At 54.5% G+C, this 69,219-nt stretch overlaps 6 protein-coding genes across 6 annotated transcripts in view; 3 read left to right on the top strand and 3 right to left on the bottom strand.

Moving 5' to 3' along the window:
• LOC119103978 (protein SON) overlaps positions 1–3,250 on the top strand; it is an 11,527-nt gene extending 8,277 nt beyond the window's left edge. The window contains exons 10-14 of the mRNA XM_037227692.1: positions 368–481; positions 813–926; positions 1,863–2,088; positions 2,497–2,612; positions 2,922–3,250. Of these exons, the coding sequence (XP_037083587.1) occupies positions 368–481; positions 813–926; positions 1,863–2,088; positions 2,497–2,612; positions 2,922–3,041 (690 nt within the window). The 3' untranslated portion in view covers positions 3,042–3,250. The remainder of the gene's footprint in view (positions 1–367; positions 482–812; positions 927–1,862; positions 2,089–2,496; positions 2,613–2,921) is intronic.
• A 1,639-nt stretch (positions 3,251–4,889) lies between these two features.
• Positions 4,890–9,828, bottom strand: LOC119103184 (uncharacterized). Its single transcript, XM_037226631.1, has 3 exons — positions 9,801–9,828; positions 6,627–8,178; positions 4,890–5,000 (listed from the first exon to the last, which is right to left on the bottom strand). Exons 2-3 carry the CDS (start codon positions 7,974–7,976, stop codon positions 4,890–4,892), a joined length of 1,461 nt encoding a protein of 486 aa, XP_037082526.1. The 5' UTR covers positions 7,977–8,178; positions 9,801–9,828.
• Positions 9,829–9,959: 131 nt separating this feature from the next.
• LOC119103772 (ralBP1-associated Eps domain-containing protein 1-like) lies at positions 9,960–15,772 on the top strand (the record flags this gene model as incomplete). Its single annotated transcript, XM_037227420.1, is given in 9 exon segments — positions 9,960–9,989; positions 10,902–10,985; positions 11,429–11,567; positions 11,917–12,142; positions 12,480–12,609; positions 13,394–13,492; positions 14,037–14,129; positions 15,618–15,737; positions 15,740–15,772. Coding segments are annotated over 8 exon segments (924 nt in total), but the record flags the coding sequence as incomplete, so codon positions are not given.
• Positions 15,773–20,963: 5,191 nt separating this feature from the next.
• On the bottom strand, positions 20,964–25,848 carry LOC119103477 (serine--tRNA ligase, mitochondrial). The gene is made up of 6 exons (XM_037227032.1): positions 25,732–25,848; positions 24,338–24,826; positions 23,726–23,884; positions 23,042–23,226; positions 22,061–22,218; positions 20,964–21,547 (listed from the first exon to the last, which is right to left on the bottom strand). The coding sequence occupies exons 2-6, from the start codon at positions 24,809–24,811 to the stop codon at positions 21,210–21,212; spliced, it is 1,314 nt and encodes a 437-aa protein (XP_037082927.1). The 5' UTR covers positions 24,812–24,826; positions 25,732–25,848; the 3' UTR covers positions 20,964–21,209.
• Positions 25,849–26,222: 374 nt separating this feature from the next.
• On the top strand, positions 26,223–39,368 carry Gclc (glutamate--cysteine ligase). The gene is made up of 5 exons (XM_037225783.1): positions 26,223–26,246; positions 29,137–29,342; positions 29,690–29,799; positions 30,092–30,277; positions 33,964–39,368. Exons 2-5 carry the CDS (start codon positions 29,193–29,195, stop codon positions 35,426–35,428), a joined length of 1,911 nt encoding a protein of 636 aa, XP_037081678.1. The 5' UTR covers positions 26,223–26,246; positions 29,137–29,192; the 3' UTR covers positions 35,429–39,368.
• OstDelta (oligosaccharide transferase delta subunit) lies at positions 39,367–51,606 on the bottom strand. Its single transcript, XM_037225784.1, has 14 exons — positions 51,475–51,606; positions 49,617–49,813; positions 49,200–49,319; positions 48,129–48,277; positions 47,640–47,779; positions 46,945–47,117; positions 46,138–46,337; positions 44,937–45,067; positions 44,489–44,567; positions 42,990–43,194; positions 42,359–42,541; positions 41,849–42,020; positions 40,724–40,859; positions 39,367–40,471 (listed from the first exon to the last, which is right to left on the bottom strand). Exons 1-14 carry the CDS (start codon positions 51,479–51,481, stop codon positions 40,462–40,464), a joined length of 1,902 nt encoding a protein of 633 aa, XP_037081679.1. The 5' UTR covers positions 51,482–51,606; the 3' UTR covers positions 39,367–40,461.
• Between the last annotated feature and the right edge of the window lie 17,613 nt (positions 51,607–69,219).

Genomic DNA, 69,219 nt, shown 5'->3' with positions numbered 1-69,219 from the left:
AGGTTTATCAGTGATCTATTCCGTAGGAGTCACATTGTACAGCAGTGCATTGCTCCCAGAACGTCCGCGGGCGGTGGGAGAAGTCGTGGGAAACTGATCCAGCTAGTAGGGCGGGTAGTGAACGAGGTTCGTGCTGATGCGTCCAAAAACTCGTGTTTGGTCTGAACCTGGGGCAAACAAGCCCGGACCTGAACGCCGTGGTGAGCCGTCGCCTGATAGTGTGCCCCTGTGTGGCTGTAGCCGAAGCTGGACCTGAACGCGATCGTGAGCCGTCGCCTGATTGTGTGCCCCTGTGTGACTGTAGCCCGAGCTGGACCTGAACGCGATCGTGAGCCGTCGCCTGATTGTGTGCCCTGTGTGGCTGTAGCCCGAGCTGGACCTGAACGCGATCGTGAGCCGCCGTCTGACGGCGTTGCGCCAGCTGCAGCAGGATCCGCATAACGCCGAGGCCCAGCACCTGATAACCAGCGCCCAGCAGGACGTACGTGCCGCCCTCAGCAGGAACCTGTACTGCTTGAAATGTAATGCATTGTAATCGTGCTCGCGCAGCTCACAGTGCAGGGTTGCTGGGACCAGGCGGGGTGAACTGATCGAGGTGTGTCATACTATCATGTCATCATCATATCACGCTGATAGATCGAAGATCTGTCGTGTGTTGATAGTTCGGAAGTTGTGAACCTAACCTGCACGCTTAGACTTGTGTGCTCTGTGATATAAAGGACCGTCGATATTTGCCCGTCGTCCATAAAACCGCAAAATTGCATGTGCAGTCGTGGGCCACGTCGCTGAAGGGTCCGGCTGTCCTGTTTCAGATGCAGTCGTGGGCCACGTCTCGTCACCAGCCAGGCCAGTTCAATGGCTCGACCGGGGCGCGCGTGCTCTCGGTGGCAGAGCTGAGCGCCGGCCAACAGGCCTGGGCCAAAAAGGTGTTACTCAGCTGGCGTCCGTACACCGTGCTGCTCCTCAGTCTGGTCAGGCCGGCACTGCGCCCCGATTAAAGCTGTTGGCCTTCTTAAGATGGTGATCACTGTGTATTTGCGACCAGAATTCACCGTGTTTGTGTGTTTCATTCAATGCTTTTATGTGGCGGACGACCGCGGAATGCGTTTTGTGTCAGTGTGTTGCTTGTTGCGCCGGATGTCAGTTAAGCTTGGTGGCGTGTGTGTTGCGGCGCGTGCAGACGGACCCGGCCGTGCCAGCACGGCCGGGTTCTCTGTACCCGCGTCCTGACCCTGCTGGCCGGCCGGCCCCACCCCCGCTACGGAGCAACGGCCTCATGCACCCTCTGGGTGCTGATTAAGGTCATACAGCGCTCGGTGAGTTCCGGGTTTAGCCACGCAGCGCGCATTGGGTGCTGGATCGAGCTGGGCGGTTCCAGCGGCTTCCAGCAGGTTCTGACCTTAGGACGGAACCTGGCAAAGTCGTTGAATATTGGATCTTTGGGCTTCCCTTACCATGTGCGGGCTTTCTGGCCTGCAGGGGATGAACCCATAGAGACGCGCCGGCGGGTGGTGGCCGGCCGGCCGCGTGCGCCGCCAAGCTTAACTGACGGCCGTTTTCCGACAGTGCTGTCCCACAGCGTCGGCGGCGCGTGCGTCGGCGGCCTGGCCCCCCGTTGTGGCCCGGTGAGACGTCCCGGTGGTAAGTGGGCGCGGTCCTGTCGGGCCCGGCGCCGGCCGCTCCAGCAGTCGGCCCCGGCGGCCGGCCGGGCCGCGCGCGCCTCGCTCATACGTCGGTGCTGCGCCCTTACGGCCGAGGTTCACCAGTGACGTCACCGCTGTGTGGCTCATGGACGGGGTTCGGCGGGTGTGCTGTGTGCGCGGCCGGCGGCGGCGCCGCGTTCTAACGCGCCCCGCTTGCAGAACCAGCTGAAGTCGTCGCTGCCGGTGCGCGGCGGCATGGGCGAAATGCTGCTCAAGAAGATGGGATGGGAGCCGGGTCAGGGCCTCGGCAAGAACAAGGACGGCTCGCTGACGCCGCTCCTGCTGGACGTTAAGATGGATAAGAAGGGGCTGGTGTCGGAGGATGAGCGACCCGGCAGTCGCCGACAGCCGCAGGTCACGCTCACAAACGTCAAGGATCTGACAGGTGGGCGTGCTGCGTGCGCACGGGCGGCGTGCTACGCTCCAGCATAGGTGTGCGAGGGCTGGTCGCCATCTTTGTGGAGTGATATGGGTTGGCCGCCTTCTGCGGTATTTTGTTAATTTGTTTTCGATGAGGAGCTGTGCACAAGTCACTGTGTTTATTGGTTCCGTGAAGTCTAAAGTAGAGCAATCACTAACTGGCGACGCCCGGGCCCAATTTGGCTGAAACGCAGATGGTCTCTTTTCTCGGCATTGCCACAAAAGTATGGTGCGGGCATGGGTAACAAAGCAGCAAAGGGACGCCTTATTGTGCACGTGTGGTGCCAGTGCTGGTCAGTCGCAAGTCTGGTGGCCCATTTATGCGCTTTTCATGAATGTATGTGGTCGAATATAACGCGCCCGTCTGCTGCAGGCAAGCACCCGATCTCGGCGCTGATGGAGCTGTGCACCAAGCGGAGGTGGGGGCCACCCAACTTTGAGCTCTCTTTTGATAGCGGACCGTCGCACCAGAAACATTTCCTCTACAAGGTACCTGCCCCTTCTTCAACCTGTGACGATGTTGTATCGCGGCGGTGTCGTGTGGCGTTCCTCCTCTACCGCGGCGGTGTCGCGTGTTGTTCGTCCTCTACCGCGGCGATGTCGCGTGTTGTTCGTCCTCTACCGCGGCGGTGTCGCGTGTTGTTCGTTGTCTACCGCGCACGTGTTGGTGCGCCGCGTGGTTCGCCGTCGCTGTCGCTCCGTGACATTGGCGTGCGGCGCGCCGACCGGGGCCGCCACGACCGTCGTGCCGCGTGCCGCGCGCAGCGGATTCTGACACGCCTCTCGCCGCCTCGCCAGGTGACGGTGAACGACGTGACGTACCAGCCGAGCGCAGACAGCCCCAACAAGAAGCTGGCCAAGGCGAGCGCGGCGGCGGCGTGCCTGCAGGCGCTGGGCCTGCTGCCGCGCCAGCCGTGACTGACGACCGGCCGCGCCTGGCCCCGGCGGCGAGGCGCGGCAAGGCTTGACGGTCGGCGCCCGTGCCATGGTCACAGACGGACGGGAGTGGACGCCGGACGCTCCACGTGTCGTATGGTGTTATGCAATTTAATTTGTTGAGTCATATCGGTTGTACCAGGGGGCGTCACCGGACGTCGCGCCACTGCCTTAGTTCGCGTCTCTGTAGCCGCGGCCATCTGCCCGCCTGCTGGTTTTGCAGGCGTTAGATCGGTTATTGACGTCGACCCCCATGGTTTTTCTGACTCCGTGTGGCGGGATGCTACCCACGCACGCCAGAATAGTCAGCTGAGGCTGCTGGTGCACTGTTACAAGCGGCAGGAACTTGCATTGTCTGGCAGGTCGTGTGCCGAATACATGCAGAAAATCGCTTCCGGTTGGCGGGCCGTGCCATGCGATGTCTGAAATCCGGGGGTCTGACTGACGGAAATCACGGCTTCGCAGCCACGCCGCTGAAGCTCAGCCGCGGCTCAGTGCAAGTCAAAAAGTAAACTGTTAAAGCTTCCATTATTGCGGAGAGCAGGCGCGACCACTGGACAACAACGGCAACTTTGCGGGTTCGATTGGCTTTTGATTCAGATTTACGGAGTACTTTACTCTTCATGATAGTGAACCTTTGAAGGCGTTCGTTAAACTCTCCAGTGTTTTGTGGACGCTGGCGTGAATTTACGCCTCAGTTGGCTGGCCCGGGCGAGCACAGATGATTCCAAACGTGCGCACAACTACATTGCGACTTTTGAGAGGTGTGTTGACGCTGCACAACTCCGTGTTGTGTGTACCCTAGCGTGCATTTACGTGTCAGTTGGCAGGCCCGGGCGAGCATAAATGATTCCAAACGTGCGCACAACTACGGGGCAACCTTTGGGAGGTGTGTTGACGCTGCACAACTTCGTGTTGCTGGACGTTTGACAAACATGGAGTGCTCAGCGTGCCTTAAGCCGGATTTCACGCCTTGACAGCAACTTAAAATCCAATCATGAGAAGCGGCTGACGTAATGTCGGGCCGAAATGGCGTCAGCCGAGGGTTTTGAGGGCGACCATTGGATGCCTTCGGTAGTTGCTCGGTACCGTTATTGACGGTCGGCACCGTTGAGTCACGTGACGCACACCGGGCGGCGAATGTACGCGGCCTTTCCTTTACGGTCGTGCTTTCGAACGAGGTGGTACGTACACGGCAATACACAACACCAAACGATTGAATGTATTGTAAGAAAATAACAAACGCATTAACCGATGACAACGAACAAGGGCTATGTGCTCCTCGGACTTACATTCGTCCAGTAAATAGCGAGAAAGCCACACGCATCTCCTAATCCATTAAACGCCGGAAACGCGGCATGACCAACACCCGTTCACCTCTCCGCAGAATAAACGTCTGCCGGATATCCAACATGAAAGCAAGGACTGAAAGCCCAACATCAATACCGTTCCTAGTTTAAGCATCTAAATGGCACGCGATATACCTGAGCGTCGCGCGACTTGCAGGACTCACTGGATACCTGACGCCGGAGACATCTGAGAGCGCGGTTTCAATTTCTGCCTCGATTTGATGGGGTTGCCACAAGGTAAAGGCCAATCAACGGGACGCCAGCCGCCCCCCGCCCCTTCCCCGAGTTCCAGCAGCCACCCCGCGAGACTGAGCAGCTGGCAGCTTCCACATTAAGCCCCCCCCCCCCCCCCAGTTCCAAGCCGTGGCAGCCCCAGCCGTGTTATGCGGGTCCGACAGCAGCCAGTTTAAGAGCCCCGGCAGGTCGCAGCAACAGCTGGCCATAGCCCGCTCCAGTCCCTGCCCCTCGGCCCAGGCACCAGCTATGCCAGCTGTTCGAGCCGGTCGCAGGCGGCCAGCAGGGCGGCGCCGGCGCGCTGGCGCCACTCACCGCCCGCTGTCCAGACGCGCAGTTGCGCCGCCGCCAGCTGGCGCTGCTGGTCAGCGGCGGCGTCCAGTGCGGCCAGCGTGGCGCGCTCCAGGGTCGCCAGCCGCCGCCAGCGCGCAACCAGCCAGCCCAGCTGGCGGGCGACGCCGTCGGAGGGTCCGGGTGTGACACTGCCGGCGCCGGGTCCGGGTGCGGCGCTGCGGGCGCCGGGTCCAGGTGCGGCACTGTTGGCGCCGGGTCCCGATGCAGCAACGCCGGCGCCGGGTCCAGGTGCGACACTGCCGGCGCCGGGTCCAGGTGCGGCACTGCTGGCGCCGGGTCCTGATGCAGCAACGCCGACGCCGGGTCCAGGTGCGACACTGCTGGCGCCGGGTCCAGGTGCGACGCTGCGGGCGCTGGGTCTAGTGACCGGTCCCGGTCCAGGCGCGGCACGGTACTGGGCCCCGCTGTTTTCGAGGCCCGGGCCGGCCAGTGTCGGGTCCGAGCGTAGGGCGCGCCGAGCAGCCTGAGGCGCGTCACCAGCTCCTGTCTGCGAGACCACCGCTGAGACGCCGGTGGGAGTGCGGCTCCATGGTGCATGCTCTCCGCGTGCCTCGCCCTCACCCTCGTCCCGGCACGGGCCGGGCCCATCCTCACGATGTCCTGCTGCGTCACGTCTCAGTGCGTCGCCATCCAGCAGCGCTGTCTTGCTCTCCGTCATTGGCGGCGGTCCGGCTGAAAGCCTTCGGGCGGCCGGGAGGGACGCGGCTGATCTCTGCTGGTGGGACCGGTGAGTCCGTAACCAGGGCGCCGGACCGATGGCCCGCTCGTCGGACGCCACGTCGCGCGCCTGGCTCAGCGGCTGCGGAGAGAGCTCATTGTGGCGAGGACCCACGGCTGCGGTGAGAGCCTTAGCGAGGTCCTCTTCCGCTTGCGGCGGCATCTCTGGCGTGTCGTCTAATTCGACCTCTGGGGCCGTCGCGTCTGAAGCCCCCGTGCCTGTCTGTCGCATTCCGCCGGCGCTGGGGTGCTTCAGGAACACACCGCCGCAGCTATGCTTCGGTGCGGACCGCGGTGTCGAGCCCGTCGCGGGGCCGGCCGCCTGTGCCGACGTGTGGCCGCCGGGCGGCCCGGCAGGCTCCCATCGGCGCCGTCCCGAGGCGGCAGACTCGGCAGTCGGTGAGCGCACTGCCGTCTCCTGGTCTCCCGGCGCCGAGCTTCTCCCCGACGCCCGATTGCGAGCACCCGGGCCGCGTCTGTCGCCGCCGCCGACGCCTGATGATCGACGGTCGGCGACCGAGGCCGGCGGCTCGTCTTCCAAAGCGACCGCCGCTGAGGTCGGGGGAGGAGAGGTGCACGCGCCGTCACTTGTCGCACCCGTGGGCGTGTCGTCCCGATCTGAGCACACCACTTGCACGCAGTGACGTGGAGACGTGAAGCGGCTGCCGCTGCCGCCTTGCGCCGGTCCGGCGGTGCCGGCTCGTCGAGCGCCGCCGCTGGCCGCCGCAGCTCGCTCCACCCATTGGGAGAGGTTGGGCCCCAACTCCTGGCAGCGGCGCCGGTACGCCAGCGGGTCCCGCTCCACCAGCAGTGAGCCGGGGCTGGAGCCGCCCTGACCGGAGCCGTCGCCGCTGTCAGCCGCGTCAGAGCTCGCTTGGCCGGCGGCACAGTGACCCCGCCCGCCGCCGCCCGCCCTCCTCGGCCGCTCACGTCTCGTGGCCTCGTCGCGGCCTCGGCGGGACTCTGCGGGGCTCCTGAAGGCTCGCGTGGAGGCCGAGGTGCCTCGCTGCGTCTTAACCTCGCGACCGAAGCGTGAATACATGTAGACACGCTTCGCCCTCTTAGCCATGCGTACGCCGCTTCCGAGCCAGTTTGACCCACTGTCCTGGAGCTCGCTGGAGCTCGAATGAAAGGATGGCTTCCATTCGCTCGAATCCGTTATGGAGAGGTCTGGAGAAAGGTCCAGTGGCAAGTCTGATGCTTCCGAGGTACAAGTATTCAGGATTACAGGAGCGCAAATAGTTGGCTCTGGTTCATGACGACTTTTCACTTTCTTGCTGACGCCGGTTTCGCATCCGGGTTCATTTGCAGCGCCATTAGGACCGCAATGGTTTTCATGCGTGGAGGCAACGTCGACCTTCGGCGTGCCAGTTGGCTTGCGCGCGGATAGTTCACTGGTTGGCTCAAACGCATCATCGTCATCACTGTCTACATCTTCTGGCGCACCCACGTTTGGCAAGAAATAGATCTCGGTGTTGCCGCGCTCCAGGACTTCATCGCAGGCGAGCATCTTTTCAACCCATTGCACTGTCTCCGACGCCTGCTCTCCGGCAGCTTCATGGAGGGTCTTCATCGAAGACTCGCTTGCTGCCCGACTGGGCCGATTCTCACTCTTCTGACCCGAAGAGCCACTAAGATTACGAGCGGCAGCAGTCGTAGCTTGCCGTCCCGGCACAGGCGGATAACATTCCCCGATCATTCCTTCCGTTGGCGGCGCGACTTTCCGACGCTGTCGATTCGGAGTCGCCTTTTTGCCACCGCGCGCCTTTCTGCATGGTCTGCCATGCCATCCACGATTCGACCTCTTCACACTGTGCTCAAGAAGCATGTCATACACGGACTCATTCGGCCTGCTGGCGGTATCAACAGTCTTTCTTGGCCTCACGACACCTGCCATCGAGCCGTCACTCTGTGAGCTGGCCGTAGTTCTGGGCTCCAAGATGCCCTCAGGCATAGAATACAGACGACGTCGCTTGATGCATGGCTTTACCTGAGACGAGTCAATAGCGGGCTCTGTCAAATGCCTGACACGCTTTCCAGGTCTGGAGCTGGCGATTGTTAGGTCGTCTTCACGCCAGCGGTTCTCGTCACGAGCGGGGCTGTGTTCCCGCCTAGACACTCGCTCGCAGGATCCTCGCGCTCTTGTTTTACCTTGGCTCACAAAACCATCATCTTTACCACGCATTACACCGAGGGCCTGCGCCGTTCCCACTCCCTCACAGCGACCACCTATCCCGTAATCAGTTGTCTTTCGACCAGACATTTTGGTGCGCCTTCCACGACGAGTCTACCCCGACCGTCCTCAGTTGACGTATGCAGGGAAAGCTTGCACCTCCCATTCACAGGCAGCGAGCTGCTACGCAGTAATCGCACTACTTTGAAGCTCAACTGCCAGCGGCGAGAGTGGAGTAGACCCCATCAGGACAGTTCGACAACGACAACTCAGCCCCAGGCCTTGTTGGTACCTGCAAAACAAGGAGGTGAACTTCAACACCAACACACCACATGTAACTATGTTATGTTTATTTGCATTTGAAAGATACATTTTAAAACCAGGTGTACAAATGATTCAGGGATGAAAGCAGAACTGACAAGGAAATCTACATGTTTCACAAGATTTTGCCAGATGGGATTCTTTAAACAAACAACTTGACTTGCACTTGACTAAAGTAGGATCCAATACCTTTTCAAAACCCATTCTGTTTTGGCTAGGATTAGATTCAGATTCAGCTTCCCTGCCTGTACAACTGAGCCAGGCATAGAAACAATTCACTCCAGGAGGCACAGTAGTTTCCTTACATCCATAGCAGCTGATTGCTTTTGCACCAAATTGTCAATGGAGTAAGGAGCCAGGAAGTATGGGGTCCATTTCTTCTTATTTCATTCAGTCTTAAGTAGAAATCATTTTGGGTAGTCCATTCATAACTTCACATGATTTTTCTTCATTACCAAGACTCCATGCCACTCCATTGAAACAAAGTAAATTTTCATGGTTACTTTGAGGCAATCACAAACTACATTACAAATGTGTGTGCATGGGGGGGGGGGGGGGCAGGGAATGGAGGACAATTGAGCAAAACAAAGAAGAGAGGGTCCAGAGGTGATTTGGGCCTCACTAAGTTACAGTTTCACTCTGGTCACACTGCAAAACTTTAATTTATCCTGAACATGTCCAGCATGAACAGCAGCACATCACAGCACCAATTTCACAGCTTCCTGTCATAAATCTGAGCACTCAGGGTTTGGTGCACAGTCACCACCAATTTCAGTGCAGAGAACCAATTTTGGAAAGAATTGCCATGTTTTACTGGTAATATTCAGCAAATACACCCTGCAAAAAATCATGCCATGGTAATAAAAAATGCACAGCAAAATGGCCTGGTACACACCAGCATGACATTCAGCATGGGCGTTGCAGAGGTGTGTGGCAAAGTAGATGGGATTGAAAGCTTAAAGCTGGAAGCAGTTAGCTTTCTATAGTTTAAAGCAAAATTATCAGCATTTTTGTGTTTTCTGCTCTAGCAGATGCCAAATGGATGATATGCTTTAGGAGAAGTTATGCTTGATACATGATGATCAGGATGGGTATCATCTAGCATAACCAGTGTGCTTAATGAAAGGGGGGCCGAAAAATGACTGATGACATTTAACACAATTTGTGTATAGTCTTTCTTGTCCTTTGCAATATTGGTCACTCAGATATGGGATATGTGTATTGGTGATGATTTGTGCTTTAGGGCATGCCAATGTGTATGTTGTTCACCAATGACTAATTGGGGCTTAAGGGCACATTGACAACTATGATCATTCTATGTCCAATTTGTATTCACATCATGCCAAAAGACATTTGGTTAACTGACAATTCCAAACGTTTTCATCCGCCTAAGAATCCGTCTCTTGGTCTCATTTCGGGAGTTGGCCTATCTTCAAGAGAACAGCTGCGGAACCTGTCATCACTACTGGGGTTCTCCTGGCTTAGACCTTATACGCCGCTGCTCTTAAAACAGACTGAATTTAGTGAACTCCGTATGCAAGTCATATGATATTGCTGTCAGTGGATGCTTCAAAATATGTATGAAGTTCATACCTATCGGTTCGCACGTCCGTCAATCCAGCAGCAGATTGACGTGCGTTTGGTTTGCCCGCCTTGAGTTCCTTGCATTGCGCGTGTATTTGACTCTTACGCGCCATAACCATCTCTTAGCCTGCTAAATTCAATTGTTGATATGTCAATTGTTGATGTCTGGAATTTGCGGCGGGGCAGGTTGATCCCACGGTGAGGATTGGGCTGCATTTTTAGGGCGTTGCTGGCAGACGAATTTAAAGCTAATGTTTCGAAGGGAGGGTGAGATGAGCGTAGACCAGGTTTTGTTGATTTGTGTGTATATGGAATTATATTTTAACATGGCGTATTTCCTGTATCTTGAACCCTTGCCCCGTGACTTCCAAGCAATGATTCGAGTGTCTTGTGAAAGAAATGATCGGAGATCTTAACGTGGATGCCCGCTGATGCTACTACCCCCCTCTGAGGCTGCAGTGCATGCATGGGGATGGGTGTATTTTGCAGGCTTCATGTGAAAAGATGTGATATCCTTCTGTCACACTCACTTGCCAGCTGATAAAGACTGCATAGTGCTCAAAAATTTGAAGTGCTCAACTGTGCTTTTCATGACACTCATTGACTAATTTCTTAATGATGTGCTGTTTTGTTATGTCAGCAAAGTAGCACATATTGTTTTGGGTGGGTAAGCTAATTATTAAGATCTTGGCTCATGAGTAGACAACAGTATCCAACACAGATTGGATGATTATTTGAAGATCACCAAGCTGTCATCACAGCTGTTTACAAACAATTTACAAGCTAAATGTCTTCTGGACCAGGATAATGAGCACTTGTTGTCATGTTTGCCTTTTGATATCTACCTGCATTGTATTCATTCAAAAATCAATGTGCATCAAAGTCAGGATGCTCATTTTTCATTCAAATGTAGGCCTGGATGTGTGGGAAGCCCTCACTTCAAGGTGTAGATGTAACTTGAGGTATCCATACACACTTATTCCAAAATAAGGCTTTAGTCAAAACTTGCTTTTAAAACCTTGCCTGTTTGTATGGTGAATGAAACACTAGGTGCCTGTTAAATTGATGCAGTGTTTTGTCAGGCCCCTGTGAACTGTTTGTATTTTTCAGATGGATAAGGAAATGAGCTTAATCAAGTCACCAGACTTGATAAATTTAAATGACACAGATACAGATGCAGAGATTCAGTACAAGGTAATTATTGACAAACAACAGGAGACTTGCCAATCATACCAATTAAATGTTTGTTTATGCATAAGTTCTAAAGTGACTTATGCACATGTGTGACTGTTAAATGGAATGCCTAAGCCTGCTTGTCAATATTTTGATGTCAATGCAGTGAGACTATGACGGTTGCATTTTGCTGATGATGAGTTTCACCATTGCCCCTGTCTTACCACAAAGGTAGGTGACATGACATAAAGCAAGACTACTGCCAGCTTGCTAGCTTGAGGGTGCAGCATTATCTGAACAACAAGTACAATGCAGCATCTAATGGAATACATTGTGTGTGACAATATTTGACATCTTAGGTAGCAGGATTGTCATAATTTGCTGTGCTACTGAACCCATGGCTTGGGGTTCACTGCCTCCCGCACTCACCCCTTAAACTGCTCCCACACCCGGCCCATTGGCAGAGCCTGGGTGCCACCAATGGGGAGGCAACAGCTGACACAGATGAGCCACACCTCTCGGCCGACTCGCCCTCTGCTTCCTCACCAGCCAGTGACTCGCCCAAGCCGGCCCGGCCCGGCCGCGTCCAGTGGCAGACAACATGTGAGTGTATGGCCTGGTTTGGTCTGGTCTGGCCCAGCCCAACCCAGCCTCAGCCCCAGCCCCAGCCCCAGCCCCAGCCCCAGCCCCAGCCCCAGCCCCAGCCCCAGCCCCAGCCCCAGCCCCAGCCCCAGCCCCAGCCCCAGTTCCAGCTCCAGCTCCAGCCACAGCCACAGCCCATTTTATGAAAGAGGGCTGTCTAGTGTAGAACTCTAGTGAAAGTGACAGCATATCTCTGGCTGACATGTCATACATTGTATTGCTTCATTTTGCCATTCACATAATGGTGATGACAAAGTGTGCATGTGTGCGTGTGCGCGTGCGTGACGGCCGTGGGCCTGCTGCCGGCCAGTGTCTGACGAGCGGCGCCAGCTGCTGGCGACCGAGGGCGAGTCCTCGGACCGCCACTCGTCCGAGGACGAGGTGGACGTGTGGACGGTGAGCGGCGAGCAGCGCCAGTACTACGTGCAGCAGTTCCTGGCGCTGCAGTCCGACCTCGCCGGTCTCGTACCCGGACACACTGCCAAGGCCTTTTTTGAGAAGAGCAAGCTGCCTGTGGCGGCGCTGAGCAAGATCTGGTGAGCAGCGGTGGTCGTAGATGGGTGCCCAGGGCCTGTGACTGAACGCCGGCCGACTGATGACTTGGGGTTTAAGGTGAACGTCATGTCATCTGATAGTGAATTTGCACATTATTCTCCCTCCTGGACATTACTCGCTATTATCTATACTACGTGCACCTGCGCTATGCCTGAGCTGGCAGCTACGTGGAGCCCGGGAGTGCATTGGAAGCTTACAGCAGAACAGGACTGGTGTGAGTTAGGGCTCCTCGCAAGCCAGTGTGGGCCAGGCCAGACAATGGGCTGGATGCTCATAGGCACATATCAAGGGTGGCCCACATGTGTGTTTGCTTGGCAGGAATTTGTCGGATGTCACCCGAGATGGCTGTCTGTGTCTGGAGGAGTTCGTCACCGCCATGCACCTGGTCGTGCTCAGGAGGAACAGGATCGAGGTCCCTGATCAGCTGCCAATGTCACTTGTGCCTAAGGTCGGTGCAGCAGCGCACAGTTTGTGTTTGTGCAGATGCAGGGTGATCGCGCCCGACGCTGATGCCGGCTCGTGACGCGTGCGTTCTGTTGTGGATCATGCTGGCAGATGTTGTTTTGAGATTCCAGTCGATGCTACAGAATCGCTATGGGTTCTCTTAGGGTGTTTTGCAAGGTGACGCCGAGATATGATCTCGGGCTGGCATGGCGCCATTTAGCGTGTTACCTGGCGCCAGCCGCGGTCATGTGCTTACCCGTTCGCGGATCCTGCGCCAGACGAGCGCCGGCCGTGGTTGTGTGCTGACCTGTGTGTCGATCCTGTGCCAGACGGGCGCCGGCCGTGGTTGTGTGCTGACCCGTGTGTCGATCCTGCGCCAGACGAGCGCCGGCCACGGTTGTATGCTGACCCGTGTGTCGATCCTGTGCCAGACGGGCACCGGCCGTGGTTGTGTGCTGACCTGTGTGTCGATCCTGTGCCAGACGGGCGCCGGCCGCGGTTGTGTGTTGACCCGTGTGTGCATCCTGCGCCAGACGGGCGCCGGCCGCGGTTGTGTGCTGACCCGTGTGTCGATCCTGCGTCAGACGGGCGCCGGCCGCGGTTGTGTGTTGACCCGTGTGTGCATCCTGCGCCAGACGGGCGCCGGCCGCGGTTGTGTGCTGACCCGTGTGTCGATCCTGCGCCAGACGGATGCCGGCCGGGGTTGTGTGCTGACCCGTGTGTGAATCCTGCGTCAGACGGGTGCCGGCCGGGGTTGTGTGCTGACCCGTGTGTCGATCCTGCGTCAGACGGGCGCCGGCCTGTCCGCGCCGCGACCGGCCGAACCGTCGCAGCCGACGGCTGGCGGCCCACCGTCCGCCCAGCTGACTTCGCCCAAGGGCAAGGAGGTGCGACCCCGTTTTGTGACTGACCGCTTCCGGCGGACGATGTCGAGGTCGAGGTAGCTGACGGACTGCGTGAGCTCCAGTCGGGATGCCCGGCTGTTTATGGTCGTTTCGGGCTATGGCGATGCGACGGAAGCTTCCCGCGTCAGGCAGCTCGTTGGTCGGTGATTTTGTGGCGCAGAGGTCACTGTTTCCGTCCATGTGCTGGTCCAGGACTGGTGACCAAGCCCTGCTTGGCTTTCATTCGAAGCGAGAAATTAGCCATGTGAACACTTCGAGATATCTTGCTAAATTACGGTGGTGTTACTCTAAATTTGGTCTCGTCTCTGTGCTCGAATGCTGTAATTTGATTGCTGATGAAGCTGGAGGTGGAGTGGAACGGACGCGGCGAGGGTTTTTCTGTGCGGCGTTCGTCTGTGGACGTCGATGGCGGCTGCCGCCTGTTGATGATTGGAGTCCAGCGACCAATGAAACAGTCGTCTGTGTCCGACATGTTTTTGAAGTGATTTGACGGCTGCTTTTTTGACAGAGGTTCGCCCCATTTCAGTGGACTAAGTTCGTTGAGTCTCCCATGAGCAACATGTCGTCGCCTGGCATAAAGCCAGTCAATTTCGACTTCCACAAGTCGGCAGTGGAGCAGGTCAGTGGGACAGCTTATAGGCAACCGGGTGAACGAACCAAAAAAAAAAAAACGTACTGTACGAGGCTCAAATATTGGGCTCTTCATTGGCGTCAAGGATTGGGGTATCTATTCTAAGAAGCTGGAGTGAATGACTCGTTTTTGTGACTTGGGTCTACCATGCATGCAGCACGATGCTGATTTCAATTCAGGTCGGTCTGTCATTTTTTCGAGGTTGCGACCAATGAGTGACCAATGGCACAATCCATCCAATCATTGGTGAGCAAAAGTGTGGTCAGGTTGATGAGTGCTCAGATTGTGTACATTGACGAGAGTTTTCGATATATTTTGGTTTAGGGCTTTGCTGTGCATTCTGAAAAAAACGCTGGGATGTGGATTGGTGTCACACGGGCCATGGCAGTAAGTTAATTTCCTGGCATGTGTAATGTGCTGGTTCATATTCCGGTGATCTGTGATATTATTTTGGATTCAGTCTCACTACCAGTCGTTTTATAAATAAAACCTCGCTGTCCAGACATTTGCATCTCGTGATATTTTTTGTTTGTGTCAAATTTATTTGTGTACATTGTCAGTTAGTACCAGTAATTATGTGGTTTGTTTTTTCAACCAATGTTTAATATCTTACGCTTTTTGACAGTCACCCTTTATTTTTAGCTTTGCTCAAAGCGATCAGTGCGCCATGCAACACTACCTTTGTGTTACATGTAAGTCGTTTTTCTGTTTTGCTGCTTTACTTCGCAGCATTGTCGCGCCATCTGCTCCACAATACCGCCAGTTTCCGTCAGTTTTCTTCGGACGGTTTAGATCAGCAAAAACCGGCTGGTAAAAACCCTTTCAGCTGACCACTGCCAACTCTGATTATGACATTGACCAAGGTTACTGAGACACGTCGTTGATGACTAAAAGCTAATGAAACTATTAGTGTCACTCATGGTGGAGGCTTTTCAAGGTGAAGTTCATGTTGGATCAGGTCTTCAGACCGGTGGAACAATATATCAAATATTTCACATTGCGCCAATGTTATCGTCGCACACGAAGATAAGAAAGTTCACGATACGAAACACGTACGCGGAAGTGCAGGCTCATCCAAAGTCAAGCGCATGGGATATAAAATTAATCAGGGTTGCCTACATTATCCGTCAGATATATGTGTTTGAAAGCTTTGACTTGATGTAGCGTTATCCGGCGGATGGGGGTAGAGCTGTTTGGGACGGCAAAACAACGTGGATCAACAGCGTTAGAACTACCATGACAGTTCAGCCCTAAGGTGTCATCAGATGACCTCTTTATCAGGTGTGGATTCCGCACGGGGCACGTTTGTGCCGTCCTGGCGTGTGGATTGGTGTTAGGCCGCACGGTGTTTGGAATCGAGGGGCCACACACCCCCACGCGGTCCAGGATGGTGCTGCGCCGAGTGCCGTCGAAATCCGAGATCCGCTGCACCACAGCGTGTGTGCGGCCATGACCCGTGGTCTCGGGCGGCGCCAGAACCCGCAGATCCTGCACCCGGTGGCCGTGAAGGGGACACGGGACGAGCAGGGCCGCCGGCCGCGCGGCGACTCGTCCGACTCCGACTCGGCCGAGAGTGCAGAGCCTGCGCCCGCGTCTTCACCGCCGCCGCCGCCGCCTCCTCCGCCGCCGCCTCCGCCGCCGCCGCCTCCTCCGCCTCCGCCGCCGCCACCGCCGCCGCCGGCCGCCCTGGCCGCCCGGCCTGCTGGCAGGACGCTCCGACACAGTGCGTGCTAGGGGCACCTGGATCTGACCCTATGATGGTCGCTAGCGGACAGCCCCCCCCCCCCCCCACCTTAATGGCGGCCTTCCCATATGTCGGCCTAGTGTAGCAATCATGGGGTTGGACGTGTCAAACTTGTTTGTCTCATGTGGAGAAAATGTCGACAAGCTTTTGCGATTTGGCCTGCCGAATGGTCATGTTTATCGCCCCTTGCTCCACCACTCATAGCTCGAAAAATGTTTGAGTTTTGGAACTGTTCGTTTGAAGGCAGCAGGCCAAAGGACTTCATGTTTCCGTGGGTACGTCAGACTGCTAACGCAAACTTGACCTGGCGGTCTGTGGAGGCCGCTGGCGGCCTCGTGGTCGCGATATTGAGCATGCAGTGATGTGTGCAGGCAGCTCGGGTCCGCCGGGCGCGGCCGATCCTTACAGCGGGCCGGCCAGCCTGCCGGTGCTGGCGCAGACGGCTCCGGTGCTGCCGTGCCGCCTGCCACAGCCGGCGCCGCCGCCACCGCCGCCGCGGCCCGGTGCCAGCAGTCACGCGCGCAGCAGCTCACTGGACCTGAGCCGGGCGCCGCCGCAGCCGACGGCGCCGCCGCTCGTGCCGCCGCGCGGCTCGCCGGCCGACGTGAGTCAGGGCCGGGCCCGCCAACCCGCGCCGGAGTGCTCCGTCACCAGCCGGTGCGCACGGCTGCGTAAGGTCGTGGTGGTGCATGTGTGGAGTTATGGGCTGTTTAACGACACAAAGCTTCTGGCCTTGTGGCGCCGACACCTGTCACGCCCATTGCTGTGGCGTACCGCGAAACATCCGTGCTGGCGCGTGGACCCGACGTCGACGGCCTTGAAGGACGGAATATGGGCTGAATGCTCGACAGGTATTCAGTGCGGCGGCGATCGCTACCGCGGCGGTGGCCGGAGGACGGCGCGGCCGAACGGCACGTCTGCCAGTCTTGCGGCCCGCTGGCGCGCGTGTAGGATATTACCCGTCGTGTGGGAGGTAAAACACAGGCAACTCGCACGTAAAGCCCGCACGTTGAACATGATTTGAGCTTACGAAGGTGTAAGAGCGGCTGGTTTGTCACAAACCGGCCACCCTCCTGTCACGTGTCGGCGGCGCGCTGTGAGGTCACCAGCAGGGACCTATGTTGCCAGGCCACCCGCAGTCAAGCGCGACCACCACAGCCGCCTGCCGAGCCGGGTGACTTCGCCGACTTCAGTCAGTTCCAAGAGCCGGGTCCCGAGCGGCGCCAGGGCGCCTTCGAGGTCTACAAGAAGCCAGGTCAGTGTCGCTGACAGCCCGTGACCCCGGCCCGTGACCCCGGCCCGTGACCCCGGCCTATGAGCAGGCACGTGGTCGGGACCGCTCTATGTCCTTGCAGCTCCCCACCTGTGCTTGGTGGGGTTGGGCATAGCGTGCTGATGTCCCATGGCGAAAGGCCATGCGCTTTAGGTGATCGCCTCTCGAATATTACATAATCGCGATGTGGGCAACATGTCGGATGTTATAATATGGGTTACCTCAGAGCCTTGAAATGTCATCTAGCAGACAGGGGAACGCTGCATGAGTTGTCGGAGTTGCATGAGTGGCCGTGTCGGCGCACGTTTGTGCTGGCCGCGGCCGGACGTGGCCGTGCCGGCACCGGTTTGTGCGTGCCGCAACGGCCGGACGTGGCCGTGCCGGCACTGGTTTGTGCGGGCCGCGGTCGGACGTGGCCGTGCCGGCACCGGTTTGTGCGGGCCGCGGCCGGACGTGGCCGTGCCGGCACCGGTTTGTGCGGGCCGCGGTCGGACGTGGCCGTGCCGGCACCGGTTTGTGCGGGCCGCAACGGCCGGACGTGGCCGTACCGGCACCGGTTTGCGCGGGCCGCGGTCGGACGTGGTCGTGTCGGCGCCCGTTTGTGCTGGCCGCAACGGCCGGACGTGGCCGTGTCGCCACGGGCGCGGGCACGGCCGGACGTGGCCATGTCGGCGCCCGTTTGTGCCAGCGGCGGCTGCGCGCGCGCGTCTGGTGACCGTGGACCGGGCGGCCACCGACAGCTGCGGCCGAGATGAGGCGCGGCTCGGCGAGCGAGCTGACGGCCAGTGCGGCCAGCAGCCGGCCGGCGCCGGCCATCAGCCCGGCCCGGCTCGCCACGCTCACCGTCCACGAGATGGTGGCCATGGGGTAAGTGGGAGGCGACGCGCTGGACTGGCGCACGGCGGCAGCGGGGCTCTCAGTTTTGGCATTTCCTCCTCGTTGAATCACCTAAATACTGGTGACCTGTAAGCACTGTGGCTTGTGAAAGACAAAAACTGAAAAGTCGAGTAGGATCGGCAGGCAGTTTCGAATTTATTACTGATGTTCGTTTCGGTAAAGGTATGTGGCCGAAATATCAATATATCAGATATATTGATAGATTTTGTTGGTCCATTCTCCTGGTTATTCAACGAGCAATAGGGCTATCAATAACGTAATTTCTTGACGATGCAAAAGGGAAGCCCTCTCCCGACGAAAGCCACAAAACGTCTTTTTTGATTATTTGTTGAGCATGTAGCACCAAAACATGCACTTTTTGTGAATCTACTCGCAAGTGATAGATGTCAGTACTTTGCGGATGTGCCGACGTCGACATTATTCCCTATAAACGTATGACAAGAGTGGAGGTTTCTGCGCCGGTGTGGTGTTACGCACTATGACTCCTGTCCTGCTGGCGTGCTGTGATGGCAGTAGCGTGCGTATTCTCCCGACACGCTTGCGACCGTCCGTGACGCGGCCGTCCGTGACGCGGCCGCCCATCCGCATCAGCTCGTGGAGCCGGGACGTGCTTCAGCTGCTGATCCGGGCACAGCGCGAGCGGACGGCCACTCTGGCCCAGGTGACAGCCGAGCTCAACCAGGAGCTGGCCGAGGCCGTGGAGGAGCGCACCTCACTCGAGCTCCAGCTGGACCACATGCGGCCCAACAACGACTGAGAGCCTCAGCCGGCGGCCGGCACCCGACGCTCCCGCGGGCCGTGCCGGCTCCGGCGCGCTGGGAGGACGTCTGGCGGTGTGACTCCGGCGCGCTGGGAGGACAGCTGGCGGTGTGTACCCCGGCGCGCTGGGAGGACGGCTGGCGGTGTGTACTCCGGAGGGCTGGGAGAACGGCTGGCGGTGTGACTCCGGCGCGCTGGGAGGACAGCTGGCGGTGTGTACTCCGGCGCGCTGGGAGGACAGCTGGCGGCTTGACTCCGGCGCGCTGGGAGGACGGCTGGCAATGTGTACTCCGGCGCGCTGGAAGGACAGCTGGCGGCGTGACTCCGGCGCGCTGGGAGGACGCTCGCCGACTGCCGGCTGGCAAGCACATCCGTGTGGCGCCAGGGTTGACGCAGAGGCCGGCGGACGAGGTCGGAGCTGGTGCGCAGTTTATGGACGGGCGCTGAGCCCGGTTCCGGCCGCGTCAGGTCGGCGAGGTGGCCAGTGTGACAGCGCACGTGCGCCGGCCAAGCCTTTCGTTTCTGTTGCCAGATACGCTAATGACCCATTCCATCGTGTTTTGTCGACGGCTGGGGGTTGGTGGAGCCTGCTTCCAAGAATCGGGGACGTACCGATGAAGAGAGGGCGCGTGACGTCTGGTACATATCGGGCACCGCTCGTGTCGTGTTACGCTCGTGAGTAGAGAGCGATGGCCAAATGGACCGTTGTACCCTGCTGGGAGCGTGCGTGCTCTGACCATCAGCTTGGTAGGCTGGGATAAAAGCCATGTCGGCACACCTCTGGGAGATGGAGTCAGCCACGCCGCGCTGCCCTGACGCCATGGGACCCCGCGACAAACAGAGGGAAGGGGGAGGAGAGGCACGTCGAGGTCACGCGTGCTGGCCGTCCGGCGAGTCTCCATGGTTATGGCGGCGGCCCACTGACAAGGCAGCAGCTATTGTATGTTCTCATTGGTCGATGTTGGGCTCCGTCTTTCGGCGAGAAGAGGCAACTCGTGGCTGGCTTTATGAGTGCGTCGCTCGGCTTCACCAGCTTAGAGCCAAATATATCTATATGATTACACTGCATGATAACTCATAAATATTTTCTCCAAGTGGCGATTTTATTTAATCATGAAATCTGGTCGATGGCTTTTGCCGCACGTTAGCACTGCTGTTAGATGTTTTCTATAGGGTGAACATGACTATTTAACCCTCTAAATGCCCGCCAGGGTCGTATCATATTTTTAGATTTGTTCCCGGTTGTTGATGAAGTGAAATACAGAACGTCGAGGTGGTCCATACTGATGCAGTTTGCAGTTTGCGTGACCTGCTATGGTGGGTGGGGCGTGGCTGATGTGTCGAACGCTGGTGGACACGCGCCGTGTTTCTGCGCCGAGTTCTGTATGGAAGATGTCCTCATTGAATATTACGCGTCTCGAAGGTCTTATGCATTCAGGTGATATCTGAAAGGCTAGGCATGCTTGCTCTACAGTGAGGTCACTGCGTCATGGCAAATTGGCGATAAAGTGCAAACGCATGCAAGGCGTGAGTATAGGATGTTCAATGTGCATGCCAGATTTTGTCCGTCGCGTTACGCCGCTCCCTAGCGATACTAGGAGCGCTGTTTACATAGTATTCACCTGCAGCCGCTGCTCCTGTGAAATGCAGCAAAAAGAAAAGTAAAATCCGTGCTGCGTATACACCGCACGCGGCTTCTGGTCCTAACTACGCGATTTGGCCGTTTTGGCGCGTGGCGGGTGCGTTACGCCCCCCCCCCCCCCCCCATGGGGAGCTGGTGACGGGCGCGTTCACCAGTCGTCACGCCGTGCCTGGGACCCGAGAGAGGGAAGTCCGCGGCGGATGGCGACCGATCCTGAATGTCACACCACTCGGGAACCGCTGGGCCGTGTAGGCGCGGCGCTACCTCGCAACCTGTGCACGCCTGGTCGCTTGAAACCGTGTCACTTGCGGATCACAAAGGCAAGGACCCTACCTGAACCACTTTATCTTAAAAGGCAAAACTACCACTGACAGCGACAGCAATTGGGAAAGCAAAACCTACAGTTTTTTGGTCATTAATAAGCGATGAACAGGCAAACCGATGCAGAGCCGCCACGGGACAACCACGACGCGGATGCGCTCTGCGGATCACGGAAAAAAACAAGAATTCGTAGCTGTTCCGTCTATCCAAAACGCAGCGAACACAAAGGGGACTTGATTGCATAGTTGATCACCGGATAGTTCCGTATCGACCACGCACCACTGTCTGGATGTCACATGTCGCAGACAACAGCCAGTGCCAACGAACGCCCATTGCATTCCACACGCTCATCCACAAAGCAGACATCGGGGACCCAGTGCTCGGCCCCAGCCACCGTTCTCACCGCAGGTGTCAGCTCTGACCACTGAGCCGTCAGCTCTGATCACTGAGTCGGAGCCGGTGCGGCCGGCTCCACTGGGCGCGGCCGGGCCGCGGTCGGAGGAGCTCCAGGCCACCGAGGAGCGGCCGCAGCGGCGTCGGCACGGCCACCGAGCCGTCGCGCCGCTGGTGCGTCTCGAGCAACGCCAGCAGGGTGCGGGGCACGGCGCAGGCCGTGCCGTTGACGGTGTGCAGCGGCCGGCCGGCCTCGTCCAGCACGCGCAGCCGCCGGCTCTGGTAGTCGGTGCAGTTGCTGGCGCTGCTCACCTCGCCGTACAGGCCCCGGCCCGGCATCCACGCCTCGGCGTCGTACTTGCGGTAGGCAGCGGCACCTGCAGCAGCACTCGCGGTCAGCACCAGCGGCGCACGCGGGCTCATCGGGCACCAGCAGTGACGTCGACCGTGGGGAGCTCACGCATTGCGCTCAGTGGCAAAGTTGTGCACATCCTTCGGCGGAATTTTACACCATTTCCTGTTTATTATGCATTTTACCTTTTACTCATGGATGCCTGAAGGCACAATGCTATCGGCAGTACTGCAAGAAGCATGTCTAGAAATTTTAGTTAAGTTCAATTAAGTTAAATCAATTAAGTCTAGTTTATCCCTGCTTTATTCAGCGTCGGTAAATTATTGGGGTGCACCAGTGGTACAAATCTGATTGAAACACTGCCAACACTTCAACACAAGCATGCCCAATCAGAAATCATTCTTTGACAGCGGTCGAAATATAACGATAGTTTTACCGTGAAAGAAAGCCCTGTCCTCAACAAGAACGCCATCGATTGATGCATTTATAAAAAATCGATCACCTCTCGAACACGACTAAAGTCTATTGTTCTCCTTACCCAATTCATGTGGAGGCATGTCGTAAATAATAATGTGGAGCCCCAGAGCTGTAAAGATGCGCTGCTGCAGGTCCACAAACTCTTGCAGCAGGGCTTCCGATGCGGACAGGTCGCCGTCGCACACGCCGAACATCTCCACCTTGGTGAACTGGTGAACCCTGCAGCGGAGGCGGTACATCGTGGGGCCGGAGAACGGCGCTCGGCACGGTCTGCGCTGTCCTCCTTCTACCCTGCTCACGGAGCGGAGCGATCGGTACGGTCTGCGCTGTCCTCCCTCTACCCTGCTCACGGAGCGGAGCGATCGGTACGGTCTGCGCTGTCCTCCTTCTACCCTGCTCACGGAGCGGAGCGATCGGCACGGTCTGCGCTGTCCTCCCTCTACCCTGCTCACGGAGCGGAGCGATCGGTACGGTCTGCGCTGTCCTCCCTCTACCCTGCTCACGGAGCGGAGCGATCGGTACGGTCTGCGCTGTCCTCCCTCTACCCTGCTCGCGAAGCGGAGGTACCGCTGACGCGTACAGTGACGCGGGACGAATGTCTGTTCCCTGCTTATTATACTGACGGACCGTTGACGAAGATCGACGTGCCATCAGCTGGTACCACGACGGAGGCACTGGCAAGATGAGACAACTCTAAGCCCCAAGGCGTTCAGAAGTGAGGATGCTATCCGTAAAGATTATATTCAAATTGCAGAAAGCACAATGGGTAAGCCCAATTTCTGGCACTTTATGACCGCTGTCCAGAAGAAAGTGCTTGGAAAGCGAAAAAGGATGGGATACGTGTCATGGAACGCAATGATATATGCGGAAACGCGACAGTGCCGTAAAATAGACCAAACAATGATGCGTAGCTCATGTCACAGGTTCAGTCCCCAGAGGAAACAACGTGACGAAAAGTCGCGCAATGAGCCGATCCATCCGAGATCGTGAGAACACACAAGGCCACGCCACGCCACCGCCGCCGCGGTCGCGACCTTCTGACCTGTACAACCCGGACTCAGCCTCCAGGTTGGAGACCTCGGGGCGAAAGCAGCGTGACACGGCGGCCAGCCGGAGCGGCAGCCGCGACGGCGGCAGGCGGCGGCCGGCCAGCAGCGAAGCCAGCGCCATCTCGGCTGTCCCCGACAGGCAAACGTCGCCGTGCAGCCGCTCGTCCAGCGAGTACACCTGACACGGCAGCCGCACCGTCGCTAACGTCACGGCGTGGCGCCTCCGGTTTTGAGTCAACAGAATGATACGTGACCATGATGCGGCATTAAGCGGACTTACATGTTGAAAACATGGAGGGCCATACTGATCCAGGGTCCGGACGGATGAATATGACATACAACGATGGCAGGTCAAGTAACTGGGGGCCTCTGTATCATACGCAATTCCGCACAAGAGCTCTTTGACTCGCATCAGGTGGCACCAGCCTTACAAGGTAACACAAATACGCACCATCGAATGCCATCCATGAGACAATGCGAAGGAAACTCATGGCTGAAGCCAACAAACATTCGACTGTGAAACAAACAGCCACAAATATATTTAAACATTTAATGAATCAGCCCTTAGTTCGTGTATCTCGCCATTTTCCAGACGCGCCGCTGCCGTCATTCATGCTCATTTCTTATAAATGAAAGGTGGAAGTGGAAGTCTCTGCGCCGATCTAGGTGCCACCCACCATGGTCCTGTCGCCATGGACAGGCACACCGCAGGCCTCCAGGTAGGACGAGTGCAGCAGGTCAGGCACGGACACGAGCCGAAAGCCGGCGCCCGTCAGCGTGGAGAGCGCGTGCCGCACCAGGGCCGCCTCCAGCTCAGCCAGCTCGTGCTTCAGGTACTTTTGGCACATGAGGGGGAGGGGGCATAGAGCACCGGCAGGCCTGGTGTCGGGGATACCTCCGGCCGGGCACTCGTGTCGCCGTATAGTAAACGGATGTACAAATGAGCGGTACATCAAACGTACGAAATCATCACATCACATTAGCATCCGCAGTCCCATCCAAATCAAGCGATTTTGTTTGGAACAGTCACGTCGCCACACAGTCACACGTCGCACATTCACAAGCGTGCCGGCTTACTGATTTAGCTTCCTCGAATTGGCACAAGCTCATGCACCAAGGTACACCTGCTCATTGCATCACATGCTTCATAAAATCCCCATTGCATGACTATCGTACTATCGACTACCGTACTATCGTACTAACCAATTGTTTTGACCATCGCTCAAATAGCTTAAAAGTATAAACCTTACAGCCAGCAGGTGCAGCAGCAGGCATGCAGTGACCCTTACATATGTCCGGCTACCCGTGAGCAGTCCAAGGTTGTCCATACGGAACATGTTGAGCTTCTGGGCACGGTGCCGAAAGTCCTTGACAGGGAAGTCGAAGGACGGCTTCTGGCCGACCTTGCGCGCCACCTCCATCTCGTCCGAATCGGGCGACGGCCGGGTGCGGTTCGGCAGTCGCAGCGCCTCGGCCACCAGCCGGCGCAGCACGGGCAGACGTTCGGCGGCTGCTGCTGCGCTGTACTGCGCGTGTAACTCCTGCACTAGCCAAACGTTGCCGACGCCCTTGCGGCGCTGCACATCAGCGTCGATTTGGTCGGCATTGGCAGGATCCAGCAGGTAGTCCCAGTCCAGCACTGCTGTGGGTTCATCACCAGCAAAGAAGTGTCTGCCAGCCACACTCAGCCATGACTGATGACAGATGGTGCGGAGACGAGCAGCTGGCATGAGCAGGCTGGACAGCCGAACTGGCCAAGCCATCTCTGTCAGTCACACCTGGGCACAAAAGAAGTTGGCTGAGGGGAGATGTTATCAGCTTTTATGGCAGAATACTTAAGGCTGCTTGCAAAAATTCACACTACTTTAGCCTTAACTTGTGTATTAAATAGCTTTGATTGGTATTTCAAGTCCTCATATTCAACCTCAATGCAACATTGCCATCACAGCCAAGTAGGCTTGCCACTTAACTTCTGCCACATCTCATTAGGTTGATGCCAGTTCAAAAAATCATCAACAGCTAATGGCTACTACATGATGTCAAACAGGCTGTGAAGCAATTTCCCACCAAGTGTTTATATACAGAATATGGACTCTGAATATTCACACTACTTTAGCCTTAACTTGTGTATTAAATAGTTTTCATTGGTATTTCAAGTCCTCATATTCAACCTCAATGCAACATTGCTGTCACAGCCAAGTAGGTTTGCCACTTAACTTCTGCCACATCTCATTAGACTGATGCCAGTTCAAAAAATCAACAACAGCCAATGGCTACTACATGATGTCAAACAGGTTGTGAAGCAATTTCCCACCAAGTGTTTATGTACAGAATATGGACTCTGAATATTGTAATAAAAACCAAAAGGAAGCATTCATTGACAAAAACATTGACACTGTTCACCTGACATGGTTTGGTTGGCATCACAAATAAGTGAAAAAAACACAGCACTCCAGCCAATCAATAGTGCATAATTCCCTGAAACATTGACTCCATACACTGAAATGGGCAATGAATGTGCGCCAAACTTCGGGCACTCACATTTGCAGTGCTGAAAGCTCTATGTTCTATGTTGGAAGTGTTCAGCATACTATTTCTATTTTTGCAGCCTGGCCAACCAACATATCCCGATTAAAGGAGGAAATCCCCAAAACGACCTTGACTCGACTGCATTTCCACTTACGTCTAAGTCAGACCGGCTAGTAACGATCCACCTCACTCGTGCTGAGAGGAGGTATAGCCCATATGGGATGGGAGGAGAATAATTCGTTGAACCCTAACCTTGAGCCTTGAACTAATGGGGCCTCAGTCAAACCTGCTAGAACCCAATGTGATGCATACCGCTGAAAATACACGAGGCATTGGTTGGACATGCAAACCCGGCATATTTTGTCAGCCCCGCGCCATTTACATTTAAACAGGCCAGTTCTGTTCCAGCAGCAACAGCACTGGGAGATAACTGCTTGAACAAGCGAATATAAGCAAACATCCACCACTTAAATTCACTATGGTTTGCTACCAAGATGCCGTGTGTTCTTACTTCGATCAAAAACTTGGAGAAGAAGCGCAGAAAATTTCCTCCGCTCTGTCTCGCTCATTCCGGAGCAGAGCAATCGCGGAGAGTGTCACGCGCGTTGCGGAGCTACAGTGCCGGCGTTGCTGTGGCACAGGGCTGCATAACTGGGCGTGGTGCAGGAGGTGAGGGCTGATTGTGCTGTTGTTTTAGTCATTTGTGTTTGTTTTGGACCAGTCAACACATCCACGTGACATCGTGGTCGTTGCGTCAGTAAGTTGTGTTGTAGATGTACACCGTCAGTGCGTGCATGTGGCTTGCGTCACTCGCTATGAACATGATCAATTATACGAGCGTAGGATGACATAAATGAAAGAGAGAGTGCTAAAATATAAGGTTGGCTGTTTTGGACTAGGAGGCAGCATTGGCTTACCAACTCACCACTGCCTAGTGTGATTATATGGTGGTTTGAAAATAAAAATTGTGCTATGAATCGTGTGTCATGATTTATATCATGTATCATAAGTCCTGCATCGCAAGTTTTGCCTCAGGATTCAAGGTCAGTAAACCCAAGAAAAAGCCTGCTCGCCTTGAAAATTTGTAGTCATAACTCAGATAGTGATACACCTTTGGTCATTATCAAGGGAAGTGAACTTCATGGCTTTTGCAGTGAAAGGGATATGTTCACCATGCCCGCACATTGACATGGTGGTGGTTTCTCTTTGATATTGCATGCTGCCTTATAAAAGGAGTACTACATTTAGAAAACCATTCACATCCCGCACTGTGTGTACTATTCCACAAACAAACACTAACGATAATAATCATGTGAATGGATGGTTAACCACATGTGTCGTAAGTCATTGTAATATTAATAGGATAGATGCCACATGAATAAGCTACACAAACTTTTTGGTGTGCAACAAACCTTATTGATTATGAGCTAACTCATCGTGACTTAACCTAGCCTAAGGTTGACTGAGGGACATAACATTTTCATGAGTCCTAATTCCAAGCACACTGGATACAATGATGAAACTTGTTTTGGCTGAACTGAAAACTTATTGAATGGATCATTTTTAAAAGTTATTTTGGGAAAGAAGAACCAATTTTATGTAGGTGATATTGCTGTTAGGTTATGAAAATGTGGTTTGGGTATGTTGAGTAACTCCAGGTAAATTCTGTAACTGCTCAAAAATCTAGTCTAGGTCATGCCCAAATAAATTTGGGAAGCAAAAATGACAAGCCTTTGGAGAGTCATATACATGTTCATGCCTATATAACCTGCATGCCTGAATGCAGTTTGGTGCCTTAACACTCGTACAGGTGGCCGGCCAGATACCCTTTGCACCGGTGTGGGGGTCAATTTGACCCCCTGAGATCTCGAGAACCAAGAAAGCTAGAGACACGAAATTTACAGGGTGTGTTGCCCTGTATGTGAACTTACTTAGGTAAAAGTTTCAGTTTCTTAGGTCATGACCTTTGGGTCAAAAAAGGTCAAACAGGTTCAAGTTCCAGGTTTGTTTATAAAGTGCCCCCAGAAACTAGATAACTGTTTCTAAGCAAAATGTCAAATTCTCATTCAAGGTCAGTAACCTTTTTGACCTTTTGAGGGTCAAGGTGACCAAAATCATACAAGGTTGCTTTGGGTTTAGCATTTGACTAAGCAACACAGATTACACTAGGCAGTATGTTCCTGAAACAAAATGTTAGCTGACATCATTTTGGGCCAGTGACCTATTCTGGCCTTTGAGAAGTCCATGGAAGATGTATAATGTGGTCCCTGTTTTCAGTAAACAGGAAATGAGCACCATAAACTATCCCACGCAGCAAGCCCAAGAGTAACAAGACAGGTTGGTTTTGACCTTGGTGTGACCTTCATACATGACCTTAGATGAATACAATTTGCTCATCCAACTGTTGTGTTGCCTAAGAAAGCATCTCAGAGAGGTGTGGCTTCATCTAACTCTCCATTGTTGGATCAAATTGAAGGAGTCCCTAGAAATTGCCTTCGCTGAAACCATGGCCCGACTTTGACCTGCCATAGGTCAGCGACCTTACAAGCTACATCCAAATGTTTGACGCCAAACGATCCACTATTCAATTGTCTACAGCCGTGCAAAATTTGGCGCGGCTATACAGCGCCGTTCGGAAACCATTCTGGAAAACCTTTGGGGGGGGGGGGAGTCAATTTCATCCCCCCACCCGAGCGCGTGTTAAGTTAAGTTCATACCGTGATAATACTGCTTGCTCCACTTGCTCACAGTACAAATTATGCATTGTGAAATGTCCAGGTGAGGCTTTCATCATTTTATGGTAGAAATTTTTTAATCAGTCAACTCGTGATCGAAGTAGAGCCAAAAAGCTGAAGTTTTGTGTAATACTATGGAGATTGTTTTCATGCATAAGACACTTTAAGGTATCTAAGGTGAAACTTCTTCATGATAAAGCACTGAACTTAATGTGAGAAACACATTTCAAAAACGAAATTGAAGATCTGTAGGTAACTTTTTGAACAAACATAGTTAAGAGGTACTCCCCATTATGCAATGTGATAAATCTTCAGTGTTCTTTTTTTGTTCCTTAAAATCAAGTAGAATGAGTCTCAGGGCTGAGCAATGAAAAGTTACGTGAACCCCTTGTAAACAACTAAAGATAGTTTGTCCTTGATTTGATCCACTGGTGTCTCAAAGTGAAGGCTGAACCCCTCACTGAATAGGAGGCTTCACTTCTGAGTCAGTCCGGTCTCTCTCCCCCCCCCCCCCCCCCCCCCCACCTCCCACCCGTGTCGTGGCACCAATGCTTAACCACACCTCAAAACAATTGTGTACCATCGTGACTTGGCAGTTCGCGTGATCGCGATTAGGTACTGGGATGACGTGCACTTTTTCTGCCAGTCATCCTAATATGTGTTTCTGCACAGATAACATCCAAGTCACTGTGACTGGGCAAGGGGTGGGTGCTTGAGTCGATCGTAGCATTTGCCTGCGCTAGATAACGGGCGCACTGTCTGGAGCTCTGGTATTGCCGTTCGCCAGTGTGCCGTGTCCTAGCTGGTGCCCTCCGTTTCGCCAGGTGTGCCGGTGTGCGGCGGTGGACAGTCTGCCGGCTGGCGTCGGCCGTCGCTCGAGATGGGACTTCTCTCGGAAGGCTCGCCGCTCTCCTGGCCGGAGACCAAGGCGCTGGCGGCGCACGTGCAGCGCCACGGCATCGAGCAGTTCATCAGCCAGTTCAACCGGCTGAAGGAGCGGCGCGGCGACAGCCTCAAGTGGGGCGACGAGGTGACGTGCCGGCGCCCACACCAGCCGACGCAGAGCAGGCACGCACCGGCGCGCGCGCGCGCGTGCCACAGCGCCACCACAGACACCTGACACTGGGGCGCCGCCGCGCCGCCGAGGCCAGCCGGCCGTGCGGCATGCCGTGAAGGCGGCAGCAATCCGCTTTAGCGATGGCGTACCCAAAGTGCACATCGTACTGTAGCCGGGTGTGCCTCATTTCCGGCGAGCTGCGACATGCCTAGTTTGGTGGAATGTGCGTGACGGTCGTCACGCGCCATTTTCAGTTAAGGTTCGCCGTAGTCTGTGTTGCTGCGGTATCTCGCGTGTAACGGAGCCCGGTGGCCGTGCAGGTGGAGTACATGGTGGTCCGGCTGGACCGGCGGGCGAGGACGGCGCGGCTGGCACTGCGCTCGGCCGAGCTGCTGGACCAGCTGCAGGCTACCGAGCGGCGCCACCCAGAGTAAGCTCATTGGCACCGGCCGCGCCACAAGTGCATGTGGACTCGAACAGAGACCGGCTGGAAATTGGAAACGTGGTACGTTCAAGGCAGTAGGCAGTGTTGTATAGTCAGCCCGTTGTTATGCATTTAAGGCGTTTCCATGAGCCGCCGCGCGGACACACGGTATTAGCAGACCTCAGCATTGGCGCGCGCTATTGTCGACACCTGGTCGTGGCGCGCGGTGGCGGTGGCGGTGTGCCCGGTGTCGGCGGGCAGCGGTGCGACGCTGACGCCGGCCGGTGGTGGCCCGCAGCGCGGCGCCTTCGCTCTGGCGGCCCGAGTATGGCGCCTACATGGTGGAGGGCACGCCCGGCCAGCCCTATGGCAGCCTTATCTCCTTCTTCAACACGGTGGAGTCCAACATGCGCGCGCGCCGTCAGGAAGTGGAGGCGCTTCTGCAGCCTGATGAGATACTACTCAGCATCACCAGCTTCCCCAGGTCGGTTTGTGACCACCGGCCACGAGTGGCTATTGGTCAGATCCCCCAGGTCCCCGGGCTTGTATGCATTTTTTATTCACGTAGGCTGGGAGGATAGGAAATTGTTACGTCAGGTGGCGCACGCGTTGGCGTGGAAGTGGAGCGAAGCTTTCAGATTGCGCACGATGCGCGCATGTAATCGGTAACGTGCTGCATTCAGACGTACTAAGCGGAGCATGGCTTGCACTACTATATGAAAGATCTGTGCCCATTTGAGAGGTGACGTAAAACAGGTGAGCTGTCCAGAGTAAGATGCACACTTGTGAAAAAGGCAGTTGGCGACAGCACGTCCTGCGGAAGTGCGTTGAGCAGGTTGGCAGCTTTACGGCCTGTGCGCAGCCTTGACCCGGAACCCTGCTCGTCTCATGGGCCAAGATACCGGACGCTTTGATTGTTTTGATTAAACCATGTGGCAAGGGTGGCGTGCGGGCCAGCACCGCCTGCTGACTGGTGCCAGCCTGTTGAGGGTGTATTATTGGGCCGATGGAGCGGGGTCGATGAGCCGCGGGGTAACGCGTCGCAGCTGTAGCATCATATCGTGTGCCTGACTCACGTAATTGAAGGCGATTCGGAAGACATGCGCAACCGTTTGTGTTCAGGGAGGATTGCGCCGCTGATCAGCTAACGGCGGGGAATGTCTGTGATGCGGGTATCCGTCAGAGTGTAAATCTATTTAATAGTGTAAATATGGCAGTGCAAATCTATAACAGATATCCAATGTTCAGTGAGTGCAGTGTTCACTATTGGGCCCATTTTTACGGAAGGCACTGTGGAATCGCACACAATCGCTTCTGGCAGCCGCTGCAGGGGTAAAGCAGCCACGTGATACGCGACCTTTGAGGGTAGTATGATCCCGGATGGGGGCTTTATGCTACGCCCGTTTGTGTTACTTTCTGCTGTCAATGTGACAACCCGGGTGTGCTGCACCTGCACCTGCACCTCCTGCGCCAGTCGTGAGTGCGATACCCAGACAGGCGCTGGACGTAACGGCACCCTTAAACACGCCCATCGATGCAGCATCTCCGGAGGCCGTCGTCGCTGTCCCTTACGCTGGTGACTACGATGCATTGAGAGCTGGCCGCCGTGCCAAGGCCCAAATCCCGCTGTGCGTGATTGGAAAGCCGGGCGTCTCGGGTCCCCTGGCGCCAGTGGCCTGTGCGCCGGCCGTATGGCGTGGGTGCCGTGTGGTCCGGCTCCTGGGATATGAGTGCGTGATTGGAAGGCCGGGTGTCTCGGGTCCCCTGGCGCCAGTGGCCTGTGCGCCGGCCGTATGGTGTGGGTGCCGTGTGGTCCGGCTCCTGGGATATGAGCACCGCGTGTCACGTGGGGTGGGAATTTTGATTTGGGCATTCAGGTCTGGAAAACTTTTTCTCCGACCAAGCCGGGGTGACGTTTTTATCCGCTTGCGTATACGAGGTCGAGTAAGAAGTCGAGTCTGTGAGAAGAAGAAGAAGAAGCCTGTGGGCTGTTGGCATTGCCGTCTCATGTTTTTTTTTTACTAAGTTTTGTTGTGCTCATGATTTCCGGGAAATGTCTTCACTCAACTCATTCGAGTAAACCTTGCATTTAATACATTTTTCACAAACCTAAAAGCTGCGGGCCTTCATCCCCATACGATTATCTCAAGAACACTCTGGGTGCTGTTAAGCTGCTGTTAGATTACCTGGTTGTGGCTTGGCATCGAGTACTGTCCAGTGCCAGAAATACCTGATAGTTATTTGTGAAATGTGCCACGAAATTGTAAGCATGTATACGAATGCACAAAACATCGATCGTAGCATACCGGAAGTGATTCCAGTGCGCCCTCTCGTCCTACACTTCGCCGTCTGTAATCCTACGTCTCCAGCGCCCCATGCGTCAGGGAACTACCCATCAACATGGGTTTCGCGCTTCGGCCTTTTCTGTCATATTAGGTTTCAGATGTGTCGGCGAAATCTAGGGTGACGAGCAGCATGATTTCCCCTTTCCGCTTTCGTGCGCATTTTTTGGCAACAGATAGGCAATCCATTGACGACGCAAGCATTGACGCCGCCCCACGCCATGCAATAGCCAAGCATGCGCCGGAGAGCCTGGACAGCGGAAACGTCTCCTAGGCAACGCCGAGAAAGGCGCAAAATTCCCGGCCATGGCGTGGCTGCCTGTGAGGGGTCCCGGGGAAGGCTCCCGGGGACGTCTCCGGCCCGGCTCCGGCACGAGGAGACGCCATTGTATACAGGGTTGGCGCGGATGTGGCGTATTTAATATTGCGTAATGAGAGCACAGATGAAGCCGGACCCGATCAAAAGCGTTTGCGATCGTAGTGTGGGTGAGGACGGATGGGGTGCCGTTGGTGGATGGTATTAAGCAATCGTTTGAGGCGATTCGTTTGGCGATGGAAGTTACTGCGACGCCTGCGTATCGGCTGCTTCTTGCTTGGCGTGGATCATGACTGTGCAGTTTGTGCACAACGGCCAACGGCTCATTCTGTACAGTGAGTACCGTGTGCCCGGCTCCTGTGTTGTGAGTACCGTGTGCCCGGCTCCTGTGGCGTGAGTACCTTGTGCCCCGGCTCCTGTGATGTGAGTACCGTGTGCCCCGACTCCTGTGGTGTGAGTACCGTGTGCCCCGACTCTTGCGATGTGAGTACCGTGTGCCCCGGCTCCTGTGTTGTGAGTACCGTGTGCCCCGACTCCTGTGTTGTGAGTACCGTGTGCCCAGCTCCTGTGGCGTGAGTACCGTGTGCCCCGGCTCCTGTGTTGTGAGGACCGTGTGGCCGGCTCCTGTGATGTGAGTACCGTGTGCCCGGCTCCTGTGGTGTGAGTACCGTGTGGCCGGCTCCTGTGATGTGAGTACCGTGTGCCCGGCTGCTGTGGTGTGAGTGCCGTGTGGCCGGCTCCTGTGATGTGAGTACCGTGTGCCCGGCTGCTGTGGTGTGAGTGCCGTGTGTCCGGCTCCTAAGTACCGTGTGCCCGGTTGCTACGGTGTGAGTACCGTGTGCCCTGGCTCCTATGATATGAGCACTGTGTGCCCGGCTTTTGCGGTGTGAGTACCGTGTGCCCCGGCTCCCATGGTGTGAGTACCTTGTGCCCGGCTCCTGTAGCATGAGCACTGTGTGCCCCGGCTCCTATGGTATTAGCACTGTGTTTCCCGGCCTTTGCAGTGTGAGTACCGTGTACCCCGGCTCCTATGGTGTGAGTACCTTGTGCCCGGCTCCTGTGGTATGAGCACTGTGTGCCCCGGCTCCTATGGTATGAGCACTGTGTGCCCCGGCTCCTGTGGTATGAGCACTGTGTGCCCGGCTCCCATGGTGTGAGTACCTTGTGCCCGGTTCCTGTGGTATGAGCACTGTGTGCCCTGGCTCCTATAGGTGTGAGTACCTTGTGCCCGGCTCCTGTGGTGTGATTGCCGTGTGTCCGGCTCCTAAGTACCGTGTGCCCCGGCTCCTGTGTTGTGAGTACCGTGTGGCCGGCTCCTGTGATGTGAGTACCTTGTGCCTGGCTCCTGTGGTGTGATTGCCGTGTGTCCGGCTCCTAAGTACTGTGTGCCCCGGCTCCTATGGTGTGAGTACCTTGTGTGCCAGGTCCCTGCGCCATGATCGCGGTGCAGGCTGGCTTCGACTGCCGCGGCTTCGGTGGCCGCTGACTGGTGCTGCTGTCGTGTCTCTTCAGGCTGGGCTGCGGCACGTTCACCGAGCCGCCGTGTCGCCCGACGCCCGGCAGCGGCTCGTCGCGCTCGCTGTTCATTCCCGAAGAGGTGATTTTCCCGGCGCACCCGCGCTTCGCCACGCTCACGCGCAACATCCGCGAGCGGCGCGGCAAGAAGGTGGCCATCAACATGCCGGTGCTGGTGGATGAGCGCACGCCGCGGCCGTTCGTCGAGGACTTGGCGCGGCTGGGCGATGACGGCAGTTCGCAGGCGGCCGCCCTGCCCGACCACGTCTACATGGACGCCATGGCGTTCGGCATGGGCTGCTGCTGCCTGCAGATCACCTTCCAGGCGGAGAACTTGTTGGAGGCTCGCCGGCTGTACGACCAGCTGAACCCGCTGTGCCCAATCCTTCTTGCGCTGACGGCGGCGTCGCCAATTCACCGCGGCATGCTGTTGGCCACGGACTGCCGCTGGGACGTGATCGCCATGTCGTGCGACTGCCGCACGGACGAGGAGCGCGGCCTGACGCCGTTGCGCCAGGACCGCTTCGTCATCCCCAAGTCGCGCTACGGCTCGACCGACTCGTACATCTCGGAGTGCGGCCGGCCGTACAATGACGTCGAGCTGGTGATGGACCCGGCTCTGTTCGGCCGGCTGGCCGAGAGTGGCATCGACGACCTGCTGGCCGGCCACGTGGCGCACCTCTTCATCCGCGAGCCCATCTCGCTCTTCTCCGAGAAGGTGCAGCAGGACGACGCCGTCGACATGGACCACTTCGAGAACATCCAGTCGACCAACTGGCAGACCATGCGCTTCAAGCCTCCACCGGCCGGCAGCAACATCGGCTGGCGCGTTGAGTTCCGGCCGTGCGAGGTGCAGCTCACTGACTTCGAGAACGCCGCCATCGTTTGCTTCGTCGTGCTGCTCACGCGCGTCATCCTCTCGTACAAGCTCAACTTTCTGATCCCCATCAGTAAGGTGGATGAGAACATGAGGCGCGCGCACAAGAAGGACGCCGTGCTGACCGAGAAGTTCTGGTTCCGCTCCGATTTCCTGTGCGACGGGTCGCCGTGTGTCGACGCCGAGACCGAGTACAGCGAGCTGACCGTCAACGAAATCTTCAACGGCAAGGGCGACGAGTTCCCTGGCCTGGTGCCGCTGGTGACGCACTACCTGAACGCGGTCAACATTGACGCGGACACGCGCTGCACCATGGGCCAGTACCTGCAGCTGATCCGGCGGCGCGCCTCGGGCGAGCTGCAGACCACCGCCAGCTGGATCCGCCGCTTCGTGGCCGGCCACGCCGACTACGCCCGCGACTCTGTCGTGCCCGAGAGCACGGCGTTCGACCTGCTGGTGGCGTGTCAGGAGGTGACGGCCGGCCGGCGCGCCGAGCCGACCTTGCTCGGCCGGCTCGGCTCGCGCACCGACAACCACCTGCCGGCCGCTATCCTGCGCACGCCCTCGCTCTACAAGCAGGTGTAGGGGCGGGCTGACTGTCCGTCACTCGACCCCTGAGTGTAGGGGAAGGGGCATTCTATCATAAGACAACCGAAAATTTCGGAAGATAAAACTCACATTTTGTAATCGCATACAGATTGGTCTGTCGGGTTGACGTAGGTCCGAAAGCCAACTGTGACGACGCCAAAAAATCTAAGGAACGGTTTCCGAGATAAAGCTTCGGGCAAGTTGCAAAAGCCAAATTGAGAATACTTTTTGGTCGTCTGTCATTCATAAACTATCAGTTTGATGATGTTGAACCCCCGATAGCACTGTAATTGCAAGGATGCATGAAACTTAGCGCTCGGAATTTCGCGATTTCAAATTTGATCACTCGAGTCGGAACATTTTTAAAAAAGTGACTTTATTTTGTTCGCATGCGAAAGTTAGGTTTTTGTATTGGCTGTAAGCGACGCTTCGGACACCTGATGGCATGCCTCTGAACGGAATGGCGAGATCGAGATATCTGCGTCAGATAATGAGTAGACATTCTAGGTGTAATTTTAGGTGATTTTGGACTGTTTGTGTCGGTTCAAGTCCAGGGTAGAGACGACAAGGTCAGGCTGAGGCCCTTTAAGGCAATCAAGACTTGGGGTTCCAGGTCAAGTCCAAGTTAGAGGGCCCAAGGTCAGGTTATTTGGATTGTTTATGTTATTTGTTATTTGGTTTTGGGATTTGGATTTTTGGACTGTTATTGGGAAAGATATTAACTTCATGACCACAAACACATCGACTTCTCTTGGGCCACGGTCCTCATCAGTATTTTTTAAGCATGTCGTAGACATAATGTGCTTCAGATTTTATCTTTCAGCTGTTCAACGCCAAAAGGTCACAGACAGAACGAAAGGCATCCCGGAAGCATCACGACTGTGCACATGTAGACACCGGACCTCATTCTCAACAACATATGCAGACCACACTGATCCTGTACAATCTTCCGCCGCGCTTACGCAACAGAGCAATGCCACTTGGATGCAAATTTACCAGCAACTTGCTGATTGACCCCAATTGACCTCAAGCTGATTCACGTAGTCGTCTCACCAGCGCAGCTTCTAATAGTATCACCGGTGACCGTGATTTTTGACCACTTTGGCCCCCGGCTTTCGCAATTTTTCGACAGTTGTCGCACTTTGATTGTGGTCGGTCCACGGGGCGGAAGGTGGTGTCTCGGCGTCCCTTTTACGATCCATTTTGCAATATCTTTTTCCTTGCCACATTTGTTTTTACCCTAGTTGAATCTGATAGGTTGAATTTGATAAACTTTATGCGACAACGGATCTGATGAGTGTATTCATCATTATCCCTGTATCTGTTCTATCGCGGATACAAAGAAAAATAGACGAGACTCGCTGCGCACCTTCGCGGCCGTCCCTGCGTCCAGCAGGCATAAATCGGTCGCTTCATATGTAAACCCTACGTTTTCCGGGGCTCGGGTCAACCTAATTTGTGTTTGTGCAGCTTTTCTCCGGTGGCTGGCTGCTTGGATCCTTGACCAGTTCATTCGGTAGTGATTGCAAAAGATATAGCTGATGTCAAGCTGTGGACCGGCCGATCGCATGCCTGACTAAGTCTCTCGATATCACTCTCATTTGTTGGACGATATGGTTTTTATGTAGCATGTACGGGTCACTACAATAACGGTACGACATCGTGTAATCTTCTAAGTTACTTTTTATGACCTATTAAACTTCCCGCCTCGACACATGAGCCTAACAGCAAAAACCGTAACATACGCGGATAAAATCAACATGAAAGACGTTTATATGAACTCGAACATCACACACAAACCTAGACAATACATGTATATGTAGCCGCTGTTTTCCATGCTATTGCTGGAAACTATGTTGTCCATGCCGACTGTACTTCTGCACTATCCACAGAGCAGTCGGGCGTGCGCAACACCTTCCTCCCCGCGCCACGCCCAGGTCCGCCCGCTGTCCCTGCGGCCGCGCATAACAGTCGAGCGTGCGCAACACCGCCCCCCCCCCGCGCCACACCTCGGTCCACTCTCTGTCCCTGCGGCCGCGCACGGCCGTGATCAAATCCTGGCACACAACAATATACGTGTATGCGTGCAGAGCAGAGGATAACGCAGAGCTGAGAGGGATAAAGTCAACAGTCTTGTCGGCATTTTAATCAGCTAGTGCAGGTGTTCCTCGCAAAACCTTCCCGTTGAAAATATTTGCTAAATGTAGCTTTGACCCTGACTTCAAGTCTCGTGACCTTCAATAAATTGACATCCCCTTTGTGTAGACCCGTTGAATTTCGTCGACCGTGTCTCTTTATTGTACTTCAGTTCTGAGATATGTCACTGGTGTTACTGGGGTCGCATACAGTCAATTTTGTGAAACTCAGCGTAAGGTTTGCCGGACGAAAGCTACCTTTTTATTTGAAAGGGCGTTGGTAAAACCTTAGTCGCCTTAGACAAAGAAAACAAAAAACATTTACTTGCCAACGGGTCAACTTCACTGTATACAAATGAAGTCGTAAGGTCAAGTGGTCAAACTTGGAACGTAAAATTCTAAGATAGCTAGCATGTTCCTTTTTTACTGCAATTTCAATGATGTGAGGTTTAGCATTATCAGACTGATAGTTTATGAATGACAGACTGCCAAAAAAGTCCTTTGAATATGACCTGTGCAAATCGTCCGAGGCAATTTTCTCTGAACCGTGCCCCGGATGTTTTTTTTCGCTGTCACAGCTGGCTTCCGCGCCTGTGATCACGCTATCGGCCGATTCACATACGGTTCGAAGATGTGGTTGTCTTATAGTGGAATGCCGCGGTGACTTCGCCGCCAGTGCCGTCGGGTGAAGGGGCGTGTTCGTCCGTCACTTTGCCGTCGGGTGTAGGGGCGGGTTCGTCCGTCACTTTGCGGTCGGGTGTAGGGGCGGGTTCGCTCGCCACTCTGTCGTCGGGTGTGGGGCTGGCTGGTTCGCAGGAACACTCAGGGTGCGGCCTCAGTGGTGCACGCGTGTCGTAGGTGGTGCGCCGTTTGTGCCGACCGCCAAGGTCCAATTAGGGTCTGCCCACCAGTGACTGAGCATTGGGAGTCGTGCGCGGCCATGCACCGATGCGAGGACTACAGGGAATCATGCGCGGCGCGGGAATCACGGGATCACTTCTCTGCGGGCCTGACGCCGCTTGTTGGTGGCCCGACGTGTGGCGTTCATGTCGGCATCCGCACAGCCTCTCCACAGCTCAGCCCTTTACAGCTGGGGTCACGCCGGCCTTGGTCTTATTCCTCTCGGTGTCCGCGTGCGGGTGTTGTACGCCATTTACCGGGTCGCCGGACCGCGGCTGCCCAGGCTTGTGGACCACATGAAGTCCACCCCCATCAGCCAGCCCCAGCGCGCTCCAGAACTTCGCCATCAAGAGTCGTGACCATTTACCGACCGCTGCGGCGAGCGTGGATGAACCGGTGTCGTGCAGACGGGGTCACCACGTTCGATGCGAGGTCGCGATCGCGACACGCTCTGTCAGGTCGGGCAGTCCCGCCCGTTTCCGTTTGCTGTGGACGGCGTCGACGGGGCGCGAGCTGGTGCCCGCGGCGTTGGACTGGTGTACCGCTGTTGTTTACTCACTGTTGGAGGACACGTGTGGTCCGACCTCTCGGCAGGAGGCTTTAGTCCCATTCCGCCTAGAGGGCGGTAGTAGCGTGCAATAGGTTAGGGTCAGGCCGTTGAACGCCTCGAGCCTGGGTTGTCGCCGTTGATTTACGCCGTGTGAGTTGCAGACGTCGTTGGCCTCTATAATTTCGTTGTTTGGCCGCGGGCGGGTTTCAACGCACCGGACGTGAAATGCTAATCGCATTGTCTGGCTATCGAATGCTTGTAGTAAATGTACGGGAGACGCGAGGCTCACACACTCCACACTGAGTTATACGCATGTTGCATTCGCTTTCACATAATATGACAGATTGGGCTACTTTTCGTGTTTATTGCATTGCAGCCGAAACCATTTTGGCGCGACGCCGGGCACGCCACACGTGAGACCCCGATCACAGGTGCAGCATTCCTTTACAAAGCTGAGAGCAGCGCCGGCAGCATGGTGCGCCAGCCGGCCGACGCGACAGGCCATGCCGCATCACCGGGCGGCGGCCGGCGGCGGCGGACCGGGGCTCCGGCCGCCCGCTCTGGGAGCTGTTGCCGCTTGGCGCCTGTCACCGTGACCGAGCGGGGAGGGGGGGGGGGGGGGCATTAGTCTGCCACGCTGACCCGACTGTCGTCCCCTTCTCCGGGCAGGCCATATACGTGCCTACACATGCGGGCCCGCAGCGGCAGGAGGTGCGGAACGACAGATCCAGACCAACACAGCTCACTTCTGGATGCTCGTTTTTAGAGCTCCCAGCGGCGGGAGCTGGACGCTTTTAGTTTCGTGTCCAGGGAAGGCGGGACGTCCCTATGCCGGTATCCTGTGACACGGGCCACGTGACAGCAAAGAATGTGACCAGGAGTGCGACTCTAGAGCTAGGCCAAACAGCAGCAGTGAGTCACGGCCTGCTAGTCCAGCAACCGATCACAACGCAGAAAGCACATGCCTGCAACCAAGCCGGATAGGAGGCCGGACACAGAGCGCGCCGGGTCGCCGGGCCTGTCGCCTGCCGATGCGTCACTGGTTGGCGCCCGGGCCGCGCGCGCAGGCGCGGACAACGGGCTAAGTAAGGCAGGTTCTGTCTTCGACAGCAGGCTGAACCCCAGACACACACCGACTGACTGGCCGACTCTGCGGCCGCTCGGCCAGGGCGAGAGGCCCGGTGACGAGACCCCGCCTCACCTGACCACCCCAGCGCTCACCGGACCCCGCGCACGCGCACACACACACACACACACAAACAGGCCTCAGACAGACAAACCCCACAGGAAACCAAAACATAAACAAACGCATCCACAAGTACGGCGGACGTGTCGACTGGAATGTCGGGCGTGCTGACTGGGACGCGGCGGCGGCGGCGACGGCGCGGCCGCCGCCGCCGCCGCGGGGGCCGACTGCAGCCGGTGATCCGTGCAGCATGCGCGCCTTACACCTTCCTGCAACGGAACAGGGCCGTGAGAGGGACGCACGGAGCCGGGGCGGCCGGCCGGTCCGCGTGCCCAGCAACAGCACGGCCGACAAGTGACTGAACACTTGACCCGCCCGCCGTCAGCCGAGCTCGGGGTCCGCAGCGACGTGTCCCAGCCTGGCGCGCCAGCCAGACCGAACCCGTGTCGTCCTGGCTAAGCCGGGCGCCCTGGTCCCCCGGCCTGCCTCCCCCCCCCCCCCCCCCTCCCCGCGACACGTACTGTTTGCGCTGAGCAGCCAGGCGAGCGAGCGCGTCGTGGCCGCAAAGGAAGGTCACCACGCCCAGGCCGAACAGATACTTGACGGTGGCGAACATGTTCAGCTGCAGCCAGAAGCAGTAGTAGAGGGCGAAGATGCCTGAAGTCAACGTAAAACGTCACGCAGAGAACGGACGTCCCGAACACCAGCACAGCCTCGGAATCGCAGGCAGTGTGACTCGACGTCCCCAAACAAATGCCTACTACAAGAAACACAAACAAATATAGTCAGTGCACGTTACAACTCGTAGATGTAGAGATGATAAAGACCAGGGCGCTACGACGTGCCTACGTCATACGTCCATGGCCGGCACCAGGGACACACACGCCTAGCAATGTAAACATGCTTGCCTGCTGTCCTGTGCGCGCACCAGGTCACCGCCAGAAAACGTATAGCATTGTCGCGTGCCGCATACTGTGATCACACAGCCCCAAACACCGGCCATACGGGTGAGGCATCGCAAAGACGACCTAGCCGCTATTCCAAGCCTTGACACCACGCAACAAAGGACATTTTGACATTTTTTTAAGGACATTTTGTGAGCGCCCGCTCGCGTCAAGAGCTGCGGTTTGTGGCGACGATCGACTGCCGTCACGACTGTGGACTGTAGACGTACAGGCACTGCTCAATGGATATTGCCCTGGTCAGTCACCGGTTTTTCCATAGAGACACCCACGGCAAAGCCCAGATCAGAATGTCAGTCAGTATACTCGGCGGGGTCCACCACTCGCCACCGCCACCACCGCCGCCGCTCACCACCGTCGTGGGCGAGTGGCGGCTGAACCCTGACCTCGACAAAACAAAGGCCAGCGCCGCGCCGTCCGAGGCCACGTGTTCCGCCGCGGTGCACGCACGCACGCACGCACGCACGCACACCTCCCCGCCTACGCCCGAAACCCCAACCGGGACAGAGATGTGACGGCGTCCAGCACCAGCCAGCAGGCGGCTGGTGGTGAGCGTCTCTGAGGGACGCCACGCCTTCCTCGCACAGACGTGCGGCGGGAGGCCCGTTCAGTGCCCGCTCTGCCGTGCTGTGCAGGCGCGCGGAAGAGCGAGCCCCGGCCGGGACGGCAGGCGGCGGCGCGTACCTCCGATGCCGGCCAGGAAGCCGACGGCCGAGAGCGAGATGGGGAAGTGGCTGACGTTGATGCCGATCCGGGCCCAGAGCAGCAGCATGACCAGCAGCGGCACCGCCACCAGCGCCGTGAACACGGTGGAGATGACGGCCGACGGGCGCGGCTCGGGGGCGCGGAACTCGTGCTGCCGCCGGCGCACAAGAGATGTGAACGGCAGCGAGCGATTCATTTCACCGCCCCAAATCCGATACAATCCGCGCGCTGTCGGACTACCATAAGGCTCATCAAATTTGCAACACAAATTTCATGTGCGAGGTAGATGGGTCTGCAATAAAACCCTTTCACAACGACGGGAACAGCCTTAATGCCCCAAACAAAGCCGCACGGGTGAACTACCACGGAAGACCGCAGAAAATGGGTATTGAAACTCAGTAAGAGGATCATGTCATCGGTGGCGAGCATGCTCCACCAGCCCCAGCAGCGGGGCAGACGCCCCGAGAAGCCGAGTGGCGGTCGACTCACGCGGATGGCCGGCTTAGGCTGGTAGAGATCGGCTGGCCTGGCGCGGGCCGCCTCAGCGAACTGCAGCACCACGTCGGCCATAGTCCAAGAGAAGGCGTTGTCGACCACCGGGTCGCCCACGATCAGCTGCATCTCGTACGCGCCAGAGCGTGCCGCGAACTTCTTGGTTTGGGCGCCGACCTCCTGACGGGGCGCGCGCGAACACAGTGAACACCCGGCGGCGAGGGCGCGGGGTACGACAGCCGTATTCACGGCGGCCGACTGAGCGGCGCTGGGGACCTGCAGCAGAGAAGCTCACGGAAAAATACAAAACGTTAATGTTTACCATTTCAAATATGCAGTTGCAAACACCCATTTCCATTCCACATCCTATCTTTCACCGCATCAGGTTCATATCCCAATGTTCAAGCACATTAAACCGCCAAGTGACACCATAATATGCTCAGACGCATTGCAGCCGTCCTTAACGGGTCGAGATAATGGTAACTCATTTCAGTAGAGGCACCAGCACTGCCGGGCAGCACCAGCCGCACAAGTTGCCCGCCGTGAAACACCAAGCCATCAACCGACACCAGGGAGTGTGGCGCTCACCGGCTGGCGGGGCCGCGGCCACCACCGCCAGCCTGCTCACCATGTCAAACTTGTAGACGAGCGACGCGTCCGGCTCCGCCACGAACACCACCTCGTCGCCCGTCTCCTTGTGCGCCAGCCGCACGAACGCCTGGTGGCAGCGCATCGGCTTCTTGGTCTGCTTGTCGAGGATGGTGAACTTGAGCAGCAGCTTCTGGTGGGTGTCCGCCTCTAGCACGGAGCCCAGCTTACTGTGCTGCACCAGCCTGAGGGCGCGGCAGTGGCATCCCGGCGGTCAAACAGACCGTCGGCGTCAACAGCCGGGGTACGGTCACACCCACCGTCGGCGTCAACAGCCGGGGTACGGTCAGACCCACCGTCGGCGTCAACAGCCGGGGTACGGTCAGACCCACCGTCGGCGTCAATAGCCGGGGTACGGTCACACCCACCGTCGGCGTCAACAGCCGGGGTACGGTCACACCCACCGTCGGCGTCAATAGCCGGGGTACGGTCACACCCACCGTCGGCGTCAATAGCCGGGGTACGGTCACACCCACCGTCGGCGTCAACAGCCGGGGTACGGTCAGACCCACCGTCGGCGTCAACAAGCACGGGGTAACGGGTCAGAGACCCACCGTCGGCGTCAATAGCCGAGGTACGGTCAGACCCACCGTCGGCGTCAACAGCCGGGGCACGGTCAGACCCACCGTCGGCGTCAACAGCCGGGGTACGGTCACACCCACCGTCGGCGTCAACAGCCGGGGTACGGTCAGACCCACCGCCGGCGTCAACAGCCGGGGTACGGTCAGACCCCACCGTCGGCGTCAATAGCCGAGGTACGGTCAGACCCACCGGCGGCGTCAATAGCCGAGGTACGGTCACACCCAACCGTCGGCGTCAATAGCCGAGGTACGGTCAGACCCACCCCGTCGGCGTCAACAGCCGGGGTACGGTCAGACCCACCGCCGGCGTCAACAGCCGAGGTACGGTCAGACCCACCGTCGGCGTCAATAGCCGAGGTACGGTCAGACCCACCGTCGGCGTCAATAGCCGAGGTACGGTCACACCCACCGTCGGCGTCAATAGCCGAGGTACGGTCAGACCCACCGTCGGCGTCAACAGCCGGGGTACGGTCAGACCCACCGTCGGCGTCAACAGCCGGGGTACGGTCAGACCCACCGTCGGCGTCAACAGCCGGGGTACGGTCAAACAGACCGTCGGCGTCTGCAGCCGGGGTACGGTCAAACAGCGGCGGCAACTCCCACACGGCATTCACTACCGCTGATTCGCGGAGAACTAACTAACTCGTCGCGTTGTAACAAGGCGTTGAATCGTTTAGAATCGTAAATGCAGGGTACAATAATTGCGTCCAGCTAGGTTTTGTTGATCCTGAGCACTAAATAACAAACTCCAGACCCTGTGTGAGATGCCACCTTGCAGAGTGGCAAAGATGACCACAGCAGGGGTGCGCAGCGTAGCAGGGCAGCTAAGACGAGCACTGCAACAGCGGAAGGTGGCTGCGTGCGCGGGATAGGGCAACGCAGCGGCCGGCGACCCCACCTGTTGGTGCGCGGGGCGGTGGTCTGGTCGGCGTCCACCACTCCCAGCTCCACAGCGTCCACGGTCATCTGGGTCAGCACTGTCGACAGAAGCCCCGCCAGTCAGCAGAACACCCGCGCACGCGCGTCACACACACGCGGTCCACACAGCCAGCATCATCGACGGGCCCATGCAGACCGAGCCTTCGACAGCAGCTGCGCCGCTCCCTACAGGCCACGCCCTCAGCCAGCGCACGGACTAAGCTGTCAACAAGACTCGCGCCGCGCGGTTCAAAGCACACGAGTGGTCTGCGCACGCCCCCAGCACGTCTCCAGCACGTTGGCCGGTCACTGACACACGGCTGGTGCTGTGTGTCAGTGACGGCCATGGCTGGGACGGCCGACGGACGCCGGCGGCGCAGCGACCGGCGGGGAAGCGCTGACCGGCCAGTCAGTGGCCGGTGGCTGACCTTTGACGCGCAGCTCGGCGCCCGTGTGGCCGATGAGCCGGGCGTCGGGCTTGCTGGGACGGGCCGACACCACCAGCCGGTAGAAGCCACGCCCGGGCGTGGAGGCCAGCATGTCCAACTCGAACAGCGACCTGGCGGCGGAGAATGCGGCCGTCAGAGGGGCGGCGGGTCGGCAACACGGACCCCCAGACAGCAACAGGGCGGGACGGCAGTGGGCGCGGCCGTCAGAGGGGCAAAGGGTCGGCAGCACGGACCCCAGACAGGAACGGGACGGGACGGCGGGGGACGCGGTCGTCAGAGGGGAAAAGGGTGGGCAGCACGGACCCCAGACAGGAACGGGACGGGACGGCGGAGGACGCGGCCGTCAGAGGAGCGACGGGCCGGCCGCACGGACCCCCAGACAGGAACGGGACGGCGGAGGACGCGGCCGTCAGAGGGGTGACGGGTCGGCAGCACGGACCCCAGACAGGAACGGGACGGCGGAGGACGCGGCCGTCAGAGGGGTGACGGGTCGGCAGCACGGGCCTCCAGACAGCAACGGGGCGGGGAACGGCGCATAAAACAGCCCCAGACACCCGACACGACGCTGTCGAGCCAGAAGGCGCTTTCTAATGTCACAATGTTACGGTAAGAGCGCAGCAGATCAGCATCCCCTCATCATCAAGAAGACAAGATGTGACTGACGACTTTTGACGACTAAAACACACATTGTTCAAAGGGAATATTTCACATTTGAAAATTTTGAAGCACCAGTCATGATGAAACGAACTACCTTACAACTGTGAGTATGCTTTTAAAAGGAAAAGACTGCTCTAGAGACCACTAGTTCTATTTAGTAATTGTGATCCTTGATACAGTCATTGCTTGATTATGTCATTGTACGCTGCGCAACAATGATTGACAACAGCATAGCCTACACATCTTCGCGAGCATGTAGCTCAGAAACAAGAGGAATTAAGGTCTTAGGAAGGGCAGGACTGTGAACTGCATCGGAAGGTCAACATGGGTATTTCAGTGCAAAACCCCACATAACTGTAGAACACGCCCTCTAAGCTCCAGATAAAAGACATTAAATTGCCTGGAATTCATCACGCAGTCTTCAAAGCTCCCTCTACCCAGCATCCAACATCAACATCGAGTATTTGCCACCACCGTTGCTGGTGCCGCGGCGTGCCTGTGACAGGGGTGCGAGACAGCTCACTTGTCAGCCTTGGACGGCGCGAAGGGACTCTTGCTGATGACGACGGCGTCGTCCTGGAGCCGGGTGGCCGAGTCGGCCAGCAGGGTGAGGTCGTGCGTCAGCGGGCGGCCGAGCAGGTCCGTCACCTGGACCGCCAGCCGCGGCCGAGCCGAGCTCAGCGCCGCCGGCGACGCCAGCGACATCACCACCGGCAGGTGGAACTGACGGACACACACGCGACGTCACACACGGCGACAGCATCACTGCGACGTGTGGAACTCTTGGCCCACATCGGCCCATGCCAGAATTGCGCACATTCTGACGGCATATATCCGCACAGTCAACAAGACGTATAGATGGCGATATGTATCACGTCAGACACAGAGCACGATACAGAGATAACACTGCGGGGCGCGGGACTGGCGAAGAGCGTCTCCGATTACAGTCATGAATGAACAGCAGACATCATAGCTGTGGTCAAAAGGACCCGGCGCAGCGTCGTCGCCACAAACGGACTGGGGGGCTTAAGAAACCCCACTGAAGAACTTCGGAACGCTGAGGCGGCCCCGATAAATGGCGCCGCTGCTCGCTTACTGCTAAACGGCGACAAGAGGACCGAATGGCCGAGGCGTACCAGGACGCCGTCAAACACTGGCGGAACGGTCACAGCCGAGACATGCAAGGCGGTGCCCATTCTCCAGGTAAGTCAAGGCCATAACAAACAAAAACATCTGTTTAAAAGCAGCCAGCGGCGTGTCTCTGCCGGGACTGGTTAGCAGCATGACTGCCGCTAGCAGTCGAGAAGCCGCAAAGCGCGTGGCCGCTCACCTTATTACTGCAGAACATGGTGAGTCCGTTGAGCAGATGGTATGCTCCCTTGAGCGACTGGATCGACTTCCTGTTGACGAGGTAGTTGGCGAACTTGATGGCCTGCTCGTCAGTGATGGCTGGCCGCTTGTTGGCCTTCTCCGCCAGGCGGTAGGCGCCAGTCACGATAGTCGCTGCGACCGGTCCGCGCGTCAGCACACGGAGCCCTCTCAGTCAGCGCAGCTCGGACTGGTGACCCACCCAGTCGCCTGACTGGCTGACTGACTGGCTGGCTCAGTGACTGACTGATGTCCCAGGCAGGTAAATGTGCCACCAAGGACAGACTGACAGCCATGATGACTTATAGATTGAGGACCTAATGTGCAAGGGAAACACATGTCATAACAGGTACCTCATGTAGCAGCACATTCCTCAATGAAATATAAAGCAATACCGTGGGGTAAAATGCACGGGTCACGACTTTCACATCTGGCATTCACATTGTATGTGATGACAACCTTTACAGTAAGTGCCTGCCAGGCAGCAGACACAGGGGGAAAGGAACATCTATAGGGCTGACATGGACCACAACAGAGCGAGCCCTGCCCAGCCTGCGCTGCCCCACGAGTGGACCAACATGGAACCATCCAGGAGCCGACGGCGCCTCGCCGTCGTCTCCCCGCCTCTCCCCCGGATACCGCCAGAGGCGTACGCACAGGTGATGCCGACGCCGCCCTCGTACTGCAGGTATTTTTGGTCCACCTCGTCGGCCTGCACCACAGCGTCCTCGATCCGGTCCAGGAAGGGCGCCAGCTCGCCATCCAGCTCGCTGGCCAGGTGGAACGCGTAACCCAGGCTGAAAGATATCACACAAATAGGCATGCAGCACTGCTCTCGCAAATGTAACAAACTGACTGCATGGTGGTGTCTTGCAACTGTATGGCCAAGCCAGTGAATACTGCACAAACACTGTCTGCATTGACACTGCAGTCATCACAGTGTCTGCACACACATACCAGTGGGTGGCTGAACTGTTTCACCTGCTTTTACACGCACCACGGGTACACACGTACGTGCTGTTTGATCCTCAACACTTTTATTGCATGACAACCATCAGCCCACTCCAGTTGGTGTGTAAACCAGGAACAGTAGCAGGGCAAGGGACACGTCCATGCCGCCCACCATCGCGTGGAGGGAAAGCTCACTTGAGCACGCCGTCATCCTTCTTCAGCGCTGCCTGCAGCGCTTGTGAGACAGCCTTGCTGTTGATTTTCTCGCTGAGCGCTCGCAGCGCGCCGACGGCGTGGTACAGGTCCGACACCTGGGCCTTATCGCCGACGCTGCGCTGCAGGGCCTGCAGGGACGGCCGTGGTCAGTCAGGTCCCGTCAGGTCGGTGCTGCAGGCGGAGTGGTGCCGCCGGCCTCAGACCCGAGCTGAGTCTGGATGGCTCTGCTGGTCCGCAGTAGACAAGCTGCTTGACATCAGGCTGCTGGTATGCAGAAGACCAGCTGCTTGACGCCAGGCCGCTGGTCCGTGCAAGGACCAGCAGCCTGATGTCGGCCTGTGGGACACTGATGCAAGCCCAACTAACAATACAGGGAACATGTGAATGAGATAGGCAGCCAGAACATGACACAACATCAAACAGCTGGCCAAGGCTGATGCCCACCACATCAAACATTCGACCTGGGAGTGACCTGTTCATACATGTCCATCTATGGCCTCACTCATGATCCTTCTGATCTGCTACCACAGCACTGGCTAAAGCCTAAAGCAGAGTATTCCAGCCCCACCTGAAGCCTCCAATGTTCACCTGCACTGTATCCCAGCCCCACCTGAAGCCTCCAATATTTATCTGTACTGTATCCCAGCCCCACCTGAAGCCTCCAATGTTTATCTGCACTGTATCCCAGCCCTACCTGAAGCCTACAATGTTTATCTGCACTGTATCCCATCCCTACCTGAAGCCTCCAATATTTATCTGTACTGTATCCCAGCCCCACCTGAAGCCTCCAATATTTATCTGTACTGTATCCCAGCCCCACCTGAAGCCTCCAATGTTTATCTGTACTGTATCCCAGCCCCACCTGAAGCCTCCAATGTTTACCTGCACTGTATCCCATCCCTACCTGAAGCCTACAATGTTTATCTGCACTGTATCCCAGCCCCACCTGAAGCCCCCAATGTTTACCCACACTGTATCCCATCCCTACCTGAAACCTACAATGTTCACCTGCACTGTATCCCAGCCCCACCTGAAGCCTAAGATGTTTACCTGCACTGTATCTGCAGGCACAGTCAGCTTGCATCCTGGCAGAGCAGCAGCTGCTTTGGCTACAAAGAACAGATTGGTGGCATCTGTATCCACTTGGCTCTTAAGGTATCTGCACACCTCCTGAAAATACAGGATTTCATTAGCATCACAGACTCAGGCCTCCAAGCAGCCTTGCCCCAAAAAGCACAATATGTACTTATACACTAGGCACCCATAGCATAACAAAAAGAAGCATCCAACACAGTACTTATTACAATGGTAACACATGCCTCAGTCACCAACACATGCCTACTTCAGAGAGGCTAATGAAATATGGACAACAGTAGTATCTCATCCATTAGTCAAGCTGAGTCATTACTTCTTGTTCAGATGTGACAAGCATGCTGAATGGTGGTACAAACTGCACTGGCCACCTACCTGTGCATGTGGTATTGGCTTTCCAATCAGTTTTGACCCCAAGGCACCATAATATACTGACTGCACATCTTTCTTTGCCGACAAGTGTCCTTCAAACAAGGTTTCAAGCCGTTTGAAGTCTTCTGTGCTCAGAAAAGTACTTGGTGTGAGTGTCACACAGGTTCCCACAAGGAACAGAAGCACAAAAATCTGGAACACTGTGAACAGAGACCAACATCAATTGTCATTTCCGAGAACCTGCAATATGGCTTGATCCAAAGTACTTGCACAGCCACGGAGAAAAACATCTGATACCCAAAATATCTAATCAAATTCACCAAAGCCAAGGCTTGTCCAAGGCTTTGGAGGCATTGTGCATAAAGTGAAGACCAGTGATACTAACTGTAGCAAACATTCTCAGTTCAGAAATATTCCAATTTTTAGGAAGGTTTCAGAAACTGTGCACTTGCATCCCACACAAGATTGTGCAATACAGAATGTTATCAATGTGAGTTCCAAACATTTTGAAGGGATAAAAAATGTTTGTGATATTCAAGTACTGCAAAATGGTATGTCTGTGACCTCACACCTTAGTCTGCTCATGCAACATGTGATAACTGTGATAAGTTGATGCTTACCTCATATGATAATAGCATTGTACAGCACACAAACCCCTTCACATTTGTGCCTGGAGTCAGGGTATACATTGCCACCCTGGCATTTGACAGCATGATTTCCAGACATAACAGCTCTCAATTGGCTCTCAACCAATGTTGTGCAAGGTACAATGACATGATCAAACCATAATATATTGAGAAGCATATTTACTGAACAGGGGACTAAGCTGTCTAACAGCAGTCTTTTCCACCTCTGAGTATACCAAAAGTTATATGTGGCTTGTTTCATCACATGTGGTGCTTGCCCTGATATCTTCAAAAGTGAAACATTCCCATTAAGTATCCAACAGCCAGTGTCACAGGGCACCATGCTAGAAACCTACTCACTGAACAGGATACCTACCTGACATCATGGCATGGTTGCACTAAGCCTCATGTCAAACTCAAGTAACCCCATATTGCCTAAGCTAAGTTTTCATAAATGTGGTCATGTGCAAAATTTAAAAAAAATTATTGCACAGAAACTGAAAGTTTGATAGCATTTTTGCCATAATTAGATTTACAATATTACAAGTTAATGAATCAATGATTTTGTGTAAACTGAAATTAGTAGCAGCCACGTACCAGATTTATGGAACACATTAACTGAAAGTTTTTCTCCTGACACACCACACATATTTGGCATGAGTTATTGCTTGCGGTCTGAGCTACAAGTGCAATGACGCCTGGCAAATCAGGGCTGATGAATTACATCATGTCAGTGATGAGATGCAAAGGTACATCCCACGAGGTGCAGGTCGTCTAAGGACAAACATAAGCATCAATTAAAATTTGCACTGACATAGGAATTAAGATGCCTGCATGGGACTACTTCTTTGGACTATGTAATACCTACAATGGCCAAAAAAGCAAAATCATACACACATGGATTTCTATACTTATGTTTGAAAATGGACAAATAGAAAATGAAGTGATTACCAGCACGCTCTACTGAGGCGCACACATCAACACAGAATACGAACCGACCTATTATACTTAGAATTCAATATGAATGACATGATGGAGAAGTCATAGACCACCCTTAGACACCGACTCGCAGGTACTCGAGTAACATATAGCAATGTCCTTAGGCATATTGGCAAATTGCTCGGTGCTTAAGACCACTCAAATGCATGAATTCGTAGTGTTGCTTAAAGGCATGCCGCACTATCAAAACCTTCCACTACCCGCTACAATATCAAATAACCCATTCTGATGCTTACAGCTCATTTTTCGCAAACGACGATACAACCGAAGCCACGGATTGCGGAAGGAGGATACGCAACCAAACACAATTGGTTTCGTTGGCGCTTTTGCCGCTACCGGCCTAGGGAAATAGAGTTGGTTAGAATTTAATTGAGTTAGCCGCTTTATTCCTTTCGGATAGCCTGGATGAAATATTGGTGTGCCTGAGACAGAGAAATGTTAAATCTCGTTTGTGGAGGATTAAAAAAGTTCTGTGCTCAGGTCACAAAATACGTATGAATAAGCACACTTAATTCGTCGTTCGGAAATGACACGTCTCACAACACGTGCACGTAAACAAATGGCATTGCGAGGGAGCAAAACATGCGAGCCACACATAAATATCGACGAAAATATCATCAGAAAAAAATTATTTCCAGCATGCAACCGTAGAAGGCATCGTGATATAATCAAAACCTGCTTCATGGCCGCATCACCAGTACAAAAACGAAAGACCATTAAAAGGACCAGACGGAACAGAGACTTCCATTAGAACGTGGAAACCGCAGTCATCTTGGTACAGTCGTCGGGCCGTCTGTGCGGACAAGTAAATTTTAAATGGCATGTATGTTTGTGAATCTAAAATTGCTACTTAAACTCTTCATGATCCTACTGATTATTTCAAACATTTGAATGCCTGGAATACCAAAGGATATTTCAATCCTTTGAGCGTTAATGCTCTTATTGTGGACTTATATGTGCAGATGTCTCCATTGCAGATTTAGAATAGCTAATAAAAGGGCTGCCAGGCTTGAAATGTTTATTTCAATGGCTTGAACACGGCCCCAACCATTGTGCCCAAATGGGGCCCACATGGGCTAAATGTGGGGCATCTGGGTTAATGTGAGCATGGGCTACCATTGAGCCATGATCTGGGCTCCATCTGGGCCCCACAGGGGGTGCCCACATCATACCTGGGATCCATATGGACCATATGTGAGCAGGCTGGGCTTATGACATGGACCTGAGGTGGGTTGGTGTCTAGGCTCAGTGTAGGGCCCAGATAGGCTACCCATATGCCACATGCACAATGAATATTTTCCACACACATTGCTGTAGGCTCTAAGTGTTTTCCTGTCTTGAGGTTTTGATGCATTGTGTACAATTAGTGTACAACATGGGGCAGCTACCTGGACTGGGGTTTGTATGGGCTGAGCATGGGCAAGCTGGGCCCATGTCAACATGAGCTGCTGGTGGGCCAGTCTGGGCTCCATCTGGACCCAGATGGCTATCCATATGCTGCCATATTTGGCACAAGGGTGTATTAGGCTTGGCATAATATGTTCCCACATTGAATTTTTCCTATCCATGTACAATGGGTGCACAGTGAGGGAGAGCAGCAGATGTTGGGATTTGCCACTTTTGCCGCTTCGAGATAAGAGAGGTAGAGCCTAGCTGAAAGTACCAGTGGATAGATGTCAACAAGATCTCAAAATTGGTAATAATTGTTATGATCTTATGTCAAGAGCTGACTTTACTATGCCTGGTCAAGGGTGACATTTTCCTGAAAATTAACTCAGCGTGTCACGAAACCTAGGCAGGCATATACCAGCTGGGTTCTGGGTAAAAAATGCGCTATTTCACATTTTGAGCTTATTTTTTCATGTATGATTCCGTTAATGTTCCAGTGCTGAGCCCGTCGTGCGCGGCCCGCGGAATCGTCGGTTGCCGCCCGTCGCCCGCGCCGGCCGTAGATCGCCGTGCGGTGCTCTTCAAAACCCGTCGCTGCTCCCAGACCAGAAGTGCTAAGGACATGTTTTCGGTAAAAAAGATGATTTCGGCGCTGGGAACTGTAATTTGGGCTGCTGCGAATTTGGGCTCGATTCATGACAGGACGAAAATATATTCTTAGAAAACGCGGGATTGAAGGGGGGGGGGGGACGCATCGACACCCAGCTTATGAGGGCGAAGGCTGCTGGTTAAAAAGTTAATCAAGAACAACTTAAATTGGAGGGGGGCTACCAGCAGACCCAATTTGGTCGGACGCAGGTTGCCTGATAGCGTCATCCAATGTCACGCAGTCTTTCCCCCGAAGAAGGAAATTCATGGGGAATTATAAAGCAAAGGTCAATAACATCGATATCCCTGCCAATGAGCGATATGAAGGATGAAATTAATACACAGGCTACAAACAACTATCTCCGCGCACCTGCCACTCGGTTTTCGCTATGTTTGTGTAAACGTCATGCTTGTGGGAGCGCCACCACCGCCCTATGGCCACATACTGGACGCCCGACCGTCCGGCTGGGAGAGCCTGGCGGGACGCACCCGCGCCCCATCCATCAGGCTTGGCGTGGCAGCTCACTCAGCTCGCGACGCCACACCACGTGGCTCCTGGGGCCCCGGTCGGAACTAGTCATTCTCTGTCTCGTACAACCGGATTGTTCTTTCCGTCAGAATTCTTTGCTGGCGAGGGTCGTGCCTGCACCCGTCTTCAGTGATCGTCGATTTTTCTGAATAGGTGCGTGAGGCGGTACAGCGTCGATAACAGGGTCTACGGGGAAACGTCTGGTGTTAGGTTCCTGGTTGTGCTGAGTGCAGGGATGGACAACTCTTAGCTGAGCGGCGGTTTTTCTGGAATAAACATATCGACGGAGATTTTGCGGTCTGAGTCAACGACGCAGTGGCACAGCTTGGAGGGGTTAAATCAGTGCATGATGGGCTCGTTAGGCCAAACGCAACAGCGGATCCAAGTGCTCATGGAGCTTTATGACTAGGGACACAATTTTGTGTTAAAACATCTTGACGCCAGCGTAGGCATTGTCATGCTGAGCCCAACAGACGTAATTCAACAACCAGACAACCGGGTGAATGTGTGCGATGCGCAGCTGAAACAACTATGTAAGGCACCACAGCAAACCATCAAAAGCTCGGCGACACGCTAGGTACTGTACCTGACAGCGCTTCGATGGTTTCGAAGTCCGTTCTCTGTGCGCGAATACCTCAGTGGGGATGGGAATGGTAGTAAAAAAAATTATCCCCCCCCCCCCCTGTCGCAAATCACCGCAGCCCCCGGTCGAAAATTCTGGCGACGCTCCTGGCCAAGTGTGCCAGTCGCGTCGCTAAAGGAGATCCGTTGTTAGATCCGGGGAAGCTTTGCAGACTGGATCCCTTTTGGGGGCGATTAGACCCGTTTTTATGTTTCAGAAGCCTTATGGGCGTCTTAATCTGATTAAAGGTGTTGCGACCTTCGACCCCGAGGGAGAGGAGTTACTTCCGGTCGCCACACTATTTTCTTAAGGGGGAGGAGGAGCTCGACGAGAGCATATCAAACGACCAGAATAATGCAAGTCTAAAGGGGCGACCCCTTAGATTTGTGCGACCCCATCGGCTGCATCGCCCTAAGATACCCTTCTATGCCTATTCTCAAAGTGTTCTTCACGGAATGCTTAGTTTTGAGATTATATTGATCTATCACACCTGCTTGTTGACCTTGGTTTGGACGAACCGAAAATCTTACGAATGAAAATCAAGCATCAACTTACCTGCTCTTCTTAGCCACCTTCTCGCTGTCTCCGCGCGTTGACTGTGTACTCTGCCTCCTTCAGATTTTCAGAATAGCTGCTTTTCCCAGCAACTGAATTTTGTAGCGGCGTCAGACGTTTTTATCGTGCGTCACCTGTGACTGTGCCAGTTTCCTGACGGTCATCATGCTGCCTGGCGGCCAGTAGCAGTTCTCTTCCTTTTCTCCAGATAACCAGCAGCTGGGAATGATGGCCATTCCATCATCGAAATCCACAACAGCGAACATCATCATGAGGGGAAAATGCACAATTTCATTTAATTTGGAAATCCAGTATGCATGTGATCTTCAGTTGCAACGCATAAGTTCGGCCGCGCAGGCTAACTGGGGCCCTCACCGCAGTGTCAGCGGCAAACTGCCGATATGAAACCCACCATAATAGTAACCATGGCAACCGGCAATGCAAAAGTCGCTCGTTACGCCGTTGTTTTTGCTTTTAAATTGTCAGTCTGAGAGCGGTGACCGAAGACTGAGGACACCGCCCTCAGGCGGACCGTCATATGGACCGCCATCTATCAGCGGCACCACCCACACGAGACGGACACAAATCACGGCTTTCGAAGTGCAATGAACGGTAAAACCAAGCAGCTTGGGCTGAAAACATCACTAGCATGGCGCTCGCAAATTGCGAGGACGTCATCGGGGGACAAAATCCATGGGAGGCCACAGCTGTGGTATTTACAATCTGAACCGCCACGTGGGTCAGCTCAAACACACCAAGTTCATGCCAAAACAAAGCCTGTTATACGGCATCCCAACGTAAGAACTCGTGAAGTCAAACGCGAGACAACAAGCACGAACTCAGTAAAGTACATGCGGTCATCAAGTGGAGAAAGTGCATGCAGTCATTATGCGCGTAAGTACATCGCAAGTCAGACTACCTTGGGCAAACACTTCGTAGAAGATCAGCATGCGAAGATATCGCCCGCCTTGCCATGCTGCCATCTGCCTTATTTACAGTGCAGCGTTGGAACGGAGGTCAGTGCATTGCGCTTTGCAAGCAGTAGCCTCTTTGATGATACACATTCCACAGGAACCAGATCACTTTTGCCGCTCAATCTTAAGATCACCTTGATGCCGACATCGAGCGAGTTCAACAGATAGCAGAAAAAGCTCCCTTCCCTCTCAAAATACTGAATTATAAGCATGACTTCTGCGAAGTTGGAAACTAGTATGTTTCGAACCAAGGCTACCTTTCCACTGACTTCCACACGGTTGTCGGGAGAACTTGTGTGCGGATGCATCACTTGCCTTGAAACTGTTTGTCCTGGCGGCACCTTCCAAAGAAGTTCACTGGTCCCTGGAAATCTGCTCCTTTGCATCCGTCAGGCGTCTGAATGGGCGCACTGCATATTTTCTGTTCCCCAATGCGGCGGACCACCTGGGCCCCGGGTCTTGCGGTCGGCGGATCATCTTTTTTTTAGCTTTCCCAAATGTTTTTTTTTCAAATGGGAAACAAGCCACATTGTCTATCGCTGCATAACGTTTCACGTCGTCTGCGAGGTGTTTTAGTGAGTGTAAGTTGTATAATATCATTTCCTTCATATATATCTGGTAAAAGTTGGAAATGATGCACCTGTAGAAGGTTCTTTGCATATCCGTGGTGTTGTACACTGCGGGTAGGAAGCAAAAACATCAGAAATGCCACAGACAGCAACATGATGTTCCTGTACTGTTGGCTGGGCAGGTAGTCCACGAGTACCAGCGGTCCAGTATAAAGCAAAAATTGACGAAATTTAGTGGCTTTTCATCGTCCGAATGCGAGCAATGATCTTGACTTTCTAGAGAACTTCCTTGGTATGTCGCGCATGATGTCCGCCACAGCCGCAAGCACTTCTGAGAGAATACGGCTTGGCAAACGGACAGTTAGCGAAACACGAACCTATAACTGTATGGTGTTCTTAACCATGCCCTGAAAAACCAAGTGTATGTAATCCAGAGGGAACTGGGATACCACGTATATGCTTCGTTTACTGAGAGGAGAATGTTCAATATGGTGTTCCTCATCCGACATCAGCCTAAATTCCTCTCCAGTTACCAATGCTGCAACCAGGTCAGAAAAGGCAATCCTCCCCCTCGTAAATTCGCCAAGTGCATGACATCTTTCACATCCGTGGCGCGCATTGTGCCCTTTCTCGCCTTTGTTGAATGCATTTGCTGGGGCATCGCAGATGAATGCACCCAGCCCAACATTGAAAAATCGTCTTGACCGGGTCAGGCCTTCCTGGAGAATCACCTCCAACTCTTCCACTAAATCATGTAAAAAACAGCGGCTGATTACGGTTTGCTGTTACCTAAGTACACGACAATGGTGCATGCTCTCTTCTCAGGCAGTTCCCTGACAAGTCGAGGAATTTGTCACAAGCTCACAATTAAACTCCTAAACAGATGCAGTCCATCTATATTTAAATCGAGCGTGAGGGAATCCACGCCAAGTGCTGCCAGTGATTGGCCAATGGCCGCGCAAATGCCGTTTGCAACTGCAAGGTAGTGATGTTTGCCACCTGCTAAGCGCTTACTGCAACTTTCGTTTGAGCTGTCAGCATGGTGTGGGGATTTGCAGGCACGTCTGAAGTGTTCTTGTTCAGCACCATCAACAGATCTGCAGGAGGTGAGTGGGATACATTTAATTTCAGTGCCCAGTCTGCGATGTCACGCTGGAAATCCTCTCAAGGCTCACTATGATCAGGGCGGGGAGGATCTGGTTTACAATCTGCTTTAACTCCCTGGTAATTATTGGTATCAGTGTATGATTCCGCCACCCTGATCAGGGCTTCCACATCGGTCTGTGACAGCTGAGTACGATTTGCTTCCAGAACTTTCCACGTCGTGAACATTTATGTCAGGTCTATTGACCCCAGCAAGCCGTGAACTCTGGGCAAACTTGCTCTTGGAGCACTTGGAGACAAATCTAAGGATTTGTGTCCGTTGCCGTCTGCTGACTTCAAATGTTCCTGAACTCTAGACTTGATCTTCCCTTCTAACCTTCGTTCACTGTATGGTGAGAAATCACCCACGTTGTCTGCAAAAAGAAAGAAAGCAATAAGTAATGATTGTGTGCGAACTAGTAAAAACATACAAATCATGGATTAGACATACTGAGTGGCTTCACTTCTTCGTCAGTATCTTGCATGGTTGAATCCCCTGCACTTTCACGTTGGCTCGATAAGACTATACCACGTAACATCTGGGCAGAATCGCAGTGTTCAAGCTTTGTGAGGACCGATTCATCTGATCTATGCTTACCATCTCCTAAATATAAAAATAAAATTATTAATTCCCGTCTTGAGGATTTCCCCGCGGTATTACACTTAGCAGATACCCGTGAGACATCACCCGTGTTAAGTGCCTCGTCCGTCTGCTGAGTGGATTGGAACTTTACTCGTATACTTGAATTTTGTAGGGCGTTAGTTATTGAACAGTCTAAGTGACATGTAAGCCCTTGAAATCATTGTTGTGCTACTGCTTCACTCTGCGTATTTTCGCGATCGCCCAATAAATTTAAGAGTTTCACACAAGCCAGCAGACAAGCAAGTAAACACACAGACAAGCATAGGCTCGAATTCGATCTCGCCTGCACAACTGTGTCCCTTAGCGCGCTGTGCGCTAACAAACACGAGAGAGAGAGAGAGAGAGAGAGAGAGAGGAGAGAGAGAGAGAGAGAGAGAGAGAGAGAGAGAGAGAGAGAGAGAGAGAGAGAGAGAAGGAGAGAGAGAGAGAGAGAGAGAGAGAGAGAGAGAGAGGGAACAGTGAGTTCCGCCGGTCATGTGAGGTCTCGTGTGGGGGTCGCGCCCGATCCTGCTGCCGGGGGGGAAGCAGTGCCTGGGGGAGGGGGAGGGGAGGGGGACTGCGGCGGACTTTGCCGGGGACGAGTGGGGGACACGTGTTTGGTGGGAGACCGCTGCGTCAGATTGGGCCGGCCTGCGGAGTGGTGCCGATTGTGCAGCCAGACAACTTTCCGTGTTGTAGAAATGGTGGGAGATTGTTCGCTTACAGCTTCAGTGTCATGAGACGTCGGCCGACTGCTTCTATGAAAAGTGTCTCGTTGTATTGCAGCCTGACGATACCTCCGTCAAATGGAATTTGAGGCTGCCCTTGTATCCATTACCAATTACAGCGAACCTACACCCAGCAGAGAATGCTATGTTAATTGTGGTACGATACGACTGCGGCATTTTTGCGACTGGTGAGGCTGGCTACAAGCTACTTGTCTCGCTGATCCTAATATCCGTCGTGAAAATGCGTAATTTCTTCAACGATGCAGCATCGTAGCTTTCATCACCACGCGTTTTCAAAAATCGGTTAATGGAATATGCGACAAGTAAGAGGAGGTACGATCTTGCGCGAATCGTGATTGATACATTTATCTGGTATTTAGAGTCCAATAATATTTTTAATGGGGTATCGTAATATCGTATCATTTTTAGATTCTCTTAATGGTGTATAATTGGCATACTTTTCAAAGATGGAACTATCTGATGCATGTCCTTCGGCTGGGGTTATGTTTCTCCTCGTCGCAAGATATGTCGTAACGGTGGTATTTCGCAGCACTTCCGTTGCTCTGTACTTCAGGTCCCTAGCCTGAATACGAAGGTCGTTTGCTCGAGCAAATCCTAGCAACTATTTTTGTGAGTGTGACATTGCGCTGTGACATGACGCTGTCTCCGCAAGAAGTGTCTAGGACTCGTGGCGTCAATTAAGACACCATACGCACTGTCGTCTGCATGCTAGTGGGTGATTCCTGCAGTATTGGCTATCTGCCAAAGGACAAGTCACGTGGAGTACGCCGCACATTCTCTTTTGAAGCAGCGACATAATAATGCTTGATCCGCGTCATTCTCGTGCGAGATCCTTGCAGCTCTGTCTAGACTCACGGGCTCCTTCTAACACTCTCCCCTTCCAGTTTTCAGTGATAATTAGACAACTAACCCTCCTCTCTGCTTTCACACTAAGATATGATAAGATAAAAAAAGAGTCTGCAGGTAAAGGGCGGAACCAGTCGAGGTAATTCGTTGCGCCGCCGCATGTCTCGTAGCCACTGGTGACCGGCGGTCGGGCGGAGGTGTGGATGGGCCACGCGATACCCCGCCGCGGTGACCGGCGGTCGGGTGGAGGTGTGGATGGGCCACGCGATACCCCGCCGCGGTAACCGGCGGTCGGGTGGAGGTGTGGGTGGGCCACGCGATACCCCGCCGCGGTGACCGGCGGTCGGGTGGAGGTGTAGGTGGGCCACGCGGTACCCCGCCGCGGTGACCGGCGGTCGGGTGGAGGTGTGGGTGGGCCACGCGATACCCCGCCGCGGTGACCGGCGGTCGGGTGGAGGTGTGGGTGGGCCACGTGATACCCCGCCGCGGTAACCGGCGGTCGGGTGGAGGTGTGGATGGCCCACGCGATACCCCGCCACGGTGACCGGCGGTCAGGTGGAGGTGTAGGTGGGCCACGCGGTACCCCGCCGCGGTGACCGGCGGTCGGGTGGAGGTGCGGGTGGACCATGTGGCACCCCGCCGCCCCCCTGCACCAGCACCACCTCTGTCCACCTCGCACGTCACAGCATGCAGTGGCTGCTTCTGAGCAGCGTTTTCCCCTGTACTGAGTTGGGGAGGGCTCGGGACCCTGGGAAGGAAACGCAGGCAGCGGCGCTGCCTGGTGGCATGCGCGACAGTGGTATAACTGCTCTCTGAGGTGGTGTATAATTGGACCATTGTTTTAAGCCTGCATTGTGGCTTCTCTCTGTCGCTCCATTGTGCTGGATGTATGTTGCCGGTCAGGAAAGTGTAAAGACGTTGTTGAAAGTGTGAGGACTTCCGTCGCCTAATTTGAAGATCCATTCTGAATATGTGCTGATTGAGTGTCATACCTTTGCAAGACAGCGTACGCTCTGTTAAATGTCAATCTGTTGTATTTTCACGAGGCGTACAAATAAACAGGTTGCATACGCAGACGAATGCCTGCGTGCTTGCTTGAACGTCGTGTTTACATGTTTTAATATGGAGCTGCTGTTCTGCCACTTCAAGCTCTTAATCTTGGCTAACAGTGTGTGCGCGCTGTAAAAGGTTATAGAGATATTGCGCATAGTCGTCTGTGGCGATGAATTTCCCAAATGAATTAGGCTATGAGGAAGGCTAGGATGGCACACAGCGCTTAATCCGTGCCTGTGCCTTTCGTAGACACCGTTGCTGTTCTCTGTTCGTTTTTCACACATAAATGTACAGTTTTGGCCAATATCGAAACTTCTCACCTTTCGGCATGAGTCCTAGTCAGCTGCTGGCGCTTTTATTGTATTTTACTGCAGCTTTGTTGTGTTTCTATGTTCTCGTCCACTTCTCGTCATGCATGGTTTTCGTCATGATTTTGCTTTGTGCACGTATATCATCTGATCCGATAGTTTCCCCTCAATGATAGCACCTCGGCACCACGATTCGACTTCCTCGCTTGCTTCCACTGGTTTGTTTTATTTTCAGACTAGACTTCCAGCAGATGATTGCTGAGCGGAAAAAGCAGCTGAGCATTCGCTAGCCGGTGTCCGAATCTGTGCTCCGAAACACGTCCTAGCGGTGCCGCTTGGAAGCTTTGACTGCGACGGCGGCCGCCGCCGGGCGCGGCGCTGCCGGCAGCCGTGGACCAGTCTAGTCGTAACAGAAGTGGACAGAGATGGCGCTGTGGCGCCACATGCCTTGGGTGCCGCTGGCGATGGTGGGAATGGCCGGTGTCCGGCCGGTCGCCGGAGCTCCTGGTGGCGCTGTCGTGTAACGTGAGACCTGAGCGCTGGCGCCGGTCCGCGCCGGGCCCGTCATCATCGCGCGGTCGTTCTGCTTCGGCTGACATTTGCCGCCTGAACATTGTGTCCCGTTAATTAATTTGCTGTGTACTACTGTGCAGTTGTATGGTCGCTTTACGGTTAAGCGTGATGCGAGCACTAACGTGCGGCTAGGTGTTTATGGGTAAAACATTGTGATACTTTGTGGATGCTCCAGGCGTCGGTCTGCCGTGGAAACCAGGAGGTTTGCCCGCGACGCCGCCTGAATCTAATCGTACTTAAAAGGAAGTTATACTTTAGTAAACTTCTTTACGGATAGCGCTTTCGACGGATATTCATATCCACGCAAATTGTGTGCGTGAAAAGTTAAATAAACTGGAGACCCCGGTGTTTTGTGACAAACGGTGCGCGCACAGCCTCGGCGTTGTGTGATGACATTCAGCTCGCTGCTGTAAAATAATGAACAGAGGCCAGTTTTGTAAAAAGATGATCGCCGCTCCCTCCCCAAAATCAAGCGCAACAAATATATATATATATATATATATATATATATATATATATATATATATATATATCCTATCCTAGTACAAAAATATATCTTCTTACCGGGTTCTATAAATCATCCTAACAACCGGCGCAAATTTCAGCGGCGACGACTTTTTTAGACTCAAAATCTGCGGTTACGTATCAGAGGTATCACATATCATCCTGCAAGCAAATGGCTTCTGCGTTTTAAGATGGTCGATTATGGTCATTGAGGACGACAACATGGTTTTTGGTTATATATTAGGTTCAACAAGTGTCTGCGTGCAATTTGTTGTTTTTGTATCGCAATAACATTTTAACATCTGTGTGATAAACGAAATTCTACTCGAGTGGTAGGCAGTGGCCAAAGGTACACAGAAGGATACACCTCTTCACATGCGTTACTCTTACGTTTTCACACTAGTTAGCATACGAAGTATTCGGGGTCGCTTAGAAAAGCAAAACAAAAAAATTGCAATGCGGAGCAGAAATGAAGGGAGTGTGGTTGCGTTACCAGTCGGTAAAACCCTTCGCTAATGAGTGGTAAGCGTCAGATTGTCATGGCACTTAGTGGAGAAACACTTCTTGAGAAGAGTTCAGTGCGTTTTAAGGAAAGCCCGCTGTACGGCGGACTGTCTTCAACACTTGGCGCTGCCATAAGCGTTGCTTTTAAACAGCACCACCATGCGACTTTCTTCGAAGCTGAGAGAGCCTGAGAGTCAATCTGGGTTTATGGATTTCTCGTCAAGCTCTTTAAACACGACATTCGTGGCCCTATAAACTTTTTTGCAGAACTTTCTGTCGGAACGCCTTTTTTGCGTGAGAGTCGACCACCACCTTCTAGATTGGTGATTGCAGGTTGATGGAATAACCCAAGGAAGGGTTTAAGCGTGATACGATAGATGAACTGACACTACGCACCAGCAATCCATCAGTCGACCCCTCTTCGTCAACGATTTTGCCATCTTGTCATGAGCATGAACGGCAGCGGCTATGGAGTGACGGATGCAGATGGCGCCTGGAGGCTTGGGGCATGTTCAAGGGACTCGTTCTCAACGGCAAAGACAAAAGGTGTCCGCTTTGTAGACGTCGAAATTATTCCAACATGCAAATTCAGCTATACAGGCAGCTGATACCATTCCCACCAAGTGTGCGTTTTCTCGGAATTCACCTTGATAGCCATCGGACATACCGCCCTCATGTTAAAACCCTAAGGAAAAGGTGCTTAAAATCTCTCAACATTCTAAAAGATGTCGCGCGAGTATCTTACGGGGCTGATAAAAAGCGCTTGTATTTTTGTGCCGTTCTCTGATCCGCCCCGAGCTAGGTTATACCTGCTTCATATATGACGGTGGCTCGGATCGTGTCAAAAGCGCCTTCAATACGGTACATCACGCTGCGCTGGAAGTGATCACTGGTGCTTTTCGGACGTCTCCAGCGGCGAGTTTGCTCGTCGAAGCTAATGAAGCGCCGCTAGCGATCCACAGAAAGTTGTTAGAGTTACGGTCGCCAGCAAACTGGCGCCATTCCTGGATTATCCCACACATAGTGCGGTGTCTTCATGTCAAACATCGCATGCTTTCCGCAGCGAGCGAACGCGAAGCGCCGTGCCTTTTTGCCAGCGTGTTCACAATGACCTTCGTGAGGGTGGATTGAGCTTTCGAGTCATGATGCGCCCATCTAGCCTGCCGGCCCCTCCATAGACGCCAGTATCGCCAGCCATTATTGACGTGTCTTTGGCGCACACTCGAGAACACATGATACCGTGTGTTCGTGGGTGTAGGAACAGGGGGGGGGGGAGGGGAGGGGAGGCAAGGGACCAATGCCCCCCTCTTTGTTGGGCTTTTGGCCTTTGGACCAGCAACGTTAGCTGCCCCCCCCCCCACACTTTTTCAGAATTAAGTTGTGCTTAGCTTACTTCTGTACTACCAGGAGCATGCCTGTAAATTTACCTATCTCACCGGCCATCTTCCTGATGATGCGTCATCTTTGTCATTTGCCCACTGGCCATCGTTCAGTGTCACAGCCGCGGGGCGGACGCCGCGCGGCCTGTGGAAACTGCAATGCCGGGCGTCGAGGCTGTTGTTGCAAAGATTTGCGAGCGCTTGCGCTCAAACCCATGCCATATCGTTTTCTCAGTGATCAGTCCTGACTGAATGCAAAACCATTTAAGACTAACATGAGATAGCCATGTCCATGTAAGTTTTGGACTCCATTTCGATCTTCAATCTTAGTTCAGAGGTCCTCAATATCTCCGAAGAACAGATAAAAATAGCTGAACTGGAGTCTATATGATAATTGTTGGACCACCTGCGGCGGTCAGGAATCTGCTCAGTCATTGAGGGTTCCTATGTGGATCCGGGGCCAATTGTGTGGGTCAGAAGGCCTCCCGCGTCAGGGAGGAGAACAATATGATTTGATATACCTCTCTAAGGGCCTCCGGATCAACCAGGGGATCCCGCCCCATGTCACCAGAATGGCAGCCGGAGGACTTCCCGCGATGGAACGGTATCACCTTCCAGCCTTGACCGGGAGCAGTAATGTGCCCCTAGTGTTCTACTCAAGGGCCCCTTGGACGGAAGGAGTCTCTTTATTGTTGAATAGAGTGGGTCGAGCTGAGTTCAGAAACGAACAAGACCATCCCATGCTTGGCTGAGAGCGTTCATTTTTTTGCAGAGTCGGCAAGTGATAAAATGACATCAAAAGGTTTGAACATACGCGCGTGCAATTTCGCGAACTAGTACTGCGATGGTAGCTCCAAGAGGCCGGCGCCATGGTTAATATTTCCGATTAGCAGTTACAGCAGCACGAAAAATAAAGATTCTACCTCAGCGCTTCCAGTTTCACCACCAGCCTCCAGCACCATTTCGCGGTGCTGTTGGGGCCAATCCAATCTTATCATCAATCTAAAAATCGCGCAGGTGAAATATACGCCCTGATTATATTCCAAAGGCAAGATTTGATGTCCTAAAGCTTTCAAACGTGCTTCCTTCAGAAGCGTCATCGCTTTTGTACACCCGCAGGCCAAGGCTCAATGTTAGCCGCTTGGCCGGCGCTGTGTGCGCCAGGGACACTGCAACGCTTGGCGTCGAGGCTTGCTGTTGCTAAGACTTGCGAGCATGTATGCTCAAAGCTACGGGAAGGGGGGAGGGGAGGGGCAGCGGATGCAAACTGCCCCCATCTTTTGAGACGGGAGCAACTGCATCCTTTTGCCCACCCCCGTAATTTCAGATGGTCCAAAGGGGGTATGTGGTAGTACTTGCTTATTGTATCACCAAAGCAAGCGTAGAGGGCCCATGTCTGGTCCCGGAAGGGGTCATCTCAAGCTCAGAAGAGAAATGTTTCGTGTCCGCGAAGGGCCCATCTTGGGCTGGAAATGGCCTATTTCGAGACGAGAAAATACTCAAGTCACTTCCAGACGCGGTAGGGGTCTGGAAAGACCTAGAAACGGTCTAGGGGCACGGCCTACCTTGTTAACATAAACTTCTGGCAAAAATCAGGCTCTGCTTTGTCAATACAAACTGATGCCCTATTTTATCTCAAAGCCATATTCATGAAGTCCTTAATGTCTCCGTACAATCAAGATCAAAACTCTGGCATAGTTTATTGGCGCTATCGGCTTGTAAAGAGTGAAATGGATCATTGTAAAATGAAAGGCGACGGCGATTTATTTCGCGCAGTCGCGTTAAGCACAATTTTTGCAGTTTTTTCCACTCTGAGCGGCAAGCAGAATTCACCTCTCGGAAGCGTCTGGCTTCTGTTCGAATTATGGAAAGAAAGAAATCATATTTTAGAAATATAGGTAGTGTGAATTTTATATATCTACCTACACACACACACACACACACACACACACACACACATATATATAACACACACACACACACACACACATATATATATATATATATATATATATATATATATATATACATATATAAGACAAGCATACCCTCATTAACAACTAGGCCACGGTCGGCGACTTTGGGGGCCCTTTTACTATCACGGGGTCTTTTGTCAACCCTGTGCCTCCCCTGTCAACGCTCTGGCTGCGCGCCTGCGGGTTAGCGGTACATTACCGCTGCATGGGACGTATTTATACAAATGAGACGCCATTAGAGATCACGTTGTTGATTTCAGCATTGGATGTCAAAACGTCAAACATCAAGGTCGCTTCTAGTAGAAAAACTAAATCAAAGTCGAATGACGAGGTAGTCTCAAATTATCGCGGAATGAAACGGATTTAGGCAATGCAGGCCTCATTAGAAAGCCCGTTGTCGATTACAGCCTGAGCTTCCAAGAACGCCAGAGTCAATGTCACACCCCAAGGTGAAACTGCTTTTGGAGCTTTTTTTTATCGCGGCAGTGGCCTTTGAAGTTTGACGTTTTGATGGGACCTGGGCTGAAAGCGACCACGCGCTTTCTAATGATGCCTTTTTGCAGATCAGTCCCAAACAGTGGAGAACGTGGTACAGCAGCATTTATTTCCTTTTTTATATACCTGCCCGGGCTAAGTTGGGTACCTTGCCCCCGGTCTGAAAGTGAGGGAGGGGGAGGGCACCCTCCCCCTGTCTCTAAACCTGTGTATGTGTTGTGTGATGGGTTTGGAGTTATTTTTCTGACAGCATCGACCTTCATTATAGCAGGGGAACTGCTTAAACGACGTTATGAAACAGACACTGGTTCCACTGTCAAAATTCGATGTGAATATGGGCAAGGGAGGTGTGGTTCTTTGTATTTTCGTTGAGGGGCGGACAGGGGAGCGGCGGACCCACACAACTTATCCATTCTATCTTTCAGAACTGTGTCTCCACGGATTCCTTCCTATATATTCTGTGGTCATAATTTGGACTTGCTATCAAAAATTTTCCATGCTCTTGGTATTTTGGTGTTAGGAGTTCAAAGTTCTTATCTGAGTTAACGGTCTGCAACAATTTAAGAGGCGCTGGTTAAACGACGTTGAAGTGTTAAACAATGATTACATGGATATGACTCAATATTTTGAGCTGTTTTCATCCTCAAGATCTTAAAACGATGTGACCTAAAGACCTTAAAATGATGCGACTAAATAGCAGTTGGTTTTGATCCAGCACATAATCTGTCTTCAACCAAAACAAGATGGAAATGATTGTAACTAATTATTAGAAGCTATGAACCGTTTATGAAGAAGCGTCACTAAAATACTTTACCCCCATCTGCTGTCCTGTGCTTATCCTGGAGAGATACGGTCTTGAATGTGAGAACAACTCGAAATATTGAGTGCTGCAAAAATTATCATTGCTTAGGTCATGTTGTAGACATACATTTTCTAGCGTTTCATTTTCCCCACCACCCGTCCGGGGTCGGTGGAGCGTGCCGGCGGGGCGGGGCACAGCGAACAGGCCGGCCACGGTCAGGACCTCACCTCCGCCGCACCACACACAACCATGGGGCCCAGAGATGTATGTGTAAGGTGTCAGAGAACACCTATGTGCTAGCCAGTGAATGATTGTGCAGTTTGGCGAGCGCCGCTTAGAAGCGCTCCTCGGCTATCTGAGTGCAGTGCTTGACAGTTAGGCTGCAGCCCGTACCTCCCTATGATGAGGAGAGAGCCGCGACTGCCGGCCGAGGTCCCCAGCGACCGCTGAAACAGAACATGAGACGCTCTCGGCCTACGTGGATCACCTCCGCCTGGGACTGCACAAGGCGTATGACTTCGCGCGACAACACACAGAGGCGACCATCGCTGTAAGCCGGGATTTGTACGGCCCCAGTTAAACGCGTTCCACTATCAGGCGGGTGATGCGGTGTACCTGCTCCGGAAGGTGTACCCGCCCGAGTCGAGTATCACAAGGTCGTCCCGCCCTGGAATCCAGTGGTGGTGCTTGCACAGACAGGTGAGCTAAGCTACCGTATTGAGCTGTGCGGCGACAGGCGCAGGACACTGGTGGTCCACCACAATCGGTTGAAGCCGCGTAGCGGTGACACTGCAAAGCAGCAGTCGCCGTCAGCAACACTGACATACCAGACTGCGCCGGCCACGGCGCCGCACAGCCAGACGGCACAGTTGCAACGCCAGGTGTCGACTCAGGCAGTCACACCAGCACCGGCCGCACCGATGTCCACAGACGGACAGCAGACAGCTGTACCTTCTGAACCAGCCGCGCAATTTGTGTGCCTGTCCGTGACTCAGGGGACTGACGTGGCTGGGTGTGAGCCTGAGGGTTGAGGCCGCGAATCTCGCTCGAGCCCAAGCCGCGTCTGCAAACTAGCCGGCAGAGGCTGATGCTGCTGATCTCACGTCATCCCAGGCCGCGGTTGGACCGCCTGACGAGCCGGCGACGGCAGCGATACCGGCCCCAGTGCCCCATCCCGGCCCATAGTTTACGTATCTCGCGGCCCACGTCACCACTGTCCCTCCGTAACCTGGTGCGAACCAATGAATCACCACCAATTCCAAGTCCCCATTCGAATGCGTCGAGGTCCCTGATCCCGGTGTCTGTAGGGCAGCCGTCATCGAACGGTCATCGTGAACAGTGGAGCGCCCGAGTCAGACGCTCTCTTGATCGATTTAGCCGATGACTGGGATAGCTCATGGTGTATTTGTATTCTTTAAGTTACCATGCTGTTTAGATTAGCTGCAAAGATGTGACGGAAAGTGCTTAAGGACCTTTCCTAATATGCACGTTAAGTCATCATTGTGCCATGGATTAGTCATCACGTCATGGATGAATAATTCAACTATGGGGGAACTCGTCTTTTAAGAGGGGTGTGGTATCAAGTGTCAGAGAGCACCTATGTGCTAGCCAGTGAATGTTTGCGTAGTTCGGCGAGCGTCGCTTAGAGGCGTTGCACTCCGCTCCTCCTGTCCCAGGCGAGGGACGGGGCCGCGGGGGCCAAGAGAGGAGCGATAACAGCGAGAAGATTCTGAGAGCCGCC

This window comes from Pollicipes pollicipes, unplaced genomic scaffold (assembly GCF_011947565.3).
Source record: "Pollicipes pollicipes isolate AB1234 unplaced genomic scaffold, Ppol_2.1 Scaffold_5724;HRSCAF=6776_pilon_pilon_pilon, whole genome shotgun sequence".
Taxonomy (NCBI): domain Eukaryota; kingdom Metazoa; phylum Arthropoda; class Thecostraca; order Pollicipedomorpha; family Pollicipedidae; genus Pollicipes; species Pollicipes pollicipes.
This window is presented reverse-complemented; position numbering and strand designations above follow the sequence as displayed.

Coding starts and splice junctions, on each gene's coding strand:
- LOC119103184 (XM_037226631.1), bottom strand. CDS start 7,976: ATGTCTGGTCGAAAGACAACTGATTACGGGATAGGTGGTCGCTGTGAG. Junction 5,001..6,626: donor GACGTGAGCGGCCGAGGAGG/GCGGGCGGCGGC, acceptor GCTGACCAGCAG/CGCCAGCTGGCGGCGGCGCA.
- LOC119103477 (XM_037227032.1), bottom strand. CDS start 24,811: ATGGCTTGGCCAGTTCGGCTGTCCAGCCTGCTCATGCCAGCTGCTCGT. Junction 23,885..24,337: donor TCACGGGTAGCCGGACATAT/GTAAGGGTCACT, acceptor ATGTGCCAAAAG/TACCTGAAGCACGAGCTGGC. Junction 21,548..22,060: donor CATGCCTCCACATGAATTGG/GTAAGGAGAACA, acceptor GTGCTGCTGCAG/GTGCCGCTGCCTACCGCAAG.
- Gclc (XM_037225783.1), top strand. CDS start 29,193: ATGGGACTTCTCTCGGAAGGCTCGCCGCTCTCCTGGCCGGAGACCAAG. Junction 29,800..30,091: donor ACCGAGCGGCGCCACCCAGA/GTAAGCTCATTG, acceptor GGTGGCCCGCAG/CGCGGCGCCTTCGCTCTGGC. Junction 30,278..33,963: donor AGCATCACCAGCTTCCCCAG/GTCGGTTTGTGA, acceptor GTGTCTCTTCAG/GCTGGGCTGCGGCACGTTCA.
- OstDelta (XM_037225784.1), bottom strand. Junction 47,118..47,639: donor GGGCGGCGTCGGCATCACCT/GTGCGTACGCCT, acceptor GACCGGTCGCAG/CGACTATCGTGACTGGCGCC. Junction 45,068..46,137: donor GCGCCGTCCAAGGCTGACAA/GTGAGCTGTCTC, acceptor CTCCGCCGCCAG/GTCGCTGTTCGAGTTGGACA.